General features: G+C 33.8%; 3 protein-coding genes across 4 annotated transcripts; all 3 read left to right on the top strand.

Moving 5' to 3' along the window:
• The first annotated feature begins 3,092 nt into the window (after nucleotides 1–3,092).
• LOC100249897 (ABC transporter G family member 15) lies at nucleotides 3,093–26,224 on the top strand. Of its 2 annotated transcripts, none has more exons than XM_019220407.2 (9): nucleotides 3,093–3,636; nucleotides 3,869–3,948; nucleotides 22,079–22,540; nucleotides 22,693–22,815; nucleotides 22,951–23,082; nucleotides 24,624–24,914; nucleotides 25,037–25,312; nucleotides 25,451–25,558; nucleotides 25,768–26,224. In XM_019220407.2, exons 1-9 carry the CDS (start codon nucleotides 3,312–3,314, stop codon nucleotides 26,110–26,112), a joined length of 2,142 nt encoding a protein of 713 aa, XP_019075952.1. In that variant the 5' UTR covers nucleotides 3,093–3,311; the 3' UTR covers nucleotides 26,113–26,224. The 2 variants fall into 2 exon arrangements, with proteins under 2 accessions (XP_019075952.1, XP_002274065.2); XM_002274029.4 differs by having other exon boundaries at nucleotides 25,040–25,312.
• Nucleotides 26,225–27,946: 1,722 nt separating this feature from the next.
• Nucleotides 27,947–33,069, top strand: LOC100255043 (ABC transporter G family member 15). The gene is made up of 9 exons (XM_002274002.4): nucleotides 27,947–28,416; nucleotides 28,976–29,055; nucleotides 29,762–30,223; nucleotides 30,329–30,451; nucleotides 30,660–30,788; nucleotides 31,024–31,308; nucleotides 31,398–31,670; nucleotides 31,758–31,865; nucleotides 32,524–33,069. Exons 1-9 carry the CDS (start codon nucleotides 28,185–28,187, stop codon nucleotides 32,878–32,880), a joined length of 2,049 nt encoding a protein of 682 aa, XP_002274038.1. The 5' UTR covers nucleotides 27,947–28,184; the 3' UTR covers nucleotides 32,881–33,069.
• A 25,647-nt stretch (nucleotides 33,070–58,716) lies between these two features.
• On the top strand, nucleotides 58,717–62,727 carry LOC100253324 (ruBisCO large subunit-binding protein subunit alpha). Its single transcript, XM_002277321.4, has 8 exons — nucleotides 58,717–58,953; nucleotides 59,391–59,574; nucleotides 59,930–60,051; nucleotides 60,196–60,403; nucleotides 60,512–60,657; nucleotides 60,751–61,057; nucleotides 61,523–61,974; nucleotides 62,205–62,727. Exons 1-8 carry the CDS (start codon nucleotides 58,900–58,902, stop codon nucleotides 62,490–62,492), a joined length of 1,761 nt encoding a protein of 586 aa, XP_002277357.2. The 5' UTR covers nucleotides 58,717–58,899; the 3' UTR covers nucleotides 62,493–62,727.
• The last annotated feature ends 9,362 nt before the right edge of the window (nucleotides 62,728–72,089 follow it).

The raw sequence follows: 72,089 nt of genomic DNA on the forward strand, positions 1-72,089 counted from the left end.
ACTTTAAATCAATCAAGACGTGTTGGATTTATTAACCAATCTAATAATTTTTAAGAATAATTTAAAACTCAAATAGTCATCCAATTAATATTTGTAATTTGTGGACAAATATTGGTTTAGAACAATAATATATATATTTTTTTACATAGAATCATATTTTTCTATTTTTTTTTCACTAAGCAAATAAATTTTAAATTAAACAAAATTTAATGTGTTGAATTCATTAACAAATCTATTAATTTTTTAAAATAATTTGAAACTCAAATAATGAACCCATTAATACCATAAATTTATCGATGAAAATTGGTTTGTAATGACTCTATTATTATTATTTTTACATATTATTATATTTTTATAAATTTTTTCAATAAAGAAATGAATTTAAAATCACTTTGTATTAAATTTACTAATAGGTTTAAAAAAAATTAAAAATAAGTTGGAACTCAAAAGCAGATCTAATCACTAAAATAAATATACAAAAATTGAAATATCATGAAGCATAACTTTACTGTTTATCTTATATGCACAACTATATTTTTTGAATTTCATCACTTGGATTTTAAATTAAGTGAGATATAATTAATAATTTAAATTCTTTAATGATTTTTTAAAAAAAATTTAAGAATAATTTGGAATTTAAAAAACCAATTGAATTAATTGCATATTAAATCAAAACTTTTCGGAATACCATGTTCATAATTGAGTACTAAATATATACATGTGAGAAAAAATTTAGCTCATTTATAAGTTTAAAAAGTTAAACTTTATTCGTTGTTCATTTTAAATAAAAGATTACTAATAGTTATTATTTCTAAGTGTTGGGCTCCCTTGTATGTGAGGGAGTGGGCCCCATATTTTTGGGGCCCAAGTTGGTTACATTTCAAAAAAATAGATCGGGAAAAAGAAGAAAAAAAAAAACAAAGAGAAGAGAAAAGAGAAGAAAAACTCATTTGCCCAGATTTAATCAACAGGTTGATCCCACTTCATCTGTAGTCTGATCGAGTTGAAATTTGGAAAAAAGGTTTAAAACTCGAGTAGCTACAATCTGAACGGTGGAGATCAGATTTTAAGCTTGGGAACTGGTGTTACTGTCCGTGAATAGTAACGACGTTTTTGGGTATTATTTCTCCAATTTTTTATTTGTTTCTTTTGCCAAGAGAGATTATATAATCCAAGACTATATGTGTTCTTGATGTATTTGAAAGCCTCTAGAAATTATTTTAGAGAAAACAAGTGTAACTCATTGTTGTTGATAGTGGAAGTTTGAATTGGACTAGGTCCCGTGGTTTTTCCTTTCGCATTAGAGGTTTTTCCAAGTAAAAAATTGTGGTATCTGATTTATTTTTTCATTATATGAGTTTATTTATTTATTACTACTAGTTGATATTACCTATTTAATTTTGCACAAAGAAAAGGTAGAAAAATCTTAGTGTTTGTTGAAATATTGTAGATTTACCCTAACACTAAGTTATTATTATTATTATTATTCATTTTTAACAAAAAAAGAAAGCAATTATGCTTTTACAAAGATATCCATATCCATACTTTTAACATATGCTAAAGTAGTTTTTTAAATATATATATATATATATATATATATATATATATATATTGTAATTTTATTATAATATTACTATTCATGTTTCACTAAAAAAAATATTTATTTTTTAATTTATTTGTAATTACAAAACTAATTTCATTTTAAATAAGACTTAAATTAAATTAAATTCATACTATACAAATTAAATTTATAAGGCTTTTATAAGAAAATTTGTTTTAAAAACAACTTATCCAAACAAGTTTTTGTTTTTTATTTTTAAAAACAATTTCTTAAAGACACTTATCTGTATCTTGTTTCCACACATGCCCTCAATTTTTAAAAAATGCCCCAACGTATATGTGAATTTTATTGCTCACATGGATGAGTTAATGATGTGAAAGAGAAGAAGATAAGAGGCATTAAATCCTTGGAAAAATAATGAATAATTTGTGATGATGAGAAATGGCACTTAGAGGTTGGTAGGTATTGGAGAATTAATGCAACTCTACTGTTGAATCCCCACGTAGCTCATGGACCACATGTGAGTGGAGCCAATTCATCTACCATTTTGGAATTTGGACTGTAGTTCATATTTTTAGTTACTCCAAACGAAGATTATGCAACATCCAAAAACTTTTTAGATTTTTCTTGCAAAGCTCCCTCTGGGTAGCCCAACCAATCTATTTGTCATCCTACGCAAATAAGTAATCATAATTTTTAAATTCAATTTTTTTTCTCAGTTATAGATTTATTTAGGCTATATTTGATTCTCATAGAGTTTAAAGAAAAACATGAGAAAAAGGAAAAAAAGTAAAATAATAATAATAATAATAATAATAATAATAATAATAATAATAATAATAATAAAATTAAAGTCAATAAATTATTTTTAAATGTCTTTTCAATTTTTTATTTATTTATTCAACCCTTTTATATAAATGTTAAATAATTTATAAATATACAAGTTTCTTAATAATCTAAGTTATATTTGATTTTCTTTCACATTTATCATAATACAACTAAACAGGAGAATAACATTTTTCTTATCATTTTTTTTCCTTAATATTTTTCGGGAACCAATTCTATACTTAATTTACATGTGATATTCAAATATTATAATTAAGGTTTAGGTCATGCGTAATAATTGATATTTAAATATCATAATTAAGGTTTAGGTGATGCATCAAGGTGTATATGAATGATTGATGTTCATTATTAGTACCAATATCCATTATTCATCTGTTCATCCAGTTATCAACACCACCCCACCCCCCAACTTTACATTGTGATGCGCCCTACATTAAATTCGTTGGACGAAGAAACTAATCATATGATCTGTCATTGGCAAAGTATTTTTAATTTTGAGGGATACATTTTACATTTTGAAGAAATTTTAGAACTACTATCAAAATGTTACCCTATCTAGCCATTTTGATAAACGGCTATCTCCTCTATAAGCAGATATACTTGGCCCCTACATATCAAAATCCTTTCATTCACAAATTCATATGATGTGCTTTTTCACTATCTAGCCATTTATTTTGAAGCCTTATATGCATGCTTGGCAAGTTGAACTACTTTTGCATGCAGTAATGTATAGTATATCATGTGTAGATTTTAATCCATTCTACTATGGTGAGCTTATAATCTGCCTTTTATGGCAAGGAATTCGGCCAGTCAATTCTCAATGTGAATCAACTGACCAAACGCTATGTCTGCCCATTACTGTTCACAGCTTGAATGGTGCGGTTGCTAAATAAATCATTAATGCATGGAAGATTGGTGGTGTGGAGCCGATATATTTTTCTTTCTGATCTACAGATTTATTCTTCCCTTCCATAGCGGAAGATTTTTCTCCAGGAGCATGGAGATAGAGGTGGAAGATGGTGATGGTGGTAGTGGTAGCCGAGGAGGAAATGTGGGGGTGGTGGCTCACTTGGTTTGGGAAGATTTGACAGTGGTGGTGCCAAGTTTTGGGAGTGGAGCCACCAGGAGGGTGCTGCAAGGGTTGAGTGGGTATGCTGAGCCTGGTAGGCTCATGGCTGTTATGGGTCCCTCTGGCTCCGGAAAATCCACTCTTCTTGATTCATTAGCTGGTTATTATTTGCTCTCCTCCTCTCTATTTCATCTCCCAACTGCATGACACATAATAAAGAAAAATGATTAAAAACTTCTATATATAAAGTTTAAAAAAAAAAGAAAGTTTTTAACTTCTAGAGGTATTGTGATGTTGAATTGTGGTGATTGTTTAGGTTGTTGATTGCTTCATTGATTAAGTTCTATGGATGTATGGATGTTAAGAAAAAGTTTCTTGGACTTTTTTTACAGGTAGACTATCAAGAAATGTGATTTTGTCTGGAAATGTTGTTCTCAATGGAAAGAAGAGGAGCCTCGATCATGATGGAGTTGTAAGTAACCTTCCACTTTTTCCTAATTAAAGATTTTCGTTTAAAGTTTGTATAAAAATATGAAAAAGGTCTTGGAAGTTAAAAATTAGGTATTTAAAAGAAATGGCAAGATCAAGTTGATATTTTTTTTAAAACATCTTTCTTACTTGTTGTGATTCACTTATTATTGGGATCCTGGATTAGTTTGAACGTAATTTTAAGAAACATTTTTAATCTAAAAATATTTTTGAAAAAAATGTAGTCTTTTTTGAGGAACTGTCCTTTAGAACAATTTTTTATTCTTCAAAACAAAAAACACAGAAAACATGTTTGATAATTAAAAATTATTTTCTATTTTATTTATTTATTTTAAGAACAGAAAATAAGGTGATTTTAAAGAACATCTTTTAATTGTTTTATATTATTTTTATTTGTTTTTTAAGAACTATTTTAAGAAATAATTATACAAACATATAGAATAATTTAAAATAAAATACTAGATATAAAAATTATTTTTAAAACATATTTAAAAATATTAAAGATAGTTATTTTAAGTTTTCAAATAGACTTTTGTTCTATAAAGATCATAGAACAATTTTCAAAAATTGTTTTAGAAAACTATTTATTAGAGTTGTTTTTTAAGATAGTTACCAAACATGCCATAGGTATTTGACATAATTTAGGAAACACTTTTAAAAATCTAAAAATACGATTTTATTGAAAGCATTTTTAAGAAAATCATTTAGCAAGACTTTTACAGAAAATAATATAAGTGATTTTCCAACATCACGAGTGATTTTTTAGATCTTTAAAAATGTTTCATAAATTTTGTCAAACTACCTTTTTTTTTTCAAAAGATATTTTTTAAGTTAAAAATATTTCTTAGAATCACTGCTAAACTGACTCTTGATTTAGACAACTTAAAAAAAACGTGTATAATAAAAATAAAAGAAAAACAATCATAAAATAATCCCACGTTATTTACGTTATTTTGATAAAAGGGTAAAAGAAAAAGAAATAATATAAGTTAATACAACACTATTTTTATATAATAATATTTAATGTATATATAATATTAAATATTAATGATATAATGTAAAATTTATTTACTATGAACAATATTAAGCAATATTATTGATAAAAATAAAAATAAATAACCAATTAATTACAAATTTTTACTAGTAAGGTTTGAGGATTTTGTGTTTTTCTAGAAATCATTAAAAATCTCTTTATAAAATAATTGAATTAGGAAATGTTGAACTTAAAGACAAAATTAATTAGGAAAGGAACTTTTCAAAAAAGGAAAGTCCTTCTCAATGTGGCAAGGTTTGAAGTTTTGGATCAATTTAGAGTGCCCCTGAGTCAATCCCAGGGGAAAGTGAAAATTCTGATTGGATAAGAGAAGTTGCAACTTGCATCATATGATCATCTCATTTCTTGCCCTTAAATTTTAAATATATTATTATTTTTTGTATGATAAAATAATTTATAAAATATGTAATAACTAACTTTAATCTTCAATTACAAATATGATTTTTTTTTACATCATTTACCATTGTAAATATACTCAAATACTAAAATATTAAGGACTAACTGTTTTTAAAATAAATTTGAAAAATGGTTTTTAAGAATAGTTTTGGAAAGCTATTTTTTAATTTTTATAAAACAAAAGTTTGTTTGAAAATTTAAAATATTGTTAACCTATTTTTAATATTTTAAAATTTTGCTTTAAAAATATTTTTTATATTTACTATTTTATTTTTAATTATTCTACATATTTATATAATTATTTTTTTAAATAACAAAACAACTCAAAAATATTATTTGAAAATATCATGTTTTCTACTTTTAAAAAGAAAAAAATAGAAAATAATTTTTTATTATCAAACGTATTTTCAATATTTTTTTATTTTGGGAAACAAAAAATTGTTCTAAAAAATAGTTCCTAAATGATCCTAAGTTTTTTCCTTCTTTCTTTCTTTTCCTATATAAATGTTATGTGCATATGTTTAAATAATTCGCAAAAGGTTTGAAAATTTATGGAATTTTTATTGAAAGATCGAATATTATAGGAGCCCAAAATGGAAATAGGGGTAAGGTTCAATTGTCATTAATTGATTAATCATAAATTGTTCATCAAAACCTCACAATAATTTTGATGCAAGAATTTTTTTTTCAATAAATAATTGATTTTTTTTCAAATATATACAATGCTTTTATCAATTTAAATATGTGATACTTATATAAAAAAATCAATTTAAATATATATGCAATGCTTATATCAATTTTAATATATATATATATATATATATATATATATATATATATATATATATATTTATCAATTTTAAAATCAATCCATCAATTTAAAAAAAAATTATATCGATATTCAAATACTTATTATCTAGAACTCTTTTAACTTATGAAAGATACAAAGATGGTTTGAAGAAACTCAAATACAACTTTTTTTTTCTCTTTCTTTTTTTTATAGCCAAACAAAAATGAAAAATTCCAACAAGGGATATGACAATATCATATCGAAATGCAAACTCCACAATATATAAAAAGTAATTCTCAAAAGCATGTGCCCTAAGTTATTAGAATTAGGAATGTCATCTCAAGCGGGAAGAGTTTATAAAAGTTAGGCTAAAAATTAAAAGGGTGTTTGATAAAATTTAATAATTATTATTTAATTATTTAATTTGATTTTAAGTTAAATTATTTTTAATTTATTGATTTAACCTACTTAAAAAATTAAATTAAGTCATTAAATTAATTTACTAATCCTCAAATATAAGGTAGTTTTTGTTTTTAACTTAATTCTAAATAAAACTTAAAACTAAATAGTGCTTAAAAATATTAAATATTAAGCTATTTATTTTTATAATATTTTATTTCTATTAAGTATTAAAAAATAAGTTATAAAAATGTAAAAAAATTATAATGTTATTTTTTCACTAAGTTAAAAAATTATAATAAGTTATAAAAATGTAAAAAAAAAAAAAACAAATAATTTAAAATATTAAAAGTAAATTGCTTTTGACAAAAAGTTAAAAAAAACAAATACCCTCTAAGTCTAACAATCTCCAAAGCTAACCCAAGTTAAATAGCTTTGGCGAAAGACCTATCTTAGTTATGAAAATTACAAATATGCATTGGGCCTCACTATTCATACTTAAAAATGCATGTTGAAGATTACTCTCCACTAACATGATGTCATACATCTTTGTCTTTGATCTTTGAAGCATGTAAAGATCTATATTGTTGACTCATGCCCAATTGGTGTCTCAGCTGATTTGTGTTCAGCTGGTGCTCCTTGATTGAGGAAGTGATCAACAAAATTTATACCTATAACACCATACACTAGGGTAGCAAATACAAAACTACTATAGTATAGTGGCTCTAGGATCGTTCACTGGGAATGATTTGCAAGCAATCAATGATACCAATTCCAAGTGAATTGGTCTTGTTTCATTTCACGGTTAGCTTAAGAAGTAAAACACAAACTTTGATTGGTAAAGGTTGAGACTTAAACTAACTAACTTAACAGAAGTTTGGAATAATTTAGGAAGAAAAACATTCCTTGGAGATTTAGGTTCACTGGGGTGGTTCCTCACGCAAAAGACATAGCTCCGGTCAGATGGTTCATTTCCTCGCATTAGAGATTCAACTTAGAGTCAATTCTCTAACCGGTGATGTACAGAGACTCCTTCAATTAGATTTCACTTTAATTCTCTCACTGATGCAACTTGCAATGGTTCATGCCTCTCACGAGCACTTACCATTCAAGGTGATCTTTAACCTTGGACTTCCCTTCACAAACTCGCAAGAGATAACTAATGGATGTCTCCTAGGAGTCCAAAAGCTTACCAAGTGTTGGTAATTCCAGAAAATCCTACCTTGAAGACACCTACCAGAGGCTCGCAAGGGGTAAACTAGTGCATTTCCATGGTTGGAAATCACTTGCCTTACCAAGTGTTGGCCCAGGTGACTCCAAGGTGTTTTAAGTTAACTAAAAACATAGAAATCACTAAAGGATTTCACTTCCTCTTCATTAATAGCTAAAACCACAGAGCTTTGCATTCTTGCACTTGGAACCTTCCCCGGCAACCTCAGCTCCAAGGAATTGGAGGTTTAGTTACTCATTCTCTGGGGAAAACTCCTCAGAGAATTCATAACTTAGAAATAAAATGAAAATACAAAGTGAGAAGGTAAGGCAGTAGAAAGAAAATAGACTTTACTAGCTTACCAAACGTTTACAGAAGGAACTCCTCTCCTGAGAACAGGCTCCCGAGAGGTAAATATATCAAAACAATATAAAACTAATTGTTACCAAGATATTTGGTCTTTTTACTAACTTAAAAACTAAGGAATCATGTAATTGGTGGTTTACAAGGAGTATTTTGGGATTTAGACAACAAAAATCTAATGGAAAATATCTCCCAATGTCGGTAGCAAGCTTCGGGAGGCTTCAGGAGCCATTTCGCAGGAGAAAAGTGGTGTCTGCGAAATTTCGCAGACACCTGAGAGGGCTGCGAAATATTTTCGCAACACCAAGCTATCTTCACCAGGCTGCAAAGTTGGCTTCCACCTTGAGGTTTCCAGCTCCCTTCTCGCGGCATGGTTCGTGAATCGTCAGAAGGAGAAACACTTTACTGTACAAAAGTGCTGCGAAATTCTCGCAACAAATGGCTGATTCCGCAACACTTTAGAGTGATTGACTTGTAATGGCTGCAACTTCTTCGTTTCAACTCCGAATCGCGTACCGTTTGAAGCATTGGATTGTTGACTTCCTGAGCTTTGAAATGGTGTATAGCATGCATCATTTGGACTTCAGAAAGTGCTCGAAAAGTGGCTGCTACGACTGTCATCAAGAATAGGCTTTATGACAGATTCTCTTTGCTTTTTCTCCTTGCAATCCGGAATCACTCTTGGCAATTGAATTCTAAGCTTTGCACAAGATTCCTCATAGCTCTCCTCATTCTTGACTTGCTTTGGTGATCAAAATACTAACAAAAACACCAAAACTTACACAAAGTGATCAAAATTGCTTTAAAGGATCCTTAACATGCCAATTGAGTTAAAAGGCCTAAATTACTACTCAAAAGTGTTAAAAAGGATTAATTAAAGGCTATCAAATAGCACTTTTTGAGTAGTAATCACTCCCCCCAACCGACATATTGCTAGTCCCTTAGCAATATAGGAGAGAAAAATGAAAATAAATAGCAACTAATCTAAAATTTACAACATCATGCTAAAAGAAAATAATTCTTAAGTGGCATGATGATCTAATTCTCACATGAATCATTAAAGAAATACAAACCCAAATCTCAACAAGAGTCATAACAAACTATGCTAGACACTATCAGTCAAGGGTGTGCATTATGCAAACTGAAGTTTTAAAATCATTTCACTTTCTAAGAACTAAACTTCAATCTTCCACAAAAATCTATGTGTATTGGTTCCTTAGCTTCCGAGAATAATATGCTAAACTAGTCTCACCCCCCAACCTATCTCTTTTCAACACTTTAGCAAACTGACCAAAATCAATAAGAAAAGAACACACTTTCATTTTTTTTTTTTTTTTTTTTTTTTCAAGGTAGCTTTATGGGGTACTCTTTCTGACTTGTCCATGTAATGGGGGTCCATCGATGACTCCCAACCAATTAAGGTTTAGGGCACCAATTTTTAAGGATCTTTCAACCACTAACTCCTCGGATTTTTCCCCGGACTTTTAAGAATGAATTTCTAATACCCAAGCATCTACCATATGCTAACTCTACCTATTCACCCTTGTAACGAGCATTGAGGTCAATGACTCCCAACCAATTAAGGTTTAGGGCACCAGGCTTTAAAGGCTTTCACCATATGCCCCTCAGACCTTGCTCGGGTTTCAAGGCAAGCAAACAACTTTCTTTATTTCAAAGGCTCATTGGCCTTTTGTAGGGTGTTTCAATTTTTATCAACTGAGGTCAAATATACCAAGTCCCAAAATTATCCTAAGTCAAGAGGGAAATAGCTTTTCATCTTATAATCGGAAACTAATGTGTACAGTGTGTGGATAACTTAAAGTGGAAGAACTCAATTCAATTACAGTAGAAGTTTCAACAATTGAACCACTTTAGTAAGTATAATCCATACTCTAAGTCAAGTGAAAAACAACAGTTCAATTTCTCTTGGTTTAATTTGAAAATTTTCCTCAAAATTCATGGAGAATAGAGTAACACTAGTAAAACGTAAAATCTACAACTAATTAACCAATATAATTGCAATACCAAAAAGATTTAGCATACTTCCTTCCTCATACCCCCCAACCGAACTGAGCATTGTCCTCAATGTGATTTGAGTGACTGTAATAAAAGGGAGGAAGTGGTACCTCCATGCTGATATCAAATTCGAATATTGATTGGGGAAAACCACATGTTTCAAAAAGAATAGAATATGTGAGAAAAGGAAATAAGGAGAACTTAATGCTAACTTTTAACAAGAAAAAATTCAACTTCTATTACTTTGAGTTCATTTGATTACAATGCTAAGGACAAGTAACACAAGGAATCCCATATATAGTACCAAAATACTGGGATTTCATTTCAACTAAAACAAAACAAACATGCATAAAAACATAAAAAAAACAAATATATATAATGTCTGATGAGTAGGGTGATGGTGCTAAGCAGAAGGATCTGCCTCCTCAGTAGGTGGATCAGTTGGGGCTTCGGGCTCTGGAGGATGAGACTCTGAAGGCTGAGAGTGTGGCTCTGGTGGAGTCTCAGTGGAGGGCTCTACAGCTTGTGGCAGATCGAAATGGACTTGAAGCTGCCTTAGGATGGCAGCTTGTTGAGCCTGAGAGGCTAACATCTGCTCCTGGCATGCTTTGATGGCTGCCAACTCCTGAGCAAGATTGCTCTGGGAAGCTGTAAGAGTCTCCAATGCTCGGCACAGCTCTCGATATTCGGATATAGGGATGGCCATCCTCGGCTCAGCTGATGTGGATGGCTGTGATGCAGCTGGGGTAGCTGGTGGAGCTCGAGGGATGGCAGGAGTAGCAAGTGTTATACCTTCAGGTATACGTCTTGGGGAGGCTCTCCTTGCAGCTGGCTGAGGCTGCCCTGGTTGATCAACTTTGTAGGCCGTCATATTATTCCATTTATCAAGGGTAAATGGCTCACGGCATATTCTCTTTTTCTCCAGCTGAGGCTCAGCTGGGTATCCTAGATGTTCCAAAATTTGGCATAGCAGCAGTGGGAAGAGGAGTGGAATGCAATCTGCTCTTTGAAGCTTCTTCTTGTGAACCTTTTCCTCAAAGTATAGAAGGGCTGCCATGATCAGATGATGAGGCCCAAAGAAGAATCCTTCTGACATCTTGTACAGAGCTTCCAGGAGAACTCCCCTTCTTTGGGTCCAATGCTGCAGGGGATATATATTATGCCTCAAAAAAGCATCAATCAAAAACATAACTGGAGGTAGCTCCCCCCTCAGCAAATGTGATCGATTTGCAGCTCCTCTAGTTAGGGTGCGAACCATCTCTAGCTCAGTAGGATTTGCCCAAGCTTTAAAATTGTCGAATTGGGTTGGCTCAAAAGGAATTTGCAGGGCTTCAGCAATATGTCTTGCTCCCAAAATACCATGTCTCCCATCAATTGTGAAATGGATCAGAGTTGGATTTCTTACCTCTTTGGTTGTCATGGACTGGTAGAAATCCGTGGCTATCCGATGATAGAAAAAGTCCCTTGGAGCTAGCAGATGCTCCATATGGTACCTCCTCAGCAGCTGGAATGATTGGGCTAGCTCTGGCCTCACTCTGAATGCTGCTAAGTCGAAGCAAAGCTCAGAATGGAATGCCCGAGTTCGACAATCCAGGTTTCCTTCGATTGGGGGCTGAGGCAGCATTGGCCTCCTAATCACTTCTTCCAGAGGTGCTTCAGCTGCAATTTGGGGCTCTGGAATTGGCGCTTGAGGCTCCTGAGCTTTTTCTTGGGATGCCGGAGATGGTACCGGCGATGGAATTGGAGTTGCTTCTGGTGAGGGAATTGGCGAGGGAACCGGTGACGGCACTGGAATTTGTACCGGTGAAGGATTTGGTGAAGATACCGGAGATTGAACCGGTGTTAGCTTTGGGGATTTCTCAGGGGATTGCTCAGTCAAATCAATTGGTTCAGAGCTCTCAACCCTGGTTTTCTTCTTCAATGGCTGACCGCCTGACCTTATTAAATATCGCCTTGCCGGCGGCTTTGGTGGCGTCGGCTTCACTGAAGGAGGATTTGGTCTCGACGACGAAGGCTTTGGAGCAGGTTCTGGAACAGAACCTGGACTTGGCTCCTTTCGCAGACTCCTTTTGCGGTTCGAAGGGGATGAAGACTTTGCCCCTCGCGTTCGTGCCATTTTGGAATATCGATCTTTGGCCGGCGCTGCTAAACGGAGAAGACGACCGGAGAAACGGACGACGTGGCTTGGCGAAGAAGACGAAGGGGCTGCGAGAATGGTGCTCTAATTTTTGAAACCCTTTTCGCAGCACTTTTGACCGGTATAAATAGGAAAAACGGAAGCTCAGGGGTCAGTTTAAGTTTCGCAACAAAACGCCAATTTCGCAGCAACTTGCCATTTTCGCAGCAACTTCGCAGTGAGTTTCGCAGCTGCGAAATTGATGTCACTGTGCTGCGGAGTGGCACTCGTGTGCCAAAACCACTTTCGCAATTGCGAAATGCCCTGCGGAATGGGACTTTTGGTGCGAAATCACGCTTTTCCATTTCGCAATGAGTTTCGCAGCTGCCAAATGGATGCTACTGTACTGCGAAGTGGCACTCGTGTGCCAAATTCACTTTCGCAGCTGCGAAATACACTCGCAGAGGCTTCTACAGTGCTGCGGAATGGTTTGGCAACAAAATGCCGATTTCGCAGAAGTTTCCTTCACCCTGCGAAATTTCGCAGAGCTCTGTTTTTCCCCTGTTTTTGCTCTGTTTCAGCTCCAATTTCGGCCCGATTTTTTTTCTTTCAATCTCCTTGAAATTTCTTCCACCTAGGATCATATAAAACGATTAAAACACACCTAAAAACATTATTTAAGATCAAAAACTAAGATCAAAAGTATGGAAACAACTTGAAAATTTACAAAATTTACAAAAATTTTGGACTGTGGTAAAACCACGCCCAGCAAACCCATTTCACTTAGGCTTTTTGAGGTTCAAGGAGGTTGATTGCCTCCTTTTCTGATTTGAATGACTCCATGAATGGCTTGAGACGATATCCATTGACTCTAAAGCTGTCATTGCCATTGGAATTCAATAAGTCCACCACTCCATTGGAATATACTCGGTGAATAACAAATGGACCAATCCACCTTGATTTGAGCTTCCCAGGAAAGATATGAAGTCTTGTGTCATACATCAAAACTTTTTGCCCTTCCTGAAATTCCTTGTTGGAGATGAGTTGATCATGCCACTTCTTCATCCTCTGTTTTGCAACTTTGGAATTGATATAAGCATTATTTCTTAATTCCTCCATCTCATTAAGGTCTAGAAATCTCTTTTCTCCGGCCTTGATCAAGTCCATATTTAGCTTCTTTATTGCCCACCAAGCTTTGTATTCAACTTCCACAGGGAGATGGCATGCTTTGCCATAGACAAGACGATAGGGAGATATCCCAAGAATAGTCTTATAAGCTGTTCTATATGCCCACAATGAATCATGAAGCCTAATAGACCAATCTTTTCTGTTGGAATTCACCACTTTCATCAAGATGTTCTTTATTTCCCTGTTAGCTAGCTCAACTTGCCCGGAAGTCTGAGGATGATAAGGTGTGGCTACCTTATGCTTCACTCCATACTTGGATAACAGAGCTTCAAAAGGTTTATTACAAAAATGAGCACCTCCATCACTGATTATGGCCTTGGGCACCCCAAATCTTGAGAAAATGTTCTCTTTAAGAAACTTGAGAACCACCCTGTGATCATTTTGTTTACAGGGGATTGCCTCAACCCATTTAGAAACATAATCTACCCCTACCAAAATGTAAGAATTACCAAAAGACATTGGGAAAGGTCCCATGAAGTCAATGCCCCATACATCAAATAACTCAACTATTAGAATGGGGTTCATAGGCATTTGATTTCTTTTTGTTAGCTTTCCAAGCCTTTGGCATCTATCACAACTCCTACACATGATGTGGGCATTTTTGAAAAGAGATGGCCAAGTAAACCCTGACTGCAATACCTTCATAGCTGTTTTCTGAGAGGCAAAGTGGCCTCCACATGCATTCTCATGACAATGAGATAGAATCCCTTGCTGCTCATCTTCAGGGACACACTTCCTAATGATTTGATCTGCACAATACTTAAAGAGAAAGGGCTCTTCCCAATAATAAGAATGAATTTTGGCAAAGAAGTGCTTCCTGTCCTGTGCATTCCACTCACTTGGAATTTTACCCGTTACTAAATAATTAGCAATATGAGCATACCAAGGAGTTTTCACTAGGAACATGAGTGATTCTTCAGGAAAATCATCATTGATAGGCAAGGGATGGGAATTATGTGCTATAACTAACCTTGACAAGTGGTCAGCTACTACATTCTCCACTCCTTTCTTATCTTTGATTTGAAGATCGAACTCTTGTAACAAAAGAATCCATCTAATCAACCTTGCTTTTGCATCTTGCTTTGTCAATAAATACTTCAAGGCTGAATGGTCAGTAAACACAATGATGAAAGACCCCACTAAATAAGCTCGAAATTTGTCCAAAGCAAATACCACAGCTAACAATTCTTTCTCTGTAGTTGTGTAGTTCCTCTGAGCTTCGTTTAGTGTTTTACTTGCATAGTAAATCACATAGGGCTTCCCATCTTCTCTTTGGCCAAGCACAGCTCCTATAGCAAAGTCACTGGCATCACACATCAGTTCAAAATGTAATTGCCAGTTAGGGGCTCTCACTATTGGAGTTGTTATTAGAAACTTCTTCAGTTGATCAAAGCTATGCTGACACCTTTCATCCCATATAAACTTAGTATCCTTAGCTAACAGCTCACAAAGAGGTTTTGAAAGACTTGAAAAACCTTTTATAAACCTTCTATAGAACCCTGCATGGCCAAGGAACTGTCTTACTCCTTTCACAGTTGTTGGAGATGGTAATTTGGCAATAAGCTCCACTTTTGCTTTATCAACTTCAATGCCTTTTTCAGAGATGATATGGCCAAGGACAATTCCTTGACGTACCATAAAATGGCATTTCTCCCAATTCAGCACCAAATCTTTTTCAATGCATCTATGAAGAACTGCTTCCAAATTAACCAAGCATTCCTCAAATGTACCTCCATATATGGTGATGTCATCCATGAAAACCTCCATAATTCTCTCCACCATATCACTGAAAATACTCAACATACATCTTTGAAATGTAGCAGGTGCATTGCATAAACCAAAAGGCATTCTTCTATAAGCAAATGTTCCAAATGGACATGTAAAAGTGGTCTTTTCCTGATCTGCCAAATCAATTTCAATCTGAAAATACCCTGAATACCCATCCAAGAAACAATAGAATGGATGTCCAGAGACTCTCTCCAGCACTTGGTCAATAAATGGCAATGGAAAATGATCCTTCCTGGTGACAGCATTCAGCTTTCTATAATCAATACACACCCTCCAACCTGAAGTGAGGCGTGTAGTAATTTCTTCCCCTTTTTCATTTTGAATCACTGTGATCCCTGACTTCTTTGGTACCACTTGAGTAGGACTCACCCAAGGGCTATCAGAAATAGGGTAAATGATTTCTGCTTGAAGTAGCTTCAGCACCTCAGCTCGCACCACCTCTTGTAGATGAGGATTCAACCTTCTTTGAAATTGACGAATTGGCTTTGCTTCCTCCTCCATATATATATGATGAGTACAAACTAAAGGACTAATGCCTTTCAAGTCAGATATTTGCCATCCTATTGCCTTCTTACACCTCCTAAGAACTTCCATTAAACAATTCTCTTGATGACTGGTCAGAGATGAGGATATCACAACAGGACATTGATTATTTGCTTCAAGATATGTATATTTCAGCTCCACAGGTAAAGACTTCAGATTGAGTTTTGGAATTTCTTTTTCAATAGCTACCTCCTCTTCTTCATTGAACAGAGGTAGAATTCCTTCTATCTTTCTCCAACTTTGTAGAGTAGCAAGCCCAATAGGAGATTCAGAAAAACCTTCCTCAATATCCTCAAGATTTTCATTCAACTTATCTTGCATATGTTGATTACAGTGCTCCTCCACCAAAGTATCAATAATACATAGCTCTTCTGGACCTTCTTCTTCTTCCGGAGTGATTTGCTTTTTAGACATATAGAAAATATTTAGATCCAGTGTCATGTTACCAAAAGTGAGTTGCATAAGCCCATTTCTACAGTTGATGATTGCTTTGAAGTTGCAAGAAATGGCCTTCCAAGGATGATAGGAACTAAATTAGCTTCCTTTACAGTTGGATCAGTATCAAGAACAACAAAATCTACAGGATAGTAGAAATTATCTACTTGAACCAATACATCCTCAATTACTCCTCTTGGAATTTTCACTGATCTATCTGCCAGAGATAAGGTGATTGCTGTTGGCTTCAACTCTCCAAGCCCTAGTTGCTTGTAGACAGAATATGGAAGCAAATTCACACTTGCTCTCAAGTCTAGCAAGGCTTTCTCCACTACCTTTCCTCTAATCATGACTGAAATGGTAGGACTTCCAGGGTCTTTGTACTTCAAAGGAGACTTGCATTGTAAGATTGCACTTACTTGCTCAGTCAAGAAGGCTTTCTTGTTTACAGTCAACCCTCTTTTGATAGTACACAAGTCCTTTAAGAATTTTGCATACGTTGGAACTTGTTTGATCATATCCAACAGTGGAATATTAACTTTCACTTGTCTCAAGACTTCAAGGATTTCAGATGCATTTCTAACCCCCTTTTTCCCCTGTAATGCTTGAGGAAAAGGTGGAAAAGTTGATTTCTTCAGCATTTCTTCCTTCAGAAACTCCTTCTCTGGAATTGCTTTGATTGTTGAATCAGAGTCCTTCTTTTCTTCACTGATCTCACCCTCTGGTTCTTCCATTTCCTTCCCTTTCTTTATCTCTTCTTCTTTCTCAACATGTGGCTTGGGTGTTGGCTGCTCAATTTTCTTACCACTCCTTAGAGTGATCAAAGCTTTCACATCTTTCACCTGTGATGATTCTCCCTCATGGCTTTCCACTTCATGGACACCTTTGGGATTTTGGTGAGGTTGAGAAGGAAATCTTCCTTTTTCTTGCAGTGTATTCAAATTTGTAAGCCTTGAAATTGAATATTGGATGTTATCAAACTTTTGGTTCATATCATTTTGCATTCCATCCATTCTTTTGTTCAACACACTCTCCATTCTATCCATTCTTTGATCAACTCGAGCATTGGTGGCTTCTTGCTTTCCCACAAAATCTCCCACTACCTTGCTGAGATTGGCTATTATTTGTTCAATACTTGAAGATTGCTGAGATGGTGGATCCGGCTGTTGGTATTGAGTTGCTCTGGCCTTCCATGAGAAATTTGGATGATTCCTCCAACTTGAATTGTAGGTATTTCCATAAGGAGCATTGTTATTGGGCCTAAATTGTCCAACAACATTTGCTTGATCTCTATACATTTCCCTTTCAACTGAAATTGCAGGGCACTCCTCCACCAAATGTTCAAATGATTGACAATTGGGACACAACTTCACTTGCACTGGTGCTTCAGCAACAGCTTGCACTTCATGTATTCTTTTCAGCTCCAACTCCTCCAATCTTCTTGTCATAGCTGCCAACTTTGCTTTCATGTCATCATCTTCTTTCAAATTATACATCCCAGCCTTTGCATTGTAAACATTCAACTGAGACTTCATCTTTCCTACTTCTCCTTTAGTTGGTTCATCCCATCCCCTTGAAACATCAGCTACATAGCTCAAGAAATCCATAGCTTCCTCTGGATTTTTGCTCATGAAATCTCCTCCACACATTGTCTCGAGAAGTTGCTTCGTTGAGGATGACATACCATCATAGAAATAACTCACCAATAGCCAAGTATCAAAGCCATGGTGAGGACAAGCATTTATAGCTTCCATATATCTTTCCCAACACTCATAGAATTTCTCATTCTCTTTAGTTGAGAAATTTGAAATTTGCCTTTTCAAGCCATTTGTTCTATGAGTAGGAAAAAATTTCTTGAGGAATTCAGCTTGTAAATCAATCCAAGAGCGGATACTCCTTGGCCTTAAAGAATTAAGCCAAATTTTGGCCTTATCCTTTAAAGTGAAAGGAAATAACTTAAGCCTCATCAAATCAATTGAAGCTCCTCCCTCTTGGAATGTATTACAAACATCTTCAAATTCCTTGATGTGTGCATACGGATTCTCACTTTCCATTCCATGGAAAGTTGGTAGAAGTGGAACAAGATATGGTCTGATCACTAGCTGCTCTGTAGGGGGCACTATACATGATGGTGCACTCATACGAGGTGGATGCATACGGTCCCTCATTGATCTGAATTCATTGAGATTGTCTTGACGACCTTGGTGACTATGCTGATCTTCAGGTGCAGCCTCCATGATATTCAAGATTACTTCAAATTCTCCTCTCTGAGGTGTATCACACTTAACAAGCCTACCTCCAATGTCTCGTATCCACTTTGGCATACACAACTAGTATTCAGCTGCAACTTAAATAAAAACAGAGGACACAAAGAAAAACAGGGCTACAACAACAAAATTAAACTAGACTAAAATTTAAAAAGATAAACTTAGATTATGAATTAACAAAGAAAGAATGAAAATTAGTAAAGTGAAAGAAACTTTACCAACTTGTGATGAAAATCACAAGTGCTCAACAATGGTATCACAATGAACTTGACACTCATTCCCCGGCAACGACGCCATTTGACTCAGGCCCAATTGGTGTCTCAGCTGATTTGTGTTCAGCTGGTGCTCCTTGATTGAGGAAGTGATCAACAAAATTTATACCTATAACACCATACACTAGGGTAGCAAATACAAAGCTACTATAGTATAGTGGCTCTAGGATCGTTCACTGGGAATGATTTGCAAGCAATCAATGATACCAATTCCAAGTGAATTGGTCTTGTTTCATTTCACGGTTAGCTTAAGAAGTAAAACACAAACTTTGATTGGTAAAGGTTGAGACTTAAACTAACTAACTTAACAGAAGTTTGGAATAATTTAGGAAGAAAAACATTCCTTGGAGATTTAGGTTCACTGGGGTGGTTCCTCATGCAAAAGACATAGCTCCGGTCAGATGGTTCATTTCCTCGCATTAGAGATTCAACTTAGAGTCAATTCTCTAACCGGTGATGTACAGAGACTCCTTCAATTAGATTTCACTTTAATTCTCTCACTGATGCAACTTGCAATGGTTCATGCCTCTCACGAGCACTTACCATTCAAGGTGATCTTTAACCTTGGACTTCCCTTCACAAACTCGCAAGAGATAACTAATGGATGTCTCCTAGGAGTCCAAAAGCTTACCAAGTGTTGGTAATTCCAGAAAATCCTACCTTGAAGACACCTACCAGAGGCTCGCAAGGGGTAAACTAGTGCATTTCCATGGTTGGAAATCACTTGCCTTACCAAGTGTTGGCCCAGGTGACTCCAAGGTGTTTTAAGTTAACTAAAAACATAGAAATCACTAAAGGATTTCACTTCCTCTTCATTAATAGCTAAAACCACAGAGCTTTGCATTCTTGCACTTGGAACCTTCCCCGGCAACCTCAGCTCCAAGGAATTGGAGGTTTAGTTACTCATTCTCTGGGGAAAACTCCTCAGAGAATTCATAACTTAGAAATAAAATGAAAATACAAAGTGAGAAGGTAAGGCAGTAGAAAGAAAATAGACTTTACTAGCTTACCAAACGTTTACAGAAGGAACTCCTCTCCTGAGAACAGGCTCCCGAGAGGTAAATATATCAAAACAATATAAAACTAATTGTTACCAAGATATTTGGTCTTTTTACTAACTTAAAAACTAAGGAATCATGTAATTGGTGGTTTACAAGGAGTATTTTGGGATTTAGACAACAAAAATCTAATGGAAAATATCTCCCAATGTCGGTAGCAAGCTTCGGGAGGCTTCAGGAGCCATTTCGCAGGAGAAAAGTGGTGTCTGCGAAATTTCGCAGACACCTGAGAGGGCTGCGAAATATTTTCGCAACACCAAGCTATCTTCACCAGGCTGCAAAGTTGGCTTCCACCTTGAGGTTTCCAGCTCCCTTCTCGCGGCATGGTTCGTGAATCGTCAGAAGGAGAAACACCTTACTGTACAAAAGTGCTGCGAAATTCTCGCAACAAATGGCTGATTCCGCAACACTTTAGAGTGATTGACTTGTAATGGCTGCAACTTCTTCGTTTCAACTCCGAATCGCGCACCGTTCGAAGCATTGGATTGTTGACTTCCTGAGCTTTGAAATGGTATATAGCATGCATCATTTGGACTTCAGAAAGTTCTCCAAAAGTGGCTGCTACGACTGTCATCAAGAATAGGCTTTATGACAGATTCTCTTTGCTTTTTCTCCTTGCAATCCGGAATCACTCTTGGCAATTGAATTCTAAGCTTTGCCCAAGATTCCTCATAGCTCTCCTCATTCTTGACTTGCTTTGGTGATCAAAATACTAACAAAAACACCAAAACTTACACAAAGTGATCAAAATTGCTTTAAAGGATCCTTAACATGCCAATTGAGTTAAAAGGCCTAAATTACTACTCAAAAGTGTTAAAAAGGATTAATTAAAGGCTATCAAATAGCACTTTTTGAGTAGTAATCAATTGTCTTTAAACATCTCTTATGTTATGATGTTGTGTCATTTAGACAAAGATGTTCTAAATACATCATAGGGTCACCTAGATGCTCATGGAATATGGATGTCCCCCTTATGGCAAATAATGAGGGGATCTATCCTACTTCACCTCTTGGTGAAGTCAATATTATATGCACCTCAAGGAGATAAATATTGCTTTCTTATTATAGGAAAGAGTAGATATTTCTTCTATTTATGGCTAGACAATCCCCTACTACACTCTTGAATGTGTCATTCTTGACACATCTTGATGTTAATATGTTTTGTCCAAATAAGAAGTAGGTATCCATGGATCCAAAATGGATTCGGTACATTTAAGTGGTAGATTCGACATTTCCCATTATTGAGCACACTAAAACTGGTTTGAGGGACTTCGTTTGGTGATTAGATTAGAAGTTCATGAAAACAAGATTGACATGTATTGAGCCCATTTTGACCAAAATGAGATTAACATGAAACCATTATATTTTTGTGATATGTTATCTCCGAGAGTTTTACATCATCTTCGAACAATTAATGTGAGAATTACTATTTTAAGTACTATAAAAATGCTTCATTTTTTTGTAAAATAAAATAAGAAAGAAATTTTTGTTGTCACATAGCCTGTCCTTGATTCCAGTGCTATTCTCTCAAACCTCCTCTCACCTTTCATTTAGTCTCCTGGCAAGCTCTTGATATTTCATTATCTCACATGGCCAGCCTCCAGCAGGTAAAAACTTGGCATAAACAATGAGTTTCAAAAAGAAATTTGAAATTACCAAAAAAAAAAAGTTATTAAATTCTCAACTTGTACCCAAGCTAGGCTCCACCTCAACCCAACCCAGCCCAAGTCATTTATAAGCCTACGCCTCAAGTATCCATACCACAACCTTGGGTTGAAATTAAATTTCTAGCCCAACCTAAGCCTGAACCAAATCTCAAGCCAAGACGGCCTAAACCCAACGCGGCCCAACCCATTGATATGCCTAGGCCTGAGGTATACTCAACACAAACCAATGTGGCCCACAAGTTAGGCCTAACCCTAGCATTAAGGCTTGGGTTAGTCGAGGTATATATCTAGGCTCCAAACCAAGTACACGCCCCAAACCTAAGTCCCAACAAGGGATCCGATACCAACCAAATCCAAGAAGTCCATCAGACGAAAAAGATAACGCTCATAGTCATGGTATGTGCCCAAAATTATTTATTAGAATAGGGATGGATGACAACCCAATTAGGTGGGGTTGTCACAACTCACAAGTTAGACAAAGTGCAAGCTGGAACAGCCTCTCAAGTTGGTTTCTTTGATCACTTGCTCATCCATTCTTGGACTTGTTTCAGGCTTATGTGACCCAAGAAGACGTACTTTTGGGAACTTTGACAGTTAAAGAAACCCTGACTTATTCAGCCCAACTGAGACTTCCAACTATCATGACCAAAGAAAAGGTCAATAGCATTGTAGAGGAAACAATCAAGGAAATGGGACTAGAACATTGTGCTGATCAGCTCATCGGAAGCTGGCATTTGAGAGGCATAAGCAGTGGAGAAAAGAAGAGACTGAGTATTGCCCTAGAGATCCTAACACAACCCCATCTCTTGTTGCTGGATGAGCCTACTAGTGGCCTTGACAATGCTTCAGCCTTCTTTATAACTCAAACTCTTAAAAACGCCGCTTTCAATGGAAGAACTGTGATTTCTTCCATTCATCAGCCGAGCAGTGAAGTGTTTGCACTTTTAGATGACCTTCTTTTATTGTCCAATGGCGAAACCGTCTACTTTGGAGAGGCAAAGATGGCCTTACAGGTACCAAAACGATACTTCATTATTATTATGTGCTTCATTTTCTTCGAAAAATATATGAATATTCTCAATTGTCAAATTTCTAGATTGATATATTTCGAAGCACCCTAAGAATATTGCATGTGCTGATCTCTGCTGGTTATTAAATTTTACAGTTCTTTGCCGAGGCGGGATTTCCATGTCCAAGTAGAAGAAATCCGTCTGATCACTTTCTTCACTGCACCAATTCAAGCTTTGACACGGTCAGGAGCACGTTAATTAGGTCCCATAAAATGCATGTATGTTTGCTGCATGCCATTGTTTTTGAATCAAATCTTCCATGTTTAAGACTCCTTTAGGAGTCCAACTTTATGGATTTCTGCTAACTATACAGGTTTTCTATGGTTCATCCCTGTAAATTTTGTTTCCCACAGGAACCCGAACAGTCATCGGATTCTTTGATGAATTTGGGAGCAGTAGAGATCAAAGCAACACTTATTGAGAAATACAATTGCTCAAAGTATGCAACCAAAACAAGATCCAGGATTCGAGAAATCTCCAACACTGTACGGAACCTTTCAATTATATATGAGCTTAACTGATGAGTTTAGATTACTATTTTTGCCCATTTTTTTGCTTCTTTGGTAGTCGTTCTTCTTTGATAAAATTTTAAGACCTAGTCTTACTATATCCCAGATCCAACTCCTCTTGAAAGATTAATTCTCCATCCCACTAGGGTTTTCATTTATGTCCTCGACATCTTTCCTTTCTTCTGAGGGTGAATCATCACTCGATGTCAAATTAATATGGTTTTGGGAGAAGATTTTCTTTTTGAATTTTTTTTTTCTTCCGTTATCATGTCATTCTAGTTGTTTACACTTTGAAAGGCTTCATAAAAAATATATGACTTTTTGACCAATCAAATAATTGTTTAAAATTATTTGTATTTTTCTAAAATATTCATAGATAGCTTAATTTTATTTTTATATAGGAAAGTAGGAAGTTTGTGGAACCTCTTGGAGTCATCTACACTAGTGAAAGAGTGTGGAAGACTCTATAAAAAAACTTGGAGATGTCCACACATAGTTATAGTAAGGTGGAAGATAAGGAAAGAGTGTGAAGCTATCTAAAGAATTCTAGACAAGTCTTGTAAATACTTGTAAATAACCTCCGTATAGAGTTTTGTAGAAAATTTTTGATTTGTAAGGTTCTAGAGAGTTCCTAAGGTGCTTATAAATAGATGAAAACCTCATTTGGTCAAGACACCAAATAAGTGAAAACTTCATAAGCAACTAGCCTTGTAAAAGCCTCCTTGTGCAATAAAATTTGTTTTCTTTTAAGTGTTGCCTTTACTAAGTTAACGTGCCCCTTATGCTTAGCTTGACACTTTTAAGGAATTAAGCTTTATTGATTACAATTTTGTAGTAGTTATACCAAGCATCATTAATTGCAATTTTGTAATAGTAATCATTATTTAACCAACATATCACATATCTCAATGTGCCAATTTACCATGAGCCAAACCTTTCTAATACTTGAAAAATAAAATTTTCAAATATCAAAAAAGTTAAAAACATTTCCTAAAATTACTGTTAAATATATTTTAAATTTGTCTGTTCAATCAAACTTTGTCCATATTACAAATTGAAAACTTCTTCTATGGTTAGATCAGTATTAATAATTTACCCGATTAAGTCCATAATTAGTGAAGATGACAAAAAATCCCTCACTATCATATGGAAGGTGATAGATCCACAGCTTTTGAATTTCAAAACCCCCGTAACCACACAAATAGTATTTCAAATTGTTTTCTCATTACCCTCATAATCCAGGGATACGTAGAAAGAAACAATTTCCTATTATGGCAAAAAAAAAAAAAAAAATCTATTTCTAGAAGAAAAGCCTCAAAATAAAAAGGCCTGTTACATGAATATTAAACCTTCCGGTCTATCGGATATATCATACAGATATCATTAATCTTGAAGAACCCCAGATCAGTTATTAATGTGTTCTATCTTTTGATAATACACTTTCTTATAGTAATTAATGCCTATATATATATATATATGTATATGTATATATATAATCAAAACTTCATGTGCCATAGCATGAACTTGTGACTGAAAGAAAAGGAGGAAGCAAGGCAAGATGGTCGGTGCAACTTTTAACACTTGTGCGAAGGTCTTTTGTAAACATGTCAAGAGACTGGGGATATTACCGGATAAGGGTATTAGCCTACATTCTTCTATCTCTATCCGTGGGTACCGTCTTTTATGATATTGGCACCACTACAAGCTTTATTGCACTCTTGGCTCGTGTAAATTGCGGCGGTTATGTAATGGGTTTGTTGACATTCCTATCAATTGGGGGCTTCCCCTCCTTCATCGAGGAAGTTAAGGTAAACAACAATTTTTTTAGGGAAAGTTAGAAAAAAAAATTAAGCAATCAATGATTAACATCATTAAAGTATGCATGGCATGGCACTAGTACTGGTTCTAATCTTCTTTTTTCTTTGTTTAGCAGGTTTTTAGTCATGAAAGGACCAAAGGGCATTATGGAAATGCTGTATTTGTTTTATCCAACTTCCTATCTTCATTCCCCTTCTTGGTTGGAATCTCAGTTTCTTCCATAACTATCATTTTTTACATGGGAAAAATTGGGTCTGATTTCTCACATTATGCCTACTTATGCCTAGTTCTATTTGGCTGCATTGCTGCAGTAGAAAGCAGTATGATGCTTGTTGCTTCTTTGGTCCCCAACTACAAGATGGGAATCCTAGTCGGCTGTGGATTTATTGTAAGCAAAGCTACATCTTGAACCCCAAGCAATCAGCTAGCTAGCTTCTTTGTTTATCCATCCATCATCTTCTTCAGTCTAGCACAGGCGGTCCATTATCGATTATATGTCAGCCCTAATCAATGGTTGTCTATGCAGGGCGTTATGATGCTGGCCTCCGGGTACTACAGAAAACAAGATGATATGCCCAAACCTTTCTTGCGCTACCCCATTTCATATATCAGTTTCATGGCTTGGACATTTAAGGTACTTCTTAAAAACAAAATTTTGGATCCTTTTCTTGGAATGATTTAGTAAGATAAATCATTTCAAAGCTTGAAAGGATTAGTGCTTCTTGTCAGTTAGGCCTTTATAAATCAAAAGAGAAGAAATAATCAATCATTGAATGATTTGAGACCAAAGGAACTATATATTCAGATAGCTAATTTGCATTAATGTTATAATGCAAACTCTAGGGATTATACAAGAGTCTTCTGATGGGGCTTGAGTTCGATCCTCTTATACCTGGTGATCCAAAATTGAAGGGGGAGTTCTTATTGAGAACCATGCTTGGAATTTCATTAAGTCATTCAAAATGGTGGGACTTAGCTGCTGTTCTAGCCATTGCCGTATCATACCGACTTCTCTTCCTCGCTGTTCTGAAGCTCAAGGAGCAAGGTTCACCACCGCTTTTGACACTTTACACCAACAAAATTCTGCAACTTCTCCGTAAGAGACAGAAGCCATGTTTGTCTTCCGAAAGGCATCATCCTCCCTATTCACTGTCCTCACAAGAGGGCTTTAGCTCTCCAATAGTCTAGAGCCAGCAAGAGATCAACCATATATTGAATCACAAATTACATGTATTACATATTTTATGGAAGCTAATAATTAACGGACACCATCTCAATAACCAACGAGTTTCATCATTTTTGACTTTGATGGGTGCAAGCATGTGGGTGAAGATGTTGAAATAGTATCACAAAAAAGCTAAGATGCTATTTGATAAGGGTTTCTTAAAACAATTTTAAGTTCTTGGAATAAAAGCATTGAAAAACACATTTGATAATAAAAAAAAATATAAAATACGGTGTTTTCAAATAATACATTTTAATTGTTTTCTAATTATTGTTTAAAATTGAAGTATCCTAGATAAAAATGTTTTTAATAAAAGTACAAAAAATAGATAAAAAAAAACATTTAAGGTTCTAAAACGGATATTTATTTTATAAAACATTAAGAAACAGTTTTCAAAAACTGTTTTTTATAATTGTTTTTAAAAACACTTATGACACGTATGCTTGAAGAATTTTATATGTGAGGTATCAATGCTCGATCTTCAGAAATTAATGCAATATGCATACACATATATGCAATGTATTTATTGAATAAGACAGAAATATTAATTCGCTTCACACTCATAGGATGGGTATTGTTTCCAATTAACTAACTTATTAGTACTGCCAAACGCTTGACCAAAACCTAACAAAAATTTAGTATGAAGCTAGAGCTGAAAGTGGTCCAAAGTGGATACAAATATTAAAAAGGAATCTGAAGAGAGAATTGCAAAGCAAAGATCTAGAGACTATTCCTCCCTGCTACATACATAGGTTAAAACTAAAACCTACCATCTTTTAGAAAGCAAAATAACTGTGTATGGTCGGTTGAATGAAATTTATTGCAGTGTTGATAAAGCCCCACTCCAAACTGCAATGAAGTAAAATGGGCATATTTGTCCTACCTAGCTAGCAAACGAAGACCAAAGATGGAGAAGTTCATGGGCTGTTTAGCTAAAAATTCATAAGTCTAAATTAAATTGAGTTGATCATTCAAGCCAATATGACCTTCAATAACTATTGCAGCTGACTGATCATGTGCCCCCTATCTTTTTAGACGTGTACTGTATGGTGTCGTGGCCTATGAAATAAAGAGTGTTGACTGATCATAATAAAAGTATACCCTAGCTACCTAGGGTTGGCAGATGGAAATATCCAACCCATCTTCCTAGTTCCTCAAATTAACTTCTTTGATTAGATCAAAATTGGCCTATCTTTCCATGACACATTTGAAATGATGTTATCGAAATTCTCTTCCTAGATACCAAGACCTACTGTCACAACCTTAGACTTGAGAGAATAATAATACAAAATAATTAGTGATTAAGTATACCAAATTTTTTTAGAACCCTTATTCAACTCTTCATAAAATATGGAAGGATCAACCAAAGAAAAAGATCGAGTTAAAAAATATTGTGGGTGTGTAATGTTTCATCAACAATTAATGAAAATCAAAATAAGAACCTTGCAAAAAATCATATTACCTTGAGATTCATGGTCCAACAGCCATTTAAAGAAGAATAGAATATGGGTCTAGTGTATGGAGAAATACCAAGCTAGCTTCATATCAACTGAATGTTTTTAAGAGGACATATGGAGAGAATACATACATACATATATATATATATATATATATATATATATATATATATAGTCCTCTACGGACTTTAATGGTTTCCTAAACCACCTTGAATGAAGGGGTGTGATAGCACATAAGGTAGGTAGGGTCCCTCTCATACGGAGTCAAGGAACATGCGCAGTATATGGGTCCATACTTGGGTCATGGAAATCTATAATTTTAGCCTCATTGCCATGTGTAGCCTCTCTCTCTCACTAACACAGAGACATACTTCATTTCTGCAGAACTGCAGCAGTGGCAGCCTATTCATAGCAATATTAATGGGACTTTGCCGGCCAGTAGTTACTTGGCACATTACTTCTTTCATCAGTCATCAGTCTATTTGTATCTACCATTACACCTTCTCCCTCTTCTTCTCTCCTCTTTCTTTTCTTATATTGTTCTATTCTAGCTCCTTTGTGAAGAAGGGGAGTAGTGCATGGAGATAGAGGTGGCAAATGGTGGTGGAGGGGGTAGGGGTGGTGACGGCCATGACGGGAGAGCAAAGTATCTGGTGTGGGAAGATCTGACGGTGGTGCTGCCAAATTTTGGGAATGGACCCACAAAGAGGTTGCTTCATGGGCTCAGTGGGTGTGCTGAGGCCGGTAGGATCATGGCCATTATGGGTCCTTCTGGCTCTGGCAAATCCACGCTTCTCGATTCCTTGGCAGGTCCATCTTTCTGTTTCTTTCATTAACACTAACCCATGATCAATACACTCTTATTGCACAGCAAGAGGCGCCTTTTCTTTCCATTTTTTTATTTTGGGTTTTTGAGATAGATCTCATTGTTTATTCTTCTGGGAAAGCATATTAAAGATAGATCTCATTGTTTATTCTTCTGGGAAAGCATATTAAAGTTGCCTGCTTTTCCTTTCCTTGTATACATATAGATTTGTGCTCATCTTTAAGTGTCAGAATGCTTGAGTAGTTTCGCATTGAAGTCATGAATCTTGGACAGTAAGTTTATTATTGGTTTCATGATTTCATCCATTTGATTCATACTCATGCCATATAACTCAAGCTTTTATGCTGTCCTAGTATTTTTGGTTGGAGGGTGATGAGCCTTTTTATTTTTCGACTTTCTTATTAGCATGATAACAAATATATTACAAATAATATGTACGGCATTCTTTCTTCTTTCTGCTAGTCATCATGGAAATATTGTAACTTTTTAGAATTTTTTTTTCTCATTTAAATTATGTTAACATAAGCTTTGAGTCTGCGGCAGGTAGGCTTGCAGGAAATGTTATTATGACTGGAAATGTGCTACTTAATGGGAAAAAGAGGAGACTAGACTATGGTGGTGTTGTGAGTATTCATGAATACATCTGTTCTTCCATGGATTTCAAATCCAAACAAAATATTTCAAGGAAAAATGTTTTAATTTCCAATGATACTTTACTTCAATTGCTTTACTGGTCATAAGATTTTGAGTATGAAACATAACCTTTCAAATGATTTCAGCCTTATCGCAAGTGATTTTAGTATAAGAATACATTTGGGAGTAATGTTAAAAAACATTTTTAGTATTTTTAATATTTTAATGATAAACTTTTTAAGTATTAAAAATATTAAAAACGCTTCCTATAATTATTACCAAATGGTTCTAAGTGCTTTTAACTTATAACATTTTTTTTTTACCATATTGCTATTATATCATAAATGAATTGGGAAAAATATTGGTGATTTTGTTGGCATTTTAAAAAAAAAAAAATACCTACCCAATAATTCTTGAAAAGTCACTTCTAAACATTAAGTGCTTCTGACCCTATCTTTATTTCAGAAGGGCCTTTCTGGAAACTCATTCTCAGAGTAAATTGGGAAATGGAAAATCACAAAAATAATAGGAATAGTAATAAGACATGAAATTCTTCAAGAACTCATGAGATGCGACCAATTTTCCATTGATTGCAAGAATTGAAGTGCAAGTAATTTAAAAAACAAAATAGATCAATAGGATTCATTATTCACTTTCACTCTGTCTTGTCTGAAGTCTCAATTCTATGGCTCTCAGGCTTATGTGACTCAAGAGGATGTTTTGTTGGGAACTCTAACAGTGAAAGAAACATTGTCATACTCAGCTCACCTGAGGCTTCCATCTTCCATGACCAGAGAGGAGGTTGATGAGATTGTAGAGGGAACAATCATGGAAATGGGACTCCAAGATTGCTCTGATCGGTTGGTCGGAAACTGGCATCTCAGAGGCATAAGTGGGGGTGAAAAGAAGAGAGTCAGCATTGCACTAGAAATCCTATCGAGGCCTCGTCTCTTGTTTCTTGATGAACCTACTAGCGGCCTTGACAGTGCCTCAGCTTTTTTCGTGACTCACACTCTGCGAAACATAGCTCGTGATGGCAGAATAGTCATCTCTTCTATCCACCAGCCAAGTAGTGAAGTATTTGCACTCTTTGATGACCTTTTCATGCTTTCTGGTGGCGAGACGATTTACTCTGGAGAAGCAAAGAAGGCTGTAGAGGTATAAGACTGTGCATTCGTTACAACTTTAAGCCATAGCATTTTTTCAAATCTAACTCAAAAAGTTGAATTATAATTATTCTGTCAATGTGTGAGATTCTTACAGTTCTTTGATGAAGCTGGTTTTCCATGCCCAAGTAGAAGAAATCCTTCTGATCACTTCCTTCGCTGTATTAATTCAGACTTTGATGTTGTTACTGCCACCTTGAAGGGATCTCAAAGAAAATATGTACGTATGATGTAGCAGCTTTACTACCATTGATTTCTCTACATGCTGCACATGTATGCAAACGAATATAAGTTCATCAAGGCTCAAACTTTATCCACAACCTGAAAAATATGCTAAGAAAATGCAATTCTAGTTCACGCATTCTTCAAATACTTTTCCAGGAATTTGTATGTTAATCATCTATATTTCTTGAACTCCTGAACTGCAGGAAATCCAATCAACAGATCCTTTGATGAACTTGGCAACAGCAGAGATCAAAGCAATGCTTGTTCGAAAATACAAACTCTCAGAATATGCAAACAGGGCAAGAGCTAGGATTCAGGAAATCTCAACCATTGTATGCATTTCAGACCCTTTCTCTATGTATAACAACTCTCTACTTTTTGAGAAAAGCTGCATGAATTCATTGACCACTTGCAAGAAAATAACATTCATTAGGAAAAAGAGAGTTCAATTACTCTATTGTGGAAAAGAAAAATGGAGAAATACAATCTACATTAATTTGTTATTTACCAGAATGTAACATGCATCAATAAACGAACGCTGGAAGTTTACAAGTACCTCTTTTGCAGGAAGGACTCGTGAGTGAATCTGAAAGGGGGAGCCAAGCAAGATGGTGGAAGCAACTGTCCACACTGACACGACGCTCTTCTGTGAACATGTCTAGAGATATAGGTTATTACTGGTTAAGAGTAATAATATATACAGTCGTATCTGTTTGTGTTGGTACCATCTATTTCGATGTTGGCACTGGCTATACTTCAATCCTTGCACGGGGAGCTTGTGGCGGATTTGTATCAGGCTTTATGACATTCATGTCCATTGGAGGTTTCCCATCCTTCATTGAAGAAATGAAGGTAATAATCCCAGTTCAGGAGCAAAAAACACCCCACTGGGGAACCATGATACTAAAGCTTTTGATGCTTCTTTTCCTTCTATGAAACAGGTGTTTTATAGAGAAAGGCTCAATGGGCACTATGGAATTTTGGTGTTTATCCTATCAAACTTCCTCTCTTCACTCCCATTCTTGATTGGAATGTCACTTACTACCACAACTATCATTTACTACACGGTGAAACTCCAGCCAGGATTTCTCCATTATACGTTTGGCTTCCTCACTCTTCTTAGCTCCATTGCTGTTGTTGAGAGCATCATGATGATTGTAGCTTCGCTGGTTCCCAACTTCTTGCTAGGAATGGTAACCGGTGCTGGAATCATCGTAAGGAAAACTACTACCTAAACCTTTTTATAGATTTCTTGTTTTTGTGTATTATGTAAGTTTATAATTCAGTAGCTGTTTACACAGGGAATCATGATGATGACATCTGGGTTTTTCCGATTGCTGCCTGATATTCCCAAGCCAGTTTGGCGCTACCCAATTTCATATATCAATTATGGAGCATGGGCTTTGCAGGTAACTTCCCCTGAAAATCACACTGCTCCAAACAACTCACAAAGAATCATAGGAAATGCTAACACAAAACGTAGAGAAGAAAAAACAAGTCTTAAGAGATAAGGCCAAACAAAATAAATTCAATAAAAATGAAATTCCCTAAAAGGTTTAATTTATATGCATCATACCATGTGCAAGCACGAAAAGACTAAATGTTAGGCAGCATACAACCACAGAAAATGAGACCTGATGTCCCATTTGTTCAGCTTACTTGACACACATATATCAAAATCAACCCGCAAACAAAATCACGTTTTCACTTAAGTGTTGCACAATCATTTATTAGAATAGAAGGCAAGAGAAAATTGATTTGGATTTCAAACAAAAAGATACGAAAAGAATATTCATAGCTCTATATAGATATACATATATATAGATATATATAGAAAAGGATTCAGAGAACCAAATATTTAGATCAGATCATAATCATATCCACAGAAACCAAGTCAGTTTCCTTGGAACAGATCATAGCATACCTTGGTGAGCTTCTTGTAGATTAGGTAGATCATGCACCATGCTGGATGACCCAATTTTGTGATATATTTAGCCACAAATTCTTGTAAATAAATGCTTATTATGTTGATTAATTTGGGTATTTCCTTCTACATGGTCAATATAGGGGGCATACAAGAATGAACTGATAGGGCTCGAGTTTGATCCTCCATTTCCTGGTGAACCAAAACTGAAAGGCGAGCATATCCTCACAACTATCCTGGGTGTTCGAATGGATCATTCCAAGTGGTGGGACTTGACTGCTGTTGTAATCATTCTCATATCATACAGAGTTCTCTTCTTCACTATTCTCAAGTTGAGGGAGAGAACTTCACCATTGTTCCGAAGGCTTTACACCAAGAGAACTCTGCATCATCTTGAGAAGAGGCCATCATTCAGGAAGAAGCCATCATTTCCTTCAAAGAGGCACCAAACTCTCAGTTCGTTGTCTTCTCAAGAGGGTCTTAACTCTCCCCTTCATTAGCAGCAACATCATAATCATTATTTTTATTACAAGTTTAAAGGATGTAATCCACTTCTATTGTAATGAATGATCACACATTTTCGAACACAATGGGTGCTATGGTTTGGTTGTTATTTGGTTTTTAATACCTACAATGAGAGTGAAACGCTCTTCATGATAAATGAATTTCATCATGTTTTCACCACTTTATTTCATTGCACTATGACTAGTTCATTTTTGTCTCAGTGACAGTGCATAAAGTTCAATATCATATGGTGAAGAAACAGTAGGACATCAACCTATGAGACCAATATGGCAACACACTAATAAGAAAAACAGAACAAATATAAAGTTTCTGTTGGAATTTTATGTTATGGAAAAGATTGGTATGCTTCTGAACAAGAAAACAGAAGTCATGCCAGTTTTAAATCCTAGATGTTACTTTGTTTTCTTACTCCTGACTTCTTCTTGAATGATTTTAATAACCATTAAAAGTCTAAGACGTGCTCAATTAAGATTTGTGATGGTGACAGTAGAGTTAATTTAGAGTTGAACAGATCCAAGACACAGAAATATTGACAAGGATATGAACATAGTAAACAAGAAAAGATATAGAACTACTGCTTAAATCCAAACTGTCCCTAAGAGTCGTCACTAATTACAGCTATGCTTAAAATTTTGAATCTATCACCAAAAAAAAAAAACAATAATCCAAAAGAAAGCCAAACATAAAATTTCTGAAGATAGCTTTCATAGAATGATTCCATTGGGTTTACCCATAGACAGCTTCTATCCCATTACATCCTCCCTCTGCTCCTGGTCATCTCAACCTCGTAAATGTGCTCTAAAAAGGAATAGATTCCCTTAAACTTCCAATCCTGAGACTTCCTGATGAAATCTAGATTCCAATATCCTTCAGCTTCTGACAAGATCAATGGCCCACCACTATTGCCTACTTGATAATCACTGCTCTGAACAAATTCACCCCATTTTCAATGTACCTGCCCAATGCACTCATCGTGCAAAGAGAGTACCATCAAACAATTCCCCACCTTGTAGCAAGTATGCTTTGAGAATGCACCCACCCTCTCCTAAGTCCCTTTCATAAATACACTCTAAAAGATCTCCACACCTCCTTAGAGCACCACTCTCCCTCTTCCTCGCCTTACTCACTAACCACCAGTCCCTACCATCTATCACATCCCTTTAAATGGCAAACTCATACATCTTGTCCGAATTCCTGACAAACTCCCTACTATCTCCTGGAAAACGTAGCACCTCCCACTAGATTAGGTGATTTTTTTTTCTCTCCTCATCCTGCGAAAGTCCCTCTATGACTTCTGTTAACCTCTTCTTGATACTGAGTGATGAAAACCAATAACAACCAAGATGGCATTGCTAAAGTGTTTCTAATCAAGTTGCCAGCTGTCTTTACATTCCTTTTCATATAAGAAACAGAAAATTATATTTTGAAAACAAAGAATGGTTTCTAAATACTTTGCCTATATAGGTTGTATAATCCAACAACTACTGCATGGATTTCCCAATACTCCCCCTCTAGCTGGTAAGTAAATGTTCTTCACTCTCAGCCTGTTTGTGATAGGTTAGAATACTTGAGTTGCAAGTCCCTTGGTAAGTATGTTGGCCAATTGTGAGAATATATAATGGGTGAATACCAACCCAGTATCCAGTTTTCCCTTAATGAAATGACAATCAACTTTAACATGCCTACTTTAGTCATGTTAACTAGATTGTGAGCTATACCGATAGCCAACTTGTTGTTACAGTAAAACTTCATAAGGTCTTCCCAACTTATTCTAAGATCACTACAAATAATTTTATCTAGAGAAGCTCACATAGCCCATGCACCATGGCTTGAAATTCTACTTTGTAACTTAACCTTCTTAGGATTATGCATAAATGACTCACCACACTCACAACATATGTTATATCAGGAGTGGTATGTGATAGGTAACTTAACTTATCTACCAACCTTTGATACTTCTTTCTCTGTACTGGAGGACTCTTAGAATCCTTCATCAAGCTTGTGACCAGCCTCAACTGGTGTATCTAACTACCTACACCCACTAGTATTGTTTCTCTAAGAAGACCTGAAATATACTTCTATTGTGAAATCACAATTCCCTCATTTAATTGAGCAACTTCAATACTTGGAAAGTATTTAAATATTTCTAGGTCTTTAATTTGAAACTCCTTTTTCAACTCCTCTTTCAATTTTCTTATTTCTTCTGAATCATCTCCTATCACAACAATATCATCAATATACACAATGAGAGTAGTTATTTTCCCATTCACAAAGTATTTAAGAAACAATATATGATCCCATTGGCTCTGGATATAATTCAAGCTCTTCATTGTCTTAAAAAACCTTCCAGACCAAGCTCGAGAGATTAGTTAAGCCCATATAGAGCCTCCTTCAATCAACGGACCTTGTTTCCCAAGACATTTTCTTCTATACCAGGTGGTTTCTCCAAAACCTTCTTTAAATTCTCATGCATGAAGGAATACATCTTTACATCAAACTATTGCAAAGGCCAATCAAAGTTAGTAACAAAGGACAACAACATACAAATAGTACTCATCTTTGCCACTAGAGCAAAGGTTTCTTTATAATCTATCCCATAAGATAAATATATCCTTTAACTACCATTCTTGCCTAATCCCTCTCAAGTGTGTCATTCGTCATATATTTTACTATAAATACCCACTTGCACCTAACTTGTTTCTTTCAAGTAAGTAGATCCACAATTTCCCAACTATTATTTTTTTTAAGGCACTTATCTCTTCTTGCATTGCCTTCCTCCACTTCTCATCACCTTTAGTGCCTCTTGAGTAGTTTAGGTATGTTGAAGTTGATAAGTTTAGTAGCAAATGCTCTGTAAGATGCAAAAAGGTTATGAAAATAAACAAATTTGGTAAAAAGGTGTTGAATTCAATGTTTTTTCCTTTTCTTACAGCAATAGGTAAATTAAGATCATCAAACACAATGAAACTATGCTCAAGTTGAATTTCAATAACTTGGAGAATTAGAATTCATTAATTCTAAGAATTGAGAAATTACAAATAAATAAGAAAAAACAATCTCATAAAAGATTCAACAACCTAACAAACCCAAAACTAACCAGATTTGATGAAATAGAACAATTAGAAAAATAAAAACCAAATCTTATGCCTACAAAATAGGAATTTGAATTTCTATCCCAACTAACTCTTAAATCTTCGATTCTTAACTAACTCCTAAATCTTCAATTCTTAACCAACTCTTAAATCTTAGACACTCTTCCTTAAGTTGGTGCATAGATGTCTATCATTCCCAACTTGTGAACAAGAAACTCGAAGTTAGAACTTAGGAGTCCTTTGGTTAGGATATTTGTTATTTGTTGCATTGTAGGAACAAAAAAAAAGCATATTGCACCAACCTTAAGTTTTTCCTTCATGAAATGTTTATCAATCTCGATGTGTTTTGTTTTGTCATGTTGCAGTAGATTGTGTGCAATACTGATGACTACTTTATTGTCATAATACAATTTCACAGGAAGAGTATTGAGTCTCCTTAGTTCTTCTAGGACACGTTTCAACCAGAACATCTTGCAAATTCCATGTGTTATGGCTTTGAACTCTGCTTTAGCATTACTTCGTGCCACCACATTTTGCTTCTTACTTCTCTAAGTAACCAGATTACACCATACAAACATATAATACCCAAAGGTAGATCTTCTATCGATGATGGATCTGGCCTAATTAGCACCAGTTTACACCTCAACTCCTTGCTCATTCTTCTTGAACAATAATCCTTTCCCTTAAGTACTCTTCAAGTACCTTATAATGCTATAGACAACTTCAAGGTGTTCTTCGTGTGGAGAGGGTATGAATTAAAGTACCAATCTCATTGCAACAATGATGTTTGGTCGAGTGTATGATAAGTATATCAGTTTGTCAACCAACTTTTAATATTGTGTTGTATGTACAAGCGTTTCTTTGTCATTTTTTTCTTAGCTTCAACTTGTATTCTATAGGAGTGCCAATTGGTCTACAACCACTCATACTTGTTTCTTTTAGGAGATCAAGAAGGTACTTTCTTTGTGAAATGATGATGCACTTCTTGGAATGTGCAACTTCCATTCCAAGAAAGTACCTCAATGACCCCCAAGTCCTTAATCTCAAATTTAGAAGCTAGAATCTTTTTTAGCTTTTTCATCTCAAGCAAGCCATCTTCAATGAGAATATCGCCCACATAGACAATTAACATGTTTATCTTCCCTTCGGGTAAGAACTTCATAAATAAGGCATGATCAGCTTGTCCCTCAATATAACCTTGTTTCTTTACGAACCAAGTGAATTTATCAAACCATGCCCAAGGCAATTGTTTAAGTCCATATAAAGACCTTCTTAGCTTGCACACCTTTGATCATAATCTTTCAATGAAGCCCCGAGGAGAGTCCATATAAACTTCTTCTTCCAAATACCCATCGAGAAGTGTATTTTTCACATCTAACTATTGCAATAGTCAATCCTGATTCACAACAATTGATAAGAGCATGCCCATTGTGTTTAGCTTGGCTAATGGAGTGAATGTTTCTAAATATTCAATATTATATATACGTCTATGTGAATCCCTTCGCTACTAGTCAAGCTTTATATTTTTCTAAAGAGATATCAAAGTTGTATTTCATTGTAAAGACCCATTTGTAGCTAATCATGGACTTTTCTTCAAGCAAACTCATTACTTCCCATGTCTTGTTCTTTTCAACAGCTCTCATTTCTTCAAGAACAAATTCCTTCCATTTAGGAACATTAAGATCATCTTGTATATTTTTAGGAATGTCTATTCTAGAAAGTTGTGAAATAAATGCAAGAAAAGAATGAGACAATTTTTCATAGGACACAAAGTTAGACAAATGATGTTTAGTACATTGCCTAGTACCTTTACTATAAGCAATTGGAACATATAAATTATTAATAGACTCAATTTAGGAATTAGAAGAATTGGACTCAAACATGAATTTACCTAGAGGACTAACAGAAATTAGATATGTTCTCGAGTTAGGCTCTTGGGGCTACTACAAAGTGGACTTCTTTTTACTTTGTTCAAGGTTCTTCCTTGAATAGACAATGAACTCATTTGCTTTTTTTCTTGGTTTCTCACATATTTCAAGTTCTATGTGATTTTTTAAGGGCATGATTGTCTGTTATCCATTCTTTTTAGTATTTAACCAATTTACTTCTAGGGTTGTTCCAGGTATTCTTGAAGTAGGGTTTGAGCTTGGTATGAGGATTTCTAAAACAGGGGTTGCCATGGGTGTTGGTGCTTTTAAAGGTGATTGAGCATATTTTATTTTATTTTTAATCTAGGACAAGCATCATAGAAGACGTTTCTATGTGGATGTTATTAAAGAAAGAATCTTCATTATAACTCTTCCCCTCAAGATGATGATTAAAACCATAATATTTTATTTTAAAAAAAAGTGATATTCATGGTAACAAACAATTTTTTAAAAATTGGATCAAAATGGACATATCCTTTTCATGTTGGAGAATAACCAATAAAAATGCTTTTTTTTAACTCTTGAATCAAGTTTCACCCAATTATGATTGTGAATGTGAACAAATGTGACACAACAAAAAATTTTAAGAGGAATATTGACCAAAATTCTTAATGAGGGAAAACACTTTTTGAAAAAATATGAAGGTGTTTGAAACTGCAAGACCCTTGATGGCCTCCTATTGATCAAATTGGTGGTTGTAAGAATAGTCTCCCCCTACAAATATGTAGGGACCTTAGTTATAAAGATTATGGATTTAGCAAATATCAAGAATGCGTTTTTTTTTTCTTTCAGCCACACTTTTGTTAAGGAGCATCATTAAAATTACTTTGGTGCACAATACCATTTTTCTCCAAGTATTTCCCTAGGATTTGATTAAAATATTCCTTCCATTGTCACTTCAAAAAAATTGAATGTTTGTTTGAAATTGAGTTTATACCATGTTGTGAAAAATTTTGAAAACTTGTTCAGACTTCCCCTTTAATAAATATATCCAAGACATGTGAGTATGATCATCAATGAAAGTGATAAACTATCTTTTTCCTAAGAGTGGAAATTATAGTCGGTCCCCAAACATCACTATAAATCATAGAAAAAGGTTTTGATGCTTTATGGCTATGAAGGGAATGAGTTATGGTGGTATTTTGCTAACTCACATATTTCACATTGAAATGAAGATGGATTTTTATTGATGAATAGTTTTGGAAAATAATATTTTGAATATTGAAAGCTTGGATGTCCTAATCTAAAATTTCATAAATGAAATTCATTATTCCTAATACCAGAAATAGACTTGAAACAAGTACTTGGAGGTTGTCCCTTCAAGTTAGATCCATCTTCAAAGAAGTAAAGTCCTGCACTTTGTTTAGCACTGTCAATCATGTTCCTTGAGTTCAAATCTTGAAATTTACATTGAGAATGTGAGAAATTAACTTGACAATTTTGATCACGAATTAGTTTACTGACAGACAAAAGATTACATGACAAATTAGGAACATGAAGAACATTATGAAGAGTGAGAGAGAAAGAAATAACTATGGATCCTTTCCCCACAATAGCCAAAAGGGATCTTTAAGCTATTTGAAGTTTTTAATTCTCTGCACAAGTTTTGTAAGAAGAAAACAGATTGGAAGATTCAGTCATGTGATTAATTTCACTAATATCAATGATCCAAGGATGACTAGAAGTGTAATTAATACTGACAAAAGCGACTATGAGGTAATTACCTTTCTAAGTTAATGAACAAGAGGGAGATGGGTTAGAGTTTACAATGAAAGACGAAAATTGAAGCAGTTTATATAGGTGTTCCAGTTGGTCCTTAGTGAAATGAAGCATTTCCGAAGCAGTTTGTTGCCCTTGATCAGTATTGGAAACCTGCAAAGCTCTACCATATCCACTTGGCTTCTTTTTCCAGTTTTTAGGCTTCCTGTGCAATTTCCAACAAGTCTTACAAGTATGCAAAGCGTTTTTATGTTGATTAATTTGGATATTTCCTTCTATATATATGGTCAATATAGGGGCCATACAAGAATGAACTGATAGGGCTCGAGTTTGATCCTCCATTTCCTGGTGAACCAAAACTGAAAGGCGAGAATATCCTCACAACTATCCTGGGTGTTCGAATGGATCATTCCAAGTGGTGGGACTTGACTGCTGTTGTAATCATTCTCATGTCATACAGAGTTCTCTTCTTCACTATTCTCAAGTTGAGGGAGAGAACTTCACCATTGTTCCGAAGGCTTTACACCAAGAGAACTCTGCATCATCTTGAGAAGAGGCCATCAGTCAGGAAGAAGCCATCATTTCCTTCAAAGAGGCACCAAACTCTCAATTCGTTGTCTTCTCAAGAGGGTCTTAACTCTCCCCTTCATTAGCAGCAACATCATAATCATAATTTTTATTACAAGTTTAAAGGATGTAATCCACTTCTATTGTAATGAATGATCACACATTTTCGAACACAATGGGTGCTATGGTTTGGTTGTTATTTGGTTTTTAATACCTACAATGAGAGTGAAACGCTCTTCGAGATAGATGAATTTCATCATGTTTTCACCACTCTATTTCATTGCATTATGACTAGTTCATTTTTGTCTCAATGACAGTGCATAAAGTCCAATATCATATGGTGAAGAAACAATAGGACAACGACCTATGAGACCAATATGGCAACACACTAATAAGAAAAACAGAACAAATATAAAGTTTCTGTTGGAATTTTACGTTATGGAAACGATTGGTATGCTTCTAAACAAGAAAACAGAAGTCATGCCAATTTTAAATCCTAAATGTTACTTTGTTTTCTTACTCCTGACATCTTCTTAAATGATTTTAATAACCACTGAAAGTTTAAGTTTAAGACATGCTTAATTAAGATTTGTGATGGTGACAGTAGAGTTAATCTAGAGTTGAACCGATCCAAGATACAGAAATATTGACAAGGATATGAACAAAGTAAACAAGAAAAGATATAGAATTACTACTTAAATCCCACTATCCCTAAGAGTCGTTACTGATTACAACCGTACTTAAAATTTTGAATCTATCACAAAAAAATAAATAAATAAATAAACAATAATTCAAAAGAAAGCCAAACATAAAATTTCTGAAGATAGCTTTCATAGAATGATCCCATTGGGTTTACCCATAGACAACTTCTATTCCATTACATCCTCCCTCTGCACCTGGTCATCTCAACCTCATAAATGTGCTCTAGAAAGGAATAGATTCCCTTAAGTTTCCAATCCTGAGATTTCCTGATGAAATCTAGATTCCAATATCCTTCAGCTTCTGACAAGATCAATGGTCTACCACAATTGCCTATTTGATAATCACTACTATGAACAAGTATGAGAACCCCATTTTCAATGCACCTATCCATGCCACTCATTGTGTAAGCAGAGTACCATAAAATCATTCTCCACCTTGTAGCAAGTATGCTTTGAGAATGCACCCACCATCTCCTAAGTCTCTTTCATAAATACACTCTAAAAGATCTCCACACCTCCTTAGAGCACCACTCTCCCTCTTCCTCGCCTTAGTCACTAACCACCAGTCCCTACCATCTATCACATCCCTTTAAATGGCAAACTCATACATCTTGTCCAAATTCCTAACAAACTCCCTACTATCTCCTGGAAAACGTAGCACCTCCCACTTTACTAAGTGATTTTTTTCTCTCCTCATCCTGCCAAAGTTCCTCTATGAATTCTGTTAACCTCTTCTTAATACTGAGTGGTGAAAACTAATAACAACCAAGATGGCATTGCTAAAGTGTTTCTAATCAAGTTGCTAGCTTTATTTCATTCATTTTCATGTAAGAAACAGAAAATTATATTTTGAAAACAAAGAATGGTTTCTAAATACTTAGCTTATATAGGTTGTATAATCCAACAACTACTGCATGGATTTCCCAATACTCCCATTTTAGTTGGTAAGTAAATGTTCTTCACTCTCAGTCTGTTTGTGATAGATTAGAATGCTTGAGTTGCAAGTCCTTTGGTAAGTATGTTGGCCAATTGTCTTTTTGAGAATATATAAGGGGTGAATACCAACCCACTATCCAGTTTTCCCTTAATGAAATGACAATCAACTTTAACATGCCTAGTTTAGTCATGTTAACTAGATTGTGAGCTATATCGATATCCAACTTCTTGTTACCGTAGAACTTCATAAGGTCTTCCCAACTTATTATAAGATCACTACAAATAATTTTATCTAGAGAAGCTCACATAGCCTATGCGCCATGGCTTGAAATTCTACTTTGTAACTTCGCTTAATAGCCACATACTATTTCTTACTCCTCCAAGTTATTGAATTCCCTTCTAAGCACGTAAAGTAATCATATGTTGAGATCTTGTCAATGATTAATTTTACCTAATCAACATTGATATAAACCATAAGTGTCATCTTCATAGTTTTCGAAAAAAAATACCACTTCCAAAAGTTAACTTCAAGTAACTAAGTAATCAAGTAACCACCTTCACGTGTACCTTCGTAGGATTGTGCATAAATGACTCACCACACTCACAACATATGTTATATCAGGTGTAGTATGTGGTAGGTAACTTAACTTATCTACCAATCTTTGATACCTTTTTTTCTCTACTGGAGGAATCTTAGAATCCTTCATCAAGCTTGTGACCAGCCTCAATTGGTGTATCTACCTACCTACACCTACTAGTCTTGTTTCTCTCAGGATATCTGAAATATACTTCTATTGTGAAATCACAATTCCTTCATTTAATTGAGCAACTTTAATACTTAGAAAGTATTTAAATCTTTCTAGGTCTTTAATTTGAAACTCTTTTTTCAACTTCTCTTTTAATTTTCCTATTTCTTCTAAATCATCTCCTGTCACAACAATATCATCAATGTACACAATGAGAGTAGTTATTTTTCCATTCACAAAGTATTTAGCAAACAATATGTGATCTCATTGGCTCTGGATAAAATTCAAGCTCTTCATTGTCTTAAAAAAAACCTTCCAAACCGAACTCGAGAGATTAGTTAAGCCCATATAGAGCCTTCTTCAATCGACAGACCTTGTTTCCCTAAACATTTTCTTCTATACCAGGTGGTTTCTCCATAAAAACCTTCTTTAAATTCTCATGAAGGAATACATCTTTACATCAAACTATTGCAAAGGCCAATCAAAGTTAGTAACAAGGGACAACAACAACAAATAGCACTCATCTTTGCCACCAAAGCAAAGGTTTCTTCATAATCTATCACATAAGATGAATATATCCCTTAACTACCATTCTTACCTAATCCTACTCAAGTGTCTCATTTGGAACCTGATCCATTCATGAAACGGTTACCACATTGTCATAATAAAGGTATTCCTAAACCCACATATGAACCTGAATTGTCTACCAAAGTCAAATATCTCATAAGCAACTATGTGTCTAACCATCGTTTGCCTAAATCAAATAAGTCATTTGTAAATCAATTATCTACTATAGCTATTCCTAAGAGTGTGCAGGAAGCCTTAGCTGATCCAAGGTGGAAAGCAGCCATGAATGAAGAGATGAAATCATTGCAGAAGAATGAAACATGGGAACTCGTAGAATGTCCACCAGGAAAGAAGCCAGTTGGGTGTCGTTGGATCTATTCTGTGAAGTATAAGGCAGATGGTAGTATTGAATGATTTAAAGCAAGACTGGTAGCAAAAGGGTACACTCAAACTTATGGAATTGACTACATAGAGACATTTGCACCTGTAGCTAAAATCAACAGTAGTCTTTAGCTGCAAACCTAGATTGGCCATTACAACAGTTCGATGTGAAAAATGTCTTTCTGCATGGCGAGTTATCTGAAGAAGTATATATGGATCTTTCACCAGGATGCATGGTGTCAGAAAAGCAATGTCAGAAGGTGTGCAAATTGAAGAAGTCATTGTATGGGTTGAAGCAATCCCCGAAAGCATGGTTTGGAAGGTTCACAAAATCAATGAGAGCTTTTGGCTATCGTCAAAGTAATTCAGATCACACTTTGTTCTTGAAAAAGCAACATGGTAAGATTACGGCACTTATCGTATATGTGGATGACATGGTAGTTGTGGGAAATGATCATGAAGAAAGAAAAGCTTTGCAAAATTATCTATTTAGAGAATTCGAAATGAAAGATCTAGGTCCTCTGAAATACTTTCTTGGGATTGAAGTCTCTCGATCAAGTGAAGGAATTTTTGTCTCAAAGAAAGTATGCCTTAGATCTTTTACAAGAGACTGGAATGTCGGGATGTCAACCTGTTAATACACCAATAGTAGAAGGTCTGAAATTGTGTGTTGAGTCTAATCAAGTATCAACTGATAAGGGAAGATACTAGAGACTTGTGGGGAGATTAATGTACTTAGCTCATACAAGACCAGATCTTGCTTATGCATTGAGTGTAGTGAGTCAATACATGCATAATCCTGGAGAGCAACATATGAATGCAGTCATGCGTATTTTGAGGTATTTGAAGAATGCTCTTGGGAAGGGAATTTTGTTCGCTAAAAATGTTAATCATCAGAGTATAGAAGTATATATTGATGCTGATTGGGCCGGTGCAGTGGATGATATGCGATCTACATCTGGTTACTTTACCTTTGTAGGTGGTAATATTGTGACATGGAAAAGTAAGAAGCAGAATGTCGTCGCTTGTTCAAGTGCAGAAGTGGAATTTAGAGGTATGACTCTAGGACTTTGTGAGGCATTATGGCTAAGACTCCTCTTACAGGATTTAGGTTACCTATCTAGGCAACCAATCCGATTGTTTTGTGACAATAAAGTCGCATGTGACATTGCTCATAATCCAATACAACATGATTGTACAAAGCATGTCGAGGTGGATAGATTTTTCATTAAGAAAAAGTTGGATGATAAGATTGTGGAATTGCCTAAGATTCGATCAAAAAATCAATTGGTCAATATCCTCACCAAAGCTGTCTCAAGTCAATTGTTCTCAAAATTTTCAGACAAGTTGGGCATGTGTGACATCTATGCACTAACTTGAGGGAGAGTGTTGAGATATTATGAATGTTTTCCTTATATCATTCTTTCCTTATATCATTTAGTGTTGAGATATTAGGAATGTTTAGATATTAGGAAAGTTGAGATATTAGGAATATTGAGATATTATGAAAGTTGAGAAATTAGGATATTAGTTGTTATTTCCTTATATCATTCTTTCCTTGTATCATTCTTTCCCATTCTTAGAATGGTGATTACCTTCTATATATACTCTATACATGAATGAATGAAAGAATAAATGAAAAACTACCATTTATCAATTTGAAAATTACTATAAACACCCACTTACACCTAACTTGTTTATTTCAAGTAAGTAGATCCACAATTTCCAAACTATTTTTTTTTTCCAATGCACTTATCTCCTCTTGCATTGTCTTCCTCCCCTTCTCATCCTCTTTAGTACCTCTTGAATAGTTTTAGATATGTTGAAGGAGATAAATTTAGTAACAAATTCATTGTGAGATGCAAAAATGATATCAAAATAAACAAATTTTATCAAAAGGTGTTGAATTCAATGTTTTTTTCCTTTTCTAACAGCAATAGGTAAATTAAGATCATCAAACACATTGGAACTATACTTAAGTTGAATTTCAATACCTTCTTCCAAGTTGATAATTGGAGCAGCATTCAAAGGTTCAAGAGCAAACTATATAATGGGGGCCACATATACTCCCAAAAGCATAAACTAATAGGGAATAAAGGTAGCCCTGCATATAAGGCCTAACCAACGTCGGTAATCAACTAATGTGGGACATTGAACTTCTATTCGTCCTATGTCAGACACTCCCACCCAATTGTTAACATCCACATCAATGAGCACAAGGTGAGTTAGGACAAACCTCACTCTTATACCATGAGCTTTGGAGAATCAGAATTCATTAATTCTAAGAATTGAGAAATTACATATAAAAACATAAAGACAATCTCATAAAATACTCAACAACCTAACAAACCCAAAACTAACCGGATTTGATGAAATAGAACAATTAGAAAAATAAAACCTAAATCTTATCCCTAAAAAATAGGAATTCGAATTTCTTTCCCAACTAACTCTTAAATCTTTGATTCTTAACTAACTCCTAAATTTTAGACACTCTTCCTTAAGTTGGTGCATAGATGTCTATCATTCCCAATTTGTTGACAAAAAACTCGAAGTTAGACCTTAGGAGACCCTTGGTTAGGATGTTTGTTATATGTTGCATTGTAGAAAAAAAAAACATATTTCACCAACCTCAAGTTTTTCCTTCATGAAATGTCTATCAATCTCAATATGCTTTATCTTGTCATGTTGTATTGTATTGTGTGCAATATTGATGGCTATTTTGTTGTCACAATACAATTTCATAAGAAGAATATTGAGTCTCCTTAGTTATTTTAGGACACGTTTCAACCATAACATCTCACAAATTCCATGTGCTATGGCTTTGAACTTTGCTTCAACACTGCTTCATGCCACCACACTTTGCCTCTTGCTTTTCCAAGTAACCAGATTACACCATACAAACATATAGCACACAAAGGTAGATCTTCTATCAATGATTGATTTTGCCTAATTAGCATTAGTGTACACCTCAACTCTCTGCTCATTCTTTTTTAAAAATAATCCTTTTCCTGGAGTACTTTTCAAGTACCTTATAATCTTATAGATAGTTTTAAGGTGTTCTTCGTGTGGAGAGTGCATGAATTGACTTACCAATCTCATTGCAACAACAATGTTTGGTCGAGTGTGTGATAGGTATATCAATTTGTCAACCAACTTCTAATATCATGTTGTATCTACAAGTGTCTCTCTGTCATTTTTTTTCTTAGCTTCAAGTTGTATTCTATAAGAATGTCAGTCGGTCTACGACCACTCATACTTGTTTTTTTTTTAAGATCAAGAATGTACTTTCTTTGTGAAACGACGATGCCTTTCTTGGAATGTGCAACTTCCATTCCAAGAAAGTACCTCAATGACCCCCAAGTCCTTAATCTCAAATTCAAAATCTAGAATCATCTTTAACATTTTTGTCTCAAGCAAGTCATTTTCAATGAGAATAATATCGTCCACATGGGCAATTAACATAGTTATCTTCCCTTCAAGTGAGAACTTCATAAATAAGACATGATCAGTTTGTCCCTCAATATATCCTTGTTTCTTTACAGATTGAGTGAATTTATCAAACCATGCCCTAAAAAATTGTTTAAGTCCATATAATGACCTTTTTAGCTTGCAAAACTTTGATCAAAATCTTTTGGTAAAGCTAAAAAAATAGTCCATATAAACTTCTTCTTCCAAATCCCTATTGAGAAGTGCATTTTTCACATCCAACTATTACACCGTCAATCCAAATTTGCAACAATTGATAAGAGCACGACCATTGTGTTTAGCTTGGCTACTGAAGTGAATGTTTCTAAATAGTCAATATCATACTTCTAAGTGAATTCCTTTGCTACTAGTTAAGCTTCATATTTTTCTAAAGAGTTGTCAAAGTTTTATTTCATTGTAAAGACCCATTTGTAGCTAATCATGGACTTTTCTTCAAGCAAACTCATTACTTCCTAAGTCTTATTCTTTTCAAAAACTCTCATCTCTTCAAGAACAACTTCCTTCCATTCAGAAACATTAAGAGCATCCTGTATATTTTTAGGAATGTCTATTCTAGAAAGTTGTGAAGTAAATGCAAGAAGAGAATGAGACAATTTTTCATTGGACACAAAGTTAGACAAAGGATATTTAGTGCATTGTCTAGTACCTTTACTACAAGCAACTAGAACATCTAAATTATTAATAGACTCAATTTAGGAATTAGAATAATTGGACTAGACACGAATTTACCTCAATGATTGACGAAAATCAAATATGTTCTCGAGATAGGCTCTTGGGGCTACTACAAAGTGGACTTTTTTTTTTTTACTTTGTTCAAGGTTCTTCCTTGAATAGACAATGAACTCATTTGCCTTGTTTTTTTGGTTTCTCACATATTTCAAGTTCTATGTGATTTTTTAAGGGCATAATAATCCATTATCCATTCATTTTAGTAGTTAACCTATTTACTTCCAGGGTTATCCTGGGCATTCTTGAAGTAAGGTTTAAGTTAGGCGTGAGTATTTCTGAAATAGGAGTTGCCACGAGTATTGGTGCTTTTAAAGGTGATTGAGCAGATTTTTTTTTTAAAAAATTTAGGATAAGCATCACAAAAGGTGTTTCTATGTGGAAATTAGTAAAGAAAGAATCTTCATTGTAACTCTCTCCCTCAAGATGATGATTAAAACCTTTTCTTTTTTTTTTTTGTTTAAAAAAATGTGACATCCATGGTAACAAACATTTAAAAAAAAAATTGGATCAGAACAATCGTATCATTTTTTTTGTTGGAGAATAACCAACAAAAATGCATTTTTTAACTCTTGAATCTAGTTTTCCCCAATTATGATTGTGAATGTGGACAAATGCAACACAACAAAAAATTTTAAAAGGAATATGACCAAAATTCTTGATGAGGGAAAACACTTTTTGGAAAAATATGAAGGTGTTTGAAACTAAAAAGCCCTTGATGGTGTTTGATTGATCAAATAGGTGGTTGTAATAATAGTCTCCCCCTATAAATATTTAAGGACCTTAGTTGTAAAGATTAAAGATCTAGCAATATCAAGAAGGTGTTTTTTTTTTTTCCCTTTCAGCCACCCTTTTGTTTATTAGGAGTATCATTTGCACAATACCATTTTTCTCTAAGTATTTCCCTAGGATTTGATTAAAATATTCCTTCCCATTGTGACTTCAAAAAATTTAAATGTTTGTTTGAAACTGAGTTTATACCATGTTGTGAAAAAAATTGAAAACCTATTTAGGCTTTCCTTTTAGTAAATGTATCCAAGGCATGTGAGTATGATCATCAATGAAAGTGATAAACTATCTTTTTTCTAAGTGTGGAAATCTTAGATTGACCCCAAACATCACTATGAATCATAGAAAAAGGTTTTGATGTTTTATATGGTTGTGAAGGGAATAAGTTATAGTGGTGTTTTGCTAACTCACAAATTTCACATTAAAATGAAGATGGACTTTTATTAATGAAAAGTTTTGGAAAAGAATATTTTGAATGCTAAAAGCTTGGATGTCTTAACCTAAAATTTCATAATAGAATTTCATTATTCCTAATACCAGAAATAGACTTGAAGCAAGTACTTTGAGGTTATCCCTTCAAGTTAGATCCATCTTTAAAGAAGTAAAGTCTTTCACTTTGTTTAGCCCTGTCAATCATGTTCCCTAAGTACAAATCTTGAAATTCACATTGAGAATGGGAGAAATTAACTTGACAATTTTGATCATGAATTAGTTCATTGACATACAAAAGATAATATGACCAATTAGAAACATGAACAACATTATGAAGAGTAAGAGAGAAAAAAAGAACTATGAATTCTTTTCCCATAATAGGCAAAAGGGATCCTTAAGCTATTTTAATTTTTTAATTCTTTGCACAAGTTTTGTAAAAAGAAAATAGATTGGAAGATTTGGTCATGTGATTAATTTCACTAGTATCGATGATCCAAGGATGACTAGAAGTGTAATTAACACTAACAAGAACGACTATGAGGTAATTACTTTTTTATGCTAATAAACATGAGGGAGACAAGTTAGAGTTTACAATGAAAGGGGCAGATTGAAGCAACTTATACAGGCGTTCTAGTTGATCCTTAATGAAAGAAAGCATTTCTAAAGTAGCTTGTTGCCTTTGATCAGTATTGGAAACCTGGAAAGCTCTATCATCTTCACTTGTCTTCTTTTTCCAATTTTGAGGCTTCCCGTGCAATTTCCAGGTCTCACAAGTATACAAGCGTTTTTGTAGTGACTGTACTAAGGCTTCTTTTTTTCTTCATCAATCTCTATCTTAGTTAAGTCTCTTCAATACAAGAGAAGAACCTTCTATATCAATATTTAGTCATTGTTCTCCATTTAGCATCACATTTCGTTGAGTCTTCTCTTTTCATACCTTAAAGAAAACTTCTTTGATGGATGACAATGGTTTTCTACCTAGAATCTAGCCTTTAAACTTGTCCAAATCCTTGTTAAGTATCACAGAACATGCATAAACTCTGTCATTTTCCATTTGCTTCATATATTTCATATTGTCACTAGGACAATCCCATTTCTCATCATAATATAAATCCAACTCTTGCCACAGAGTCATGATCTCATTGTAATAAATGATCACCTCTCGGTCTCCTTATTTGGATTGGCATAGCTTCATCTTTAACTCAAATATTTGGGAAGAATTTTCCAAATTTGAATAGGTGTCACAAATGGCATCTCAAACTTCTTTGGTTGTCAATAAGAACTATTAGGACATTGAGTCTTGTTTATATGTTGGCAATTTTGTTCCAATTTATGTATGGTCATAGAAGTCTTTCTAGATAGTGACTTAGTTTCCATTGAAGGTCAAGGGTTGTTGTTTGTCCAATCAGTGACTCATAGATATGTCTAAAAAGATTTGGCTTGTAGCATATAAAAGCTTATTTGAGGTACAAAAGTTTTGGTATCATTTTTGAGTTTAAAATGTTTTTAAAAATGATTTTTCAAAAAGAAATGGATGCTTAAGTGGTATAAGTCCTTTTAAGCCGTCATAACAGTTCTGCCGAGTTTAGAAATGTATTTTGAATGAATTTAAATCCAACTCTAATTTTGAAACTTAAAATACTGAAATTCCTATGGTTTTTGCCTATAAATACCTCTCTTGTAACTCTTTGAGGATTAGAGATCAAGATCAGTAAAATCATAGAGATCTTAGAGTTTGTTAGAGACCTCTCATTCTTTAGAGGTACTCTTTGAAGAAAAATCCTAATTTGTCATATTATTCTCGTTCTTTCATTCAATGATTCAATTCTTTGAATTTTTGGTTGAAGACCGTAATCCATTCGGAGGGATTGAAGGATCTATTAGGGAGCAACAGGTAGTTGTTGTGTCGCGTACATAAATCAAGTTGTAGGTACTAAAGAGTAAGTCTTTAGGATAAAACGGTCAAATGAATCTCTGTGACTTGATTTCAAATAGTGGATTTCGATTAATAGGTCTTAGACCTTGTGGTTTTTTATCTTCACAGTTTATAAGGGTTTTCCACGTAAAAATTTTGTGCCTCATTATCTATCTCTTTATATTTGATATTACGTTTGAATTGTCTAGAATAAGTTAATTTGTTTTAACATAATATCTTGCAAGGTTATTCTAAGAAGTTTATATTTATTCTTGCATATATTCTGGTTGAAGATATTGAATATATTGGATTGATTGGTTAATTGGTTGTTGAGTTTGTTGGGTTGGTTTTTCTCGTGGTTATTATTATCTCTAACGTTTTTCAACATATATTGTTAATCTTTAGATATCAATTAACCATAAAAATCATATTTTTATTGGGATGAAATCCTTTTAGAATATCTAGATTATCCCTATAATATCTTAGGATAAGAAAAAGTAATTATAATTCATAAATATTAAATTAATTTTTTAAATCACTCATTCACCCCCCTTTGGGTGTTCCCTATTGGACTTTCAGTTATTCAAGGGGTATTCAGAGGAATACCCATATTTTTTCAAGTACATATAAGGTTTCCTAATTGTTATTTCCATAGAATTGATGAGCCAAGTAATCACCTTGGAATTTTTTAGACCTCCAAATTTTCAAAGTCGGATTGTTTGTTGCTAGTTTCATTACTTCATCGGTCAAATGGCCAAGTTTCCCTTTACAACCAATCACCAGTTTCACACACTAGGCTTATTCTAGGTCATTTTTACAATTCAATTTGTGAATGGTTAATTGTAGAGAGGAATTCAAATTGGTATAATCAAATTGTTAGAATAGTGTCAAGGAGATAGTTCGAGTCTTGTCCACATCTCCTCCTAAAGTGGCCAAGCCTTTAGTGGCTCTAATCATGAAGGTTATTACCATTTGAAAATTTTTCGATCAAGACTCAAAACTCAAGCTTTGATAACATGTGAGCTTTTGATAATCAAAATTAATTGATTATGACAATTGAGAAATTACAAATAAATAAGGAAAGATAATCCCGTAAAAAACTCAACAACCTAACAAATGCAAAACTAATTGGATTTGATGAAATAGAACAATAAAAAAATAAAAAATAAATAAATAACCTAGATCTATACAAAATAGGAATTCGAATTTCTTTTTGAACAAACTCCTAAATCTCTGATTCCTAACTAACTACTAAATCTTCGATACCAAATTATGTGGGACCACATTCCCAAAAGCTTAAGCTAATGAGGAGTAGAGGTAGCCCATATATAAGGTCCAACCAATGTTAATCAGTCGATGTGAGATATTGGACTTTTGTTCGTCCAATGTCACTATAAAAGCCCCAACCAACCTTAAATAGCATAGCATAGCATATCTTTTCCCTTTTCTCATTTATATGACGAAACTAAGAATAACATATTGCGGATCCATGGGTTTACAGTCAGTGGGCTCAAGTAAGCCATGAGGATGACTAAAGGAACAACTCAAAAAGCTTGGAACAACAACAGGTACTAGTTCAAAGTAGGGCTTAGAAGCAATTTTCGGATATGAAATAGACAAACTGGGATCTTTTGCAAATAGCTCCCCTTGAAGATAAGGTTGAGAAAAAAAATGTTCATTTTCATGAAAGGTAACATCTATTAATAAGAAAATTTTATTAGAAGTTGAATGATACCACTACATCTCTTTTTGTTTATTAAGAATGGCCAACAAATACACACCTAAGGGCTTTTGTACCAAATTTTGTTCTTTGGCAAGCATGAATATGAAGAAATGTTACAAAACAAAAAATTATGGAAGGTATACAACTTGTAGTCATCAAATTGGGTATATAAATTACAAAGTTAACTCACAGGTGATTGGAAGTCAAGAACTCAAAAGAATAATTTGTTAATAAGATGAATCGCAGTAAGGACAACTTACCCTCAATAGGTTTTGGGAATATTCATTTGGAAAATCAACGTTTTAGTAATTTCAAACAAATGTCTATTTTTTCTCTCAACTATCCCATTTTGGTATGAAGTATCATGACAAGAAGCAACATGTATGAGATATTTTTATGTGAAGTATTATTTGGGAGGACTTCTTAAATGCTAAAAGCAACATTTGAATCCTAAAAGTAACTTTTAAAGATATTTCAATAAAATTCCTAACCATAGACTCCATATAACCAACGTGATTAACTTGCATTTTGAAAAAGCAGGAAACTTCCTACTTTTAATCAAACAAAATGTGAGAAAAGGTATTAGAGTTTAATGAAATTCTTGAAAATGTTATAGTTGTCCTTTTTTTTATGAAAGCACATCTAAAACATAGTTCTCATGTGCAAAATTAGCAATACAAAAATAGCTTTGTCTTCTACCTTTTACTAAAAGCTACCCCAAATGGGCACTAGATGTTTGCCACTAAGAAGATAAACAACCATAGATCCCACACTACAAGATAATAAAAAAATATATACATCATCAACAAACTACTTACTAGCCCGACAAAAAGTGTGCTTGTTGGGGCTAGTCATAATTAGGGATTAAAATTTTAGGAAATATAGTCGATATTTCATCAAAATTTGAATGTATCAACTAATAACGATACAAAAATTTGGAAAAAAAAAATCCTAACGATTTTCAAAGAAAATAGGGCAAAATTAATTTTCTATTAAAATCGCTAATGGTTAGAAATTTTATATGAAGGCCAAAATTGCTCTTAGAGGCGATTTAACAACTATGAACGTTCCTCAATGACTATTTACTGATCTAATGGCCATATTTCAATCTAGATACAATTCAAAGGTTGGAAATGTTTTCTAATAGTTATTTGGCATCCCAACGACTAATTTGGTCTAAAATTTTCCTATAAATACCTCAGTTTTATCTCATTTCATCCACAATTCATTTGAAATCCTTTTTACTCTCACATTGCTCCAAATTCTTATGTGATTACTCATAAAATAAATTTTATAATTTTGGGAATTTTGTTGAAATTGTAAATTAACTATAACCAAGGTTAAAAAAATCAGGATATATCCTCGATATTAGGATATTGGTGGATCCTGACACGAAATATGGGAAAATATATCGATATTTTCAATTTTTTTTTTCACATTTATTGGGATTTTTTTTCCTATTTCCACCAAATTTTTACCAAGTTATCAAGATTTTCCCAATTTTTTTATAGGTCAAAGCAAGATTTGGTCAAAATGAACCTTTATGCCACTAGGGCAAACATGCCTTTATTGAAGATGATGGCCCACATCTTATATATTTTATGTTTACACCTAAATTTTATATATATTTAAAAAAATGAAATATTAAAATAAATTTGTAATAAATTTATTAATTTTAATTATTTCTTTTTAAATTCCATTTAACTTATTATTGAATGCACAAAAATCACGAGTTAAATACAAAAATATATAATTTGTAAATAAAATTAAAAATATTTTTAGAAATATTTTTCAAAAAGTTAGAAATAATTTTAGCATATTTGTATATATAAATTTAATAAAACTATATTTTTTAGGAACAACTCAAGAAGACATAAAGGAACTCACAATATATCTCCATCAATTAGAACAATTGAAATTATGTAACCTTTCGTATATAAAAGAATATGAACAAAAATTTAGAAAATATGCAATCCTTGTTAGAGTAGATAGAACCCCTGAATATTTAAATAAATATATATTAAAAATACAAGGACCTATAGGACTTAGATTATGGAATAAATTTTCAACATTTGAATATAAAAACTCTCCTTATATAGGTGCTAGAATAGAATTTGTAAAAAATTGGTTAGAAAGAGAATGTGTAAGTATAGGAGAAAGAAGTCAAATAAAGAAACAAGATATAAATCAACTTTGTAGAAAATTACATATAGGAGAAAATCTAGATATAGGATGTAGAGAATATAAGTTCAAAAAACCTAAGAACTACAATAAATTTTTAAGAAAGTCAAAAACCTTTTCTAAAAAACGACCTTATCAAACAAGATAAAAAAACCTGAAAAGTTTTGGATAAAAAGAAAAAGAACTAAGAAAATAAAAAGACAGTGTAAATGTTATTTGTATGGTTAAGAAGGTCATATAAGACCTGAATGTCCTGAACTTAAAAAACCATGAAATGAACGAAGTATAAAAACCCAAGCAAAAATCAACCTAATAAATGAGTATCAGGTAGATAGTGAAGAAGAAGAACTCATTAGTGAATTAGATTTTAAAAGTGAAAATTCAAGTGTATATAGTATAGATGATAGTGAAACTAAAAGAGAAAAAAATTGTATGATTATTGAAAAAAAAAATCAACCTAAGAAAACTTCTTGAAATTTAGAAAAACTTGTACAACCTTTAGAAAGTAAAATAAATCCTTATAATTTGTGGAAAGATTTACAAATAATAATTAATGAAAAATCTCAAAAGAAGAGAAAGACAATTCAAACTCTAAAGAAATTTTTTTTAAAAAAAAAAAACAATAAGTCATGTAAAAACAACTATACAAACAATAGGACAAGTAAATACGGCAAATAAAGTTAAATCTATCATTTTCCCAACAACAATTAAATTAAAAACCATAGAATCAAATGTAAATGCAATGTTAGATACTAGAGTCAGTAAAAACCTTTTATTTGAAACTTTAGTATCTCAGGAAGACCAATAAACACTATTCAACCAATAGAATTAGTCCAATATAATCAACAAAAACTAATATTAACCAAGTATATTTCAAATGTACCAATCATAATTAACAACATAACCTTAGTGTTACCTCAAACTTATCTTGTAGCTACTATAAGTTATATCCTTTCATTTTAGGTTTAAATTTTTTACATTCTTTACAAGGAGAGATAACAATACAAAATAACCAAGTTAGTTTTCATCCTAAAACCAATACAAAATTATGATATGAATCGGTCATTTCCATATAAACCTAGTTTTTGTTGGGAAAATGATAGATTTAACTTTATTTGTTGTATTTACTTGTTCTATTGTTTGTTTAGTTGTTTTTACAGGACTTATTGGTTCTTTTATTTCTTTAGAGTTTGAATTGCCTTCCTCTTCTTCCGAGATTTTTCATTTAATTATTATTTATAAATTTTTCCACAATATAAGGATTTATTTTACTTTCTAAAGGTAGTACACGTTTTTCTAAATTTAAAGAAGTTTTCTTAGGTTGATTTTCCTTTTTTTCATTATTCATACAAATTTCTTCTCTTTCGGTTTCACTATCATCTATACTATATACACTTGAATTTTCACTTTCAAAATCTAATTCACTAATGAGTTCTTCTTCTTCACTATCTACCTGATACTCATTTATTAGGTTGATTTTTGCTTGGGTTTTTCTACTTCGTTCATTTTTTGGTTTTTTAAGTTTAGGATATTCAGGTCTTATATGACCTTCCTGACCATACAAATAACATTTACACTACCTTTTTATTTCCTTAGTTCTTTTTCTTTTTATCCAAAACTTTCTAGGTTTTTTATATCTTGTTTGATAAGATCGTTTTTTAAAAAAGATTTTTGACTTTCTTCTTAAAAATTTATTGTAGTTCTTAGGTTTTTTTGAACTTATATTCTCTACATCCTATGTCTAGTTTTTCTCCTATATGTGATTTTCTACAAAGTTGTTAATTTACATTTTGTTTCTTTATTTGGCTTCTTTATCCTATACTTACAAATTCTCTTTCTAACCATTTTTTTACAAATTCTATTCTTGCACTTATATTAGGAGAGTTTTTATATTCGGATGTTGATTCATTCCATATTCTAAGTCCTACATGTCATTGTATTTTTAATATATATATTTATTTAAATATTCAGGGGTCCTATCTACTCTAGCAAGGATTGCATATTTCCTAAATTTTTGTTCATATTTTTTTATATACGAAAGGTTATATAATTTCATTTGTTCTAACTTATGGAGATATATAGCAGGTTTCTTTATATCTTCTTGAGTTGTTCCTAAAAAATATAGTTTTATTAAATTTATGAATACAAATATGCTAAAATTATTTCTAACTTCTTGAAAATAACTATTGTTTTCTTGTTTCATGTTTCTAAAGAATTGTAATACGATTCCTCCAAGGGTGCTTTTACAAAATTCATAAATTTCTTGTTGATTTTCAAATGATACTACTACACCAACCGGATTTAAGGATTGTTCCCAATTTTCTATGGTTTTCTTATGGTCTTATGTATTATCTATGTCTAATATTGTTCCATATTCATATATTGGTTGTAAAGAACTAGAAGGTTCTATTTTGGTTTTCCATTGAGGTTTTTTTGGCTTACTGTACGACTTGCTATACCTTACTATTTCAATTTTTACATTTACAAATTCCTTTTCTACATTTATTGTATTTACTGACTCATTTGAAATTGTTTCTAGGTTTTCTTTAGCTTTTAGTTGAATAATAAATTGATTTATTGTTTTTATATCTGTAAGTTTTTTTATCAAATTTGTTTTATATAGTTGTTCAATTATTTGTTTGTCTTTATAGTTTTTACACATTATATCAACAAAGTTTTCTTGATCCACCTGTTCTTCTAGTAACATTGGGTTATTAAATTCTTCTAACATTATATTAACTAGTTCTGAATTTTTGTATAGGTTTTCTACTGTTTCGATGTTTAATAAAATATCTTATTGTATAACATTTATAGATTTTATCTCACTATCTGACTCTACCTCTACATTTACAATTTTATAGTTTCCAAAAGTTATACTTGCACTTCTATCTTGATTTTCATATAAACTACTAGATGTTGAATATTTTATTACTGGTTTATTTATTTAGGGTAATTTTCATTCCCATCCTAACAAATAGTCTATCTTTACAGGTTTTGCTTCTATCATATTTACAGACTTATTTCCAAAGGTTTTTACTCTATCATCAAATTCCATCATACATTTCAAACTTAGAGCATTAGTGGTTTTTCCTATAAATCCTATAATTATGTTAAGGTTCTTACTTCTTAATTCCATATCATAACCTTTAGTATTTACAATTATTTTTATTTTTTTTGTGAATTCCTCTAGATCTATACAAATTTGAGGTATACAACCAAGAACTACATAATTTTGGTTCATATTAACTTTTGTCTTAGCTAAAAGAGCTCATCTTAGTGTATTATTTCTAGTATTTAAAAGGTTAATATTTGTAAGTGCTCCAATTTTTTTACGATGGAGTTTTATTATTCCTATTAGAATTATTCTTAAATGCATATATTTATTGATTTTAACTTTTAATAGTTTATGTTTTGTTTTTTAAGAGACTAGGTCTAAATATACAATATTTCCTATTGAACTTATAATATGTTGATTTAAAAATCTAGTTATTTTAGAATTTTGAACTAATTGTTTTTTGTAAGGTATTACTTCCTTTTCTACCCTTTTTAATTTTTCTTCGACAAATTCTTTTACATTATCTTTAGGATTTATAGCTTCTACTATTTACATGGTTTTATTGCTAAACTTTTTTGTTCAAAATGATTTATTTTTCGTTCTGTTCTAATTACTAATTTTTCTTCTAAATTAAAGTTTTCAAATTATTTTAAAAGGTTATTTAATTTTTGGTTTTTTTTTTGGAAATCCTATCTTTCTTTGGTCTAAAAGTTTATCTACTTTTTGGTTAACATGTTTCTTTCAAATTTTGTTGTTGTAACTTTATTTGTTCTATTTCTTTTCTAAATATATATATATATTTATTATGTATTTTTATTTATATTAAATTTATTTAAAAAATAAATAAAAATATGTAGACCGGCCCCAAGGGCGAGTCCATAGAGCCTCAACGGCTCTAGAAGCGTCGGAAGCTTCTGGAAGCTCCCACACCCCCTTATTACAACAATGAAGCCCTAGTTCTCCCAAATACTAAACACTATACTCTGTTCGCCTCCTCGGTCCTTATCCACAAACCACCACCCAAAAACCCTTTCACCACCGAAAGGCCTAATGGCTTCCGCCAATGCTATCTCCACAGCGTCAATTATCCGCTCTCCCAAACAGGTATGTACCCAACTGACTGTTTCTGGGTTTCGGATTTTCTGTTGGGTTGCTCTGGAAACGGCTGGGAAATAAGATAAAATCATTTCTTGAGTCATTTGTTCTCCGTTGTTGAAGATGTATATTTCTCCAATAGTTTTGTGAGTTGTGTTATCCGTTTTGGAAGGTTTGGGCATTTTTGCTTTGTAATTTCTCTGTATTGTCAAAAACTTATCAAAAAAAAATTCTGTATTGCCAAAAGGGTTCTATAGCTCAACCGAATTCTAGATGCTCGGGAAAATTAGGGGATTCTCTGGAAGAAATACGGGTAGCATACACAAAATTTGTGCAGGGTCTTTGAATTGTTGTTATTCCCAAAATATTCGTTTCTTCATTGGGTTTAATCTCAAAATTATCAGATGATTGATAGTATTCTCATTATTGCTATTATATTGACGCAGGAGAGCTTCAGAAGGAGGGTGAACCAACAACAAGGGCCGAAATTTAATTACAGGCCATCAAACAATCGGTTTGTGGTTCGTGCCTCCGCTAAGGAAATTGCATTTGACCAAAGTTCAAGGGCGGCGCTTCAGGCTGGCATTGATAAGCTTGCAGATGCCGTGGGGCTTACTCTTGGTCCTAGAGGTTTCTTTTCTTCTCTCTTCACAAATCAACGGCATGTATATTGTTGTACTTTGCCTTCTATTTTGATGTTTGAAATAGATTTGCGAATTTATGGTGTGGTTAGGTGCTATATGATTGGAAACCTGATTGTTGCAAATGGGATGTCTTTGTAAATAGTAAATTTTTCTTTTGTGATTTGCGTTTCTGGGTTTCTTTTCTTGAGGTATTATATTGCGAGGATGGCTTGATCATTGTTGTCATGGAATTTAGGCTAGGAAATGTCCCTATGCTTGTAGCCTGGCTTAGGGATGATTGGGAAGAGGTGATAGGGATGAATGCTTGAATTAACTGATAAAACTTATTTTGCATTTTGAAGGAAGGAATGTTGTCCTGGATGAATTCGGGAGCCCCAAGGTGGTGAATGATGGGGTAACAATTGCCCGAGCTATTGAGCTAGCTGATGCTATGGAAAACGCTGGTGCAGCTCTCATTAGAGAGGTTAGACCTTTCCTTTTTCTCAGTTTTCCCACTCGAAAATAGTGGTTATGTTTTTCTAATCTTCTATAACTTGTTGATGTCAAATTCTGTTACTTTGGAGTTGAGATTTGTTTGTTTATTAATGTGTTTTAACCTTTTATAAAGGTTGCAAGTAAAACCAATGACTCTGCTGGTGATGGCACAACAACTGCCTCTGTTCTTGCCCGAGAAATAATCAAACTGGGCCTGTTGAGTGTTACCTCTGGTGCAAATCCAGTCTCCATAAAGAAGGGAATTGACAAAACAGTACATGAGTTAGTGAAGGAGCTGGAGAAGAAAGCCCGACCTGTTGAAGGCGGTGACGATATCAAAGGTAGTATGCTAGCTATGTGTCTTAGGTCAATTTGCTCCAATATTAAAGGACTCTATTTATTGATTCCCTTCATGGAATCCATAACCTTTTTTTTTTTTTGCATTGCAGCTGTTGCTTCTATATCTGCGGGAAACGATGAGTTCATTGGGTCCATGATCGCAGATGCAATTAATAAGGTTGGGCCTGATGGTGTTTTGTCCATTGAGTCATCATCCTCTTTTGAAACAACTGTTGATGTCGAAGAAGGAATGGAGGTCTGAATGTTCTTCTAATGTGTGACTAGATTTCATTTTTTTTCCTTTCTTCTATACTTTATTTTTGACTGTTGTTGTGACCCTTTGCCACAGATTGACAGAGGATATATCTCCCCACAGTTTGTTACAAACCCTGAGAAACTGATTGCTGAATTTGAGAATGCAAGAGTGTTGGTCACTGATCAGAAGATCACAACGATAAAGGACATAATTCCCCTGCTAGAGAAGACCACTCAGCTGAGATCTCCTCTGCTTATAGTTGCTGAGGATGTCACTGGAGAAGCTTTGGCTACTCTTGTTGTGAACAAGCTCCGGGGAATACTTAATGTTGCTGCCATCAAAGCCCCTGGTTTTGGTGAGAGGAGAAAGGCTCTCCTTCAAGATATTGCTATTATGACAGGTACTGATGTTCTCTGGAACATAATGTGCTTAAAGTGTGATTATTATTTTACTTTGTACGCATGAGCTTCTGCTGTTTCCATATCCTTAAGTGTGCTGTGGTTAGACTATTTACTGTTATTTACCTTGGATCATGGATACTTCATGTGGTCTTTGGATGACATATTATTAAAATGGTCATCTGGCATTTTCTGGTAGAATGAGAAATTTAGTAAAAGAGGTTGTAAAATGCTGAGTTTCTTAGAACAATTTTTTTTTTTGTTTCAAAAAGGTGTTGATACTAGAGGACCTTTTCAATTGAAGCTCATTGATTATAGAGAACCTGCCAAAGTGACTTAATTGTTTCCCTTATTCAAGAAATCTGCATATCATGAGAAGCCACACAATCTTAACTTATCAGACTGATATGAATGCATTTCATTTTGTTTTTACTTGGTGGGCTGATCTTATTCCTTTCAATGTTTAGGAGCTGAGTTTCAGGCCAATGATCTGGGTTTGCTTATTGAGAATACCTCAGTTGAGCAGCTTGGTTTGGCAAGGAAGGTGACCATTACCAAGGACTCAACCACCATCATTGCTGATGCTGCATCAAAGGATGAGATACAGGCTAGGATTGCTCAGATAAAAAAAGAGTTGGCTGAGACAGATTCCGTTTATGATACAGAAAAACTGGCTGAGAGAATTGCCAAATTGTCAGGTGGGGTTGCTGTTATAAAGGTGGGGGCTGCAACAGAAACAGAGCTTGAGGACCGTAAGCTTCGTATTGAGGATGCTAAGAATGCAACTTTTGCTGCCATAGAGGAAGGGATAGTGCCTGGTGGTGGTGCTGCATTCGTTCACCTGTCAACTTATGTCCCTGCAATTAAGGACAAGCTCGAAGATGCAGATGAACGTCTTGGTGCTGACATTGTGCAGAAGGTAACAATTGTAAAATCTTTGTTCCTATCAGGCATTTTAGGAAGGGCATGCTCTAGCTAGCAGCATTAAACTGAACTTAAATTAGCTTGTCCAACAATTCAATCTGTTGAAATATGGACTTTGATGGTAGTAAATCATTTTCATGACACCAAACAAGGACTTTAGTAATTGACCATGTCTTGTTCTGCTTGTTTTTGGGAGATGGAGCTGAACCAATCTGTTCCATGCAGGCACTGGTGGCACCAGCATCATTGATAGCCCACAATGCTGGAGTTGAAGGAGAGGTGGTTGTAGAGAAGATAAAGGCTTGTGAATGGGCAGTCGGGTACAATGCAATGACAGACAAATACGAAAACCTGGTGGAGGCTGGAGTCATTGACCCTGCCAAGGTTGCCAGATGTGCTTTGCAGAACGCAGCATCGGTTGCAGGAATGGTCCTGACCACACAAGCCATTGTTGTGGAAAAGGCCAAGCCAAAGGCACCTGTGGCTGCTCCCCCACAAGGTCTTACCATATGATTGCTAGTATTTCTTAGCCCTAGTTAGGATTTCAGAGATGAGGGTTTTCCAGGGGAGTGAATCTGCGAAAAGAAATGCTGGAAAAAAATCTGCTCTGTTTGAGGCAAATGGGGCCTTTTTTGTACGGATTTAGACATTGATTATCTGTTTTAATATGGTAGTAGCAGGTATAGAACTTTGTTAATAGCTTTTGCATCATAAAATCCACCCTGGTTGTGTCCTTTATTATTGGTCATTTTGGTTTTCTCTTTCATGTGTCTGGCCTGGTAGAGGGTTCAACTTAAACCGAATGGTAGTGAATGCATATGGGCTGGCGGCACTGCATACTGACAAACTAAATTACTGTTAAAGATGGCTTCGGTATTATTTTTCACAGGAGGCACAGAAGGCGGAAAATGTAGCTATGATATTTGATATCATACTTCTTTCATTTTTTTTTTTGAAAACACCTATTTTCCTAGGATTATTTTTTGAAGAATTGAAATTTTTGGTGAGTGATATCTGCCTAACGAAGAACCTGGTGTGGCTTGCTTAACGCAACATGTGGCTCCTCCTTTAATCCTTTCAAGAGTCTCAGATTCTTATTTAATAAGCAACTTACCCAGCCTACTGTCTGGACTTCTACAAGCTATTCATGGACCTCCCAAGAAGATACACATGGAAACGCCCTAATGGCCGCCTATGTCAGCCAAATTTTGTGTATGTTATAGTGAAGGTTCGGTCCTTCAGAGCAAGCACTAAAATATTGGAAATCTTATATATATATATATATATATCAGTCCATGGATTTTATGGAAATATTGGATGAAAATTTGGAAAAAAAATAAAATTGATCAATATTCACATAAAGGTTTAAAAAAACTATAAGAAATTTAAAAAAAATAAAAAATAATAATACATATATTAAAATTGTTTTATTGATAAAAATAATATACATATATAATAATTTGTGACATTTAAAAATAATATAAAATTTTCTAAAACACTTTCAATACTAAAGTGATGATATGTTTCATATACAAGATATAAAAAATTATATATGTATGCATTTTTTGAGTTAAAAAATATTAATATTTTTTTTACAAGTTTATATTTCTCTTGTATCTAATTAATATATAAAATATATAAAGAAGAATCGTTAATAAGATTATTATTATGTTTATGTATTTTAAATTAAATAGAATTTGAAAAATAAAATAATTAAAATTAATTTAACTTAAGATAAAATTTAGGGGGACAAATAATTTCTCTCTCCCTCTCTTTCTCTATATATATATATATTAGAAGCTAAAGTGGCTTCATTAGTCATTGGTTAGCAGCACATTGTGCACAGTGGAGACTGTTAATTATAAGCACTCGTTGAGCATGTAATTCATAAATAAACACTTTATGGATATAATCATGCATGACAGAGATACTATCTCCGAAGAGGACGTTAAGATACCTTCAAATTGAAAGAATTTGAACAAAAGGATGTCTATGGGTAGAACAAGTTTATTTAATTCTAGTACAAGTGTCTTTCTAGTTATTATGAGTAACTCATGTGATGAGCGGAACTTTAATTCAATGTGCTCCTATCATATATTTGATTTAGTATCTACCAACTTATAGATTGTGGGAAGGTTCTTATAGGAAATAATAGGCTATTAAGATAGAAATGATTTGAATTACAATACATGATGGTTTCATAATGGCAATGATTAATGTAATACATGTTTTAGAGTTTAAGAAAAATTTGGTTTCTTTGAGTACACTTGACTCTAATGGATGCGCTTATAAATTGGAGGTGGAGTTACTAGAATTCCAAAAGAGTAAAAAGTTAATGTTTTTATACATTATCAAGTAGCATAATTATAGGTTTGCAATTACAATTACAATTTCAACCTTAAAATTAATATTAGAGACTACTAGATTGTGACATATGCGACTTGGGCATGTAAGTGCAAGAGGAATAACAATTTGAGCAAACAAGATTTGCTTGATGGATAGAAAATGTGAGAGCTGGATTTTGTAAGCATTGTGTGTTTAAGAAATAATGTAAGGTTAAATTCAATTTGATCATTCATAAGACTAGAGGTATTTTGAATTACATTTATTTATATTTTTGTGGCTCTCCTTGAGTTATATCAAAGATAATGGAAGATATGCATCGACTTTTATAGATGATTACTTTGGAAAGTTTTGAGTATATATCTTGAAGAATAAGAATGATGATTTTGAGAAGTTCAAATAATGAAAAATCATGATTAAGAAGCAGAAAAGAAAATAGATTAAGCACTTGAGAACTGACAATGAAAATGGACAAAAATAAAGAGAATTCTATTGAAAATTGTTTAATAAATTCCACATGAATGAAGGTATTGCACGATATTGTATAGTTCTGCATACTCTGAAGTAAAATGGTATGACAAAATAAACGAGTATAACTCTTTTATATAAACATGATGTATGATTTCAAATATAGGGTTGTTGAAGAAATTTTGGGCTTAAGTAGTTAAATCAATTTTGTCATTTTATGAATAGATTTCCTTCAATATCTATTCATTGTAGGACTCATCAAAAGGTATGGTTTAGTTTTTTTGTTAATTATACAAATTTAAGAATTTTTTGTTGTCTTGCTTATGCTTATATAAATGAAGGCATGCAAGATGGAATCAAATGTTAGAAAGAACATTTGTAGGGTATATAGATGGTCTAAAAACTAAAAAGGTATAAGTTGTGGTATCTATATTCAAAATCCTTTGAATTTGTTATTAACACTTAAAGCTTTAAGAATAATAAAAAGGAAACCTTTTGTAAAACCAAATGAGAAAGAGATGTAACATCATAATAATAAAGAAAATACACCACTAAGTAACAATACGACTTGGATAAGGAATAAAGAAAACCACCACATGCTAGTAATGATTTTATTGTTTATGCACTTAGAGTGACTACACAAGTAATTTAAAAGATCACTTAAGTAGAGAGCACAATAAATACGAACATTAAGTTTATTTCTGCATTTAAATTTAAGGATTATCTTAACTTAATTGATGACTTTAATCCCCAGAGACCCTTTATAGATGTGGGAGCAATGTGATAGAGAAGACTTTCTAATTTGTTTGAAACTTAAGGGATTTAAGCCAAGATGAAGGTCATTAAAAATTATTTCAAAAACTTTTTTTTAAGTCGATTTGTAAGTTTTTAACATTTTTCTATAAGAATATATTTTTGGAAGGGACTTTCCTAAGAAATATCCTATCATAAAAATTTGTTATGATAATATATACTATTAATATTCAATTTCTTATATGAAAAAAAAAATTGATTGAAAAGGAGTTAATAAATTTTGATAATTCAAGGTTTTAAAAAATCATTATTTTTTTAATACAAACCTTTAACAATTCTTTCAACCTATATAAAAGTTACTGTTATTATAAATCTTTAAAATAGATGTTTTTTTACATTAAAACATTATGTGTTCTATTTCCCAATGTACAACCACTTCAATATCAAAGTTGCACTAGAAACAATATTTTGAAAAACAAACTTACGCAAAACATTAGCTTTAAAATCTTGGAGAAGTGTTCTATTAAGATGATAGTTTTAAAAATTTTCCTCCTGTTTTATGCAAATAAAATCTTATTAAATACGACGAACAAAAAGGAGATTTATCCCATATACATAGGGAGACATGTAAAAGATACTAACTATGCTATGTACCTTATTCCCGAGGAAGGTGTGGATCCCGCATTTCGGCTCATGCGTTTCCCACTTGATGGCGAGCTCGATTTTTATTTGAAAAATTATGATTTTTATTTATTAAGAAAAATGACTTGGAGTCGCCACTTATTTTTGTTTTATTTTTTGAAGGGTAAACAAAATAAGAAAGAAAACCCTAAGTGTGACTCCTTATTTGGAAAAGACGGTCTGTGAAAAATCGGATCGGGTTCGGGGGTCAGGTTACTTATCGGGAAGGTACGGTAAAGACCGTAGCACCCCTTTAAGTCCCTAAAGACGGGCCTCTACTAATAAAATGAAGTTGACATGGCAATTGATAAGGAAATCAATGAATACCCGGAACTATCATACACATATAAGAATCAAAATATGCATAGAGAATAACCAAAGTGGAAGTGGGTGCGTACCTGGTCAGCAAACGGCAACGCGCTATCACAAAATAGGGTTAGTGCATAGTAATGAACATAAAGTATGTCACTCATATCATCAAATAGAAAGAATCACCAATAGCACGCATGACATTTCATTCAAATTCATTTTATTTTGAAGAAAATTTATTGATGTAAGGCCCTCACCAAAGCCTGTTTATTTTGCATGAATTAATTCTGTGAACTCCATCACTCGGAATTACAGAATTTAAATTCATGCTTATTTTAAAACATTTTAAAAACATGAAAAATTCGAAAGTTGCTCGCCGAAAAGAAAATGGCGGCCCAAATTTGTTGAAAATGGGATCTTGGGAACCCCAAGAAAATGCTCTAAGGATGGAGAAAAAGGTGGAACGTCGGCCGGACAGAATTTCGGATGCTAGATATCCGGAGAAGGTTGAACGTCGACGGACAGGATTCCGGATGTGAGATATCCGGAGAAGGTGGAACGTCGGCTGGGTAGAATTTCAGATGTGAGATATCCGGGTGGAATGTCGGCGGAGAAGAATTCCGGATGTGAGATATCCGGGTGGAATGTCGGCGGGGAAGAATTCCGGATGTGATACATTCGGGTGGAATGTCGGGGGAGAAGAATTCCGGATGTGATACATCCGAATAAGGCAGAACGTTGGCAGGGCAGGATCCGAATGTGAGACATCTGGGTGGAATGGCGGCGGAGAGGAATTCCGGATGTGAGACATCCGGATAAGGTAGAACGTTGGCCGAGCAGGATTCCGGATGTGAGACATCCGGATGGAATGGCGGCGGAGAGGAATTCCGGATGTGAGACATCCGGATAAAGTAGAACGTTGGCCGGGCAGAATTCCGGATATGAGACATCCGGGTGGAATGGCGGCGGAGAGGAATTTCGGATGTGAGACATCCAGATAAGGTAGAACGTTGGCCGGGCAGAATTCTGGATGTGAGACATCTGGGTGGAGTGAGCGATGATTTCCGTTCGGGTGGAATGAGCTATGCCACGCTTCGCAAGGGGGCCGCCTGCTTGCACAAGGAAGAGAGAGAGCCACGTGTCATTTTTTTAGGGAAGATCCCACAAGTAGGTGAAAGTTTAGAGAGAGAAACGGGTTTGGTGGGTCGTATGGATATGGAGGCTTGGGTGAGTGGTTTTAATGGGTATGCGAAATAGTAAAGGATAGCATGCACCCGTGAGACTCCATGTAAGTGGGGAAGTGGGATGGAGAATGAATGAGAGGAAAATAGGTGTAGTGGAGGATGCCTGATTCCTGCAAGCTTGAATGAGGAAATGAGTATGACGACCTAAAGAGAGAGGTGTATAGATGAACGATGGGTATGGTGGATAAAGGAAAAGAACATGGGGATGAGATGACGACACGCTTGCATGAGAATAGAAATAATAGGATAGCAACAAGAAGAAGAACATGAAGACTTTAACCAGCATATCGGACCCATTTCATCGTTTCATCCATGGGTCCAACATCCAGTGAGTTATGATGGAAAACACTTGTCAGAATAGGGCATAAAACACAGCAAACTCTTTCAATATTTAATCAGTAATCACCCAAAACAGAACAACCCAACAAGCAGACATGAAAAATCACTAACAATCAGACCTGGACAATATGAAAAAAAATGGAAAATATACACAAAAAAACAAATGGTCATACCTGGAAATCTCCCTTCTTACCTCCGTGTCCTGGACTTTTGCCAGCAACTCTACACTCCTCTGTTCTTAGCTTCCTACTGTAGTTCAACCCATACCTTTTTTCTCAAAACTCTCAGAAAAACTCCTCACATTTTTCTTTTGTTTCATTTCCACTCTCTTTTCTCTGTATCTCGGATTTGCCTTCCCCCCCCCCCCCCCCCCCCAAATGCTCTCTCTTTTCTTTTCTCTTTTTCTTCTTTTCCTGTATCTCGGATTTGCCTTCCCAGTGATCTCTGTCGCAGCCACCTTTTTTTCCTGCCACACTCCTTCTGCAGCCACCTTTTCTGCCTGCGGGACCCCCCCTCCAGAAAGTTCTTCCACATGTCAAAGTCCTATTGCAGCTTCAAAAAGCGAGGTTGATTCCTTATGGTCATTAAGGATGTGACACGTGGCTAAAATGTGATCTGCAAAAACAAATAGAGAAAAAGTGACCCATGCCTAAATGGGGGTCTACAGAAGGGCATTTAGGTTTGTTCTTTTCTTGGTGGTAATGGAAAAATTATATTCCGTAAAACAAAAAGAAATAAATTTTATATTAGCAAGTATCAAGGATAAAATTATTGGTTTTGATATATATATCAATAATTCGAGTTTATGGATATATTGAGATATATTAAAAAATATAGTAGGATATTTTGATAAAAAATATCAATAACATAAAAATTAATGAAAACTCATGAAAATATTATGAAAAACTCTATACATATGTGTAAGCTTATTTTTTAGGTTTGACCATGTTTGACCAACAATAGCTATTGTTTGTCCAAGTTAGCCCCTTGTTGACCAAATCAAAATAAGCCCAAAAATTGATGAAAAAAAAAATCGATAATTCTTGAAATATATCCAAAAAATCACTAAATCGATATTTCCCCATGATGTTTTGCTTCAATGACAACCAAATCAAGATTTTGACGAAATATCATTGAAAAATCATGATTTTTTTCATCTTGAGTTGATCTCATTTTTATGGGCAAATGCACCCATATTTGTTCATCATTTAAAGGCCCTATTCCTCCAAAATTTCCTTTATTCATTTTGTCTTCCTTTATAGGCTTATCCATTTTTTTTTATTAAATAAATATAAGAATTTGAATATTACTAAGACAAGAAACCCATTATTATGTCTCCACACCAAAGTTAAATACGGTACTTAAATAATTTTTTTCAATCATAAAATGTCTATTGGCACATACAAAACATTTAGTTTTATGATGTAATCTCATTGTGCATAAAATCAATACATTGTGTGTTTGTAATAAATACAAACGGATCGTTTATTAAGATAAGATAATATTTTTATGAATTTGATTGTATGATATCTCATATCACATAAAAGAAAAGCTTTTTAGCATTATATAGAGTAAATTTCTATTTAATCATGAGGGTGCATTTATAAGTCACACTAATCTTAAGTCATAAAGGAGATAAATGGTATTAAAATCAATCCTAAGCCTCGAGATTCAAAATATTTAATCATTAGGGAGTCAACCCAATTCCTTAATTCTATGGATTCCTTTTTAAGTTTTACTATTATGGGTATTACAAATAGTATCAAAGTCAATTCTTATCCCGGATTCAAAATTGAAAATATTTACATAGAAAGGGATCCAATCAAAACACGTGGAATTCATTTGGTTGCCAAGAAAATATCATAAAATAAGAAAGAAACCTAAAATTTCTTTTACAATCGGAGGGTCACACCCTTTTTAACGGGTTGGGCTTTTGGGCCACCACTGAGTTAGGTGACACTGCCCAAGCCCAATCCAGCATAACATGATTAGCCAACCACAGCCCATTGTTCAAAGGTGACTGGACCCGCAATCTAATAAGTCCAAAATTGCCTGCAGTAAGAGAGAAAATGAGATGATCACATTGTTCACATGCCTACCAAACTACACGGTCCCTGCAAAATGGAAGAAGACCATCATCAGCAGTCAACAGTCAACACTCCCAAATTTAAATTTCCCATTTCTTATTCATTAGGATCTCCGAAAGCAATATAAATTATCATAGAAAAATTGAAAATTGTTTTTTAATCATTTATTATTTATAAAAACAAGAATAAGATCTTCACCACCATCTAAATTAAAATTCATTTTTTTTAAATCAAAATTTAATGTTCATATTTTTTTTAATTTACTTTTATCTTAAGGTATTGAACTACCATAAATTACAGATAAATGACTCAAACCTATGACCTCTCACTAAACCAAATTCTAATATCATATCAAACCATCAATTTTCAACTTAAACTAATATGATTTGAATTCAGCATGTATATTACGTTGGTTTAAGATTTTCAAAACCAAAATTACGATCTTATTTTCCGTGAAGAAACTCTGCACACTAATGTACAACATAGGATCTTTCAAAATGTTCTTCATGTTTTCAATTATGTTTATGGTAAAAAAAATATCAAAAATATTTCAAATTTATTCTAAAATATAACTTACTTTCTAAGCCCCATATTTTTTAGAATAGTACAACGTGACTCTTGACTCTTGAGGGGCATGTGGGAGCAAGTTATGATGTTCAACAACATGAAAGAAATTAAAGCATTTGTGGGATGAATAGACCTCAGTGTGTTAGGAAAAGGACTGAAACGTGGGCGTGGCCGAAAATGTCGTTGTGGACCCTCTGAGAGACTACATCAAACTTGAACCAATCTAGGTGCCTCACCTCACCGACCACATTGATGTCTTTGAATATGATTGCTAGTGGATTCGATTATTTTAGAATCTGTGTTGTGGATGTGGAATCATTTCTTCCCCAATCATTCCTCTGCCCTACAAATTTTTCTTATTGTAATTGGAGCCGAGAAAATGTTTTGGAGAGAATGATTGACACGTGGAAAATGAGACATCATAATCTCTTATTAATATTTGTCATTATATTCTGAGTATAATAAAACGATTTCTGGTTAATCATCATGTGATTCTACAAAAATCTATGCCCTTCCTCACAGGCCCATCCTTTGGATTATTCTTTATATTCCGTTCAATTATTAAAGAAAAAAAAAACGTTACGTTTGGAATTATTTTCCATAATAATTTTTTTCTTTTTTATAAATAAATATGAAAATATGCTTTGATTCTTCTTAAGAGAATAGAGTCTTTTTAGGGAATATATATTTTTTTAATGTTTTGAGTTGTTTTTCACTGGAAGATTGTTTTAAAAAAATATGGTTAATGGTCAGAAAAGATCATTATAAATAAAAGTCATTTTTTAAAAATTTGTAAATATAAAACACTAGTTGAGAATATTTTCAATTCTCAAATAAAATTTTCTTTTCAAAAATATCATAGAACGGCTTTTGAAAATTATTTTAAAATACTCTTTCTATTAAAATTGTTTTTTTTTAAAAAAGGTTCTAAAATAAACTATGAAGGGCTAAATTGATGTTTATTAAAGTAAATATAAGAAGAGAAAGAAATTATGAAATAGTCTCGAACTTTCATTGATAAAGTCTCTTTACAATATATACTTGTTTTGAGTAATCAAACTAAAACTACAAAATATAAGAAAAAAAAACTAAATTAACTAAAATAAAATATATATACACTATCAAAATAAGAAAAAAAAAATGATATATACACTAATTATAGTCTTATGATTTTCATATTTGATTGAAATTATTTTGCTCATTACTTATCACATTTCAAATTTGAATAGTTGAAAATATATGATAAAATTTGAATCGTTAAACAATTGTCTAATAAAATAAAATCAAATTATAAATTATGAGATTAAAGTACAAATAAT

The sequence above is a fragment of the Vitis vinifera genome, chromosome 6 (assembly GCF_030704535.1).
Source record: "Vitis vinifera cultivar Pinot Noir 40024 chromosome 6, ASM3070453v1".
Lineage (NCBI taxonomy): Eukaryota > Viridiplantae > Streptophyta > Magnoliopsida > Vitales > Vitaceae > Vitis > Vitis vinifera.

Coding starts and splice junctions, on each gene's coding strand:
- LOC100249897 (XM_019220407.2), top strand. CDS start 3,312: ATGGAAGATTGGTGGTGTGGAGCCGATATATTTTTCTTTCTGATCTAC. Junction 3,637..3,868: donor TCTTCTTGATTCATTAGCTG/GTTATTATTTGC, acceptor CTTTTTTTACAG/GTAGACTATCAAGAAATGTG. Junction 25,313..25,450: donor TAGTCGGCTGTGGATTTATT/GTAAGCAAAGCT, acceptor TTGTCTATGCAG/GGCGTTATGATGCTGGCCTC.
- LOC100255043 (XM_002274002.4), top strand. CDS start 28,185: ATGGAGATAGAGGTGGCAAATGGTGGTGGAGGGGGTAGGGGTGGTGAC. Junction 31,309..31,397: donor CCTTCATTGAAGAAATGAAG/GTAATAATCCCA, acceptor TCTATGAAACAG/GTGTTTTATAGAGAAAGGCT. Junction 31,866..32,523: donor ATGGAGCATGGGCTTTGCAG/GTAACTTCCCCT, acceptor TGGTCAATATAG/GGGGCATACAAGAATGAACT.
- LOC100253324 (XM_002277321.4), top strand. CDS start 58,900: ATGGCTTCCGCCAATGCTATCTCCACAGCGTCAATTATCCGCTCTCCC. Junction 60,658..60,750: donor ATGTCGAAGAAGGAATGGAG/GTCTGAATGTTC, acceptor CCTTTGCCACAG/ATTGACAGAGGATATATCTC. Junction 61,058..61,522: donor AGATATTGCTATTATGACAG/GTACTGATGTTC, acceptor TTCAATGTTTAG/GAGCTGAGTTTCAGGCCAAT.